Here is a 72,089-nt window from a genome sequence, read left to right on the forward strand (position 1 = left end):
TATTATGTCTGTGATCTGGGTTCAGAAATGGGCAGCCATCCCACCTGTGGCCTAATCCACATGTAAAAGTCCCAATTCCTACTTTGTGCTGTATTCCCTTGTTAGAATCAGGACCTCAACAGCATGCATTGTAAATGTGGGATGGTGACTACTTTTAACTTCAACTGGATGTGTAACCGAGAGTCTCAATCTGAAATTTTTGCTGGCCCCTTTTACGAAACTCTCTACCACAAAGAGTTTATACAATATAAGTTAGTGTTGTAAGATTCTGTGAGGTTCCTATCAATATGCAACACAGGAACTTACCTACGTTTTAACTCTAGAAACTTACCTATTGTTTTAACAATGAGAGGGAAATATCTCCTGTTGGCAGAATCCCAATGTAAGTATGATCATCATGCCTGTGGACTGAATCAAGGTATATGATATAATCCCACTGGGGGCAAAAAATTAGGCAGGAGGGTAACATCACTTAGATGCTGTGCAAGCCAATATGTCACATTTCCTTCTCTAGGCAGGGTATAGGAAATTGGGTCACATTACCTGGGTGATGGACCCAGAAATACACCATCTCACATGTGGAAAAAACCCAGCCAAGTTATGTGAGCCAAAACACGTACAAAATGGGCCCAAGATGTGTCAAAATACCTTCAGTGGCTCCAGCACAGACAGGAGAGACACATTGTAGGGGTTCTGGGCCCAGCAACAGGCAATATGCTATAATTTCCTCTTTATGCATAACTCAGGCAGAAGAGTAACATCATCTGGGTTATGGGTCCTGCAATAGGTCACAATACCTTTTTTGGTGGGCATCGTTCAGGAAAAAGAGGAGAGTCACATATCCTAACTGTTGGGCTCAGCAATGTGTCAAAATCTCCTATAGCAAAAACTCAGGCAGAAAATGAGAGTCACAACACTTAGGTCATGGGCTCAGTGATATTTCCCAATGTTTCTATATCCAAAGGTATGTTATGGTCTCTTCTGATGACACTGTTAAGACATGAGATGCAAATCACCAAGTTTCTTTGGCCAAGGTATATATCAACATTTCAACTGTGGACTGTAACTAGGTGGGATCATTAAATCACTCAGGTCCTGGGCAAAAGCGTATGTCACAATCACACTTGTGGCAAGATTCAGCTATGAAAGTCATGATCCTACACAGGTCCTGGCTCCAGGTACAATAGTCATTAATAGGCCTTTGATCTGGTCTCAGGTATATGGCAAAATATCACCTGTGGACAGAGAGAATAAAGAAAACCATCACCTGATTGGGTACTGGTACAATGAAATGTCACAATCCTCCTTGTGGGAAGGACTCTGGAAGAAAGGTCACATCAGCTGGATGCTGATTTCAGTGATATATCTAAGTCCCCCCAACTTTGGGCAGAGCTTAGGCACAAAAGAAGGTGAATATCACACAAGAAAGTGGGCTGGATATATGTCACAATGCCCTGTATATGAAGGACCAAGGCAGGAGTGTGACCTCACCTTGCTGCTGAGTTCAGCAATCTGATACAATCTCTCTGGTCTTCAAGGCCTAGGCTAGAAAGAAGAAACATCACTGTGGTGCTGAGACAAGTGATAATTTACCAAGCTTCCCATTGGAAGAACTCCTTCAAAAATAGAGTCACATCACCTGGGTGTAGTACCCAGTTATGTGGCACAAAGCACCATTAGTGCATGGTCAAGGCAGTAGCATGAAGTAACATCACTTATGTGATGGACCTGGATAAAAACCTCAATGATCTTTGTTGGCAGGGTTCAGTCCAAGATTTTGTGTCAGCTGGGTGCTGGCCCCAATTATATATAAAACTGTCCTTTGTCTCATTGTCAAAAAGGTGTTATACATTGCTTAGGTGCTTGGTGCATGTATGTCACAATTTCGACAGTGCTCTGGGCCTAGAAAGGAGAGTCAAACACTCAGATCTTGGGAAAAATCATGCTTCTCAATCACATACTAGAAAATGTTCAGAAATAAACTTCACAGAACCACACAAGTGCTAGCTTTGGGTATGAAAGTCAACACCTCCTATGAGTTGGGTCAAAGTACTGGAATCACAATCTCCACAATGGGCAAGATCCATGTATAAGAGCCCCAATTCTACTTAAAGATTGTGTTCCAGTAGGAAAGTCAAAACACCACAGGTCTTCAGATTAATGATTAAACCATCACCAAACCCCTTAGTATCAGATTTAGGTGTGTGAGTAATAGTGCTTATGTGTGTGAGATTTTGTACCTTATTCGTAGGCTCTGTTCATGTGTGAGAATGACAATCATTTCAGCTAGTTATGCGTCCAACAGTCACAATAGCACCTGGTTGCTGGCGACTGTTAGGACACACTTTGTACTACCCAGGCTTTACATGATATGCCTGCGAATTCTTACAGGTGGGAGATCTAGGACTTTACCCATGACTACAAGACTGGCTAGGAGAGTAAAAATATCTTCTCTGACTAGGTCTGGGTATGAGAGTTATTATTGTGTATATGAGATGAAGCCAGTATATGTCAAAATTTCGCCTACACATAGAGAGAAGACAGCAGAGTCACATCATCTGGGTGCTGCGCCAGGAATACTTAATATCTCTTCTGTAGGCATGACCTAGGCAGAAGAGTCATATCACCTTGGTACTGTCTCAAATAATATATCATAATGCCCACTGTATACAATGTTGAAAAAATAGTGGATTGTTACACACCCCAGGTGCTGTGCACAGCAATATGTTACAATTCCCTTTCTGCGTAGAGACCAGGACAAAGAGAAGAGTCACATCACCTAGGTTTTGCACTCAGTGGTATGTCACAAATTCTTCAGTGGGCAGTATCAAGGCAGACAGCAGAGCCACATTACCTATATGCTGTATCCAGCCATATGTCACCGTGTCCCCTGTGGGCAGGTCCCTGGTAGGAGAGACATATCACCTAGCTGATAGGCCCAGAGATATGTGATAATATCTCCTGTTGTCTGACTCCAAGCAGAAGAGTCACTTTATGATGATTCTAAGTCAGCTATATTATATATTGTATGTATATATATACACATTGTGTATGTATATATATACACTACATGTATATATACAATATACGTATATAATATATAATACATATACATATATAATATGTATATATGATATATAATACATAGATAATATATAATACATATATATTTATATATACAATACATATATATAATATATATATAATACACACACACACACACACACACAGACACAGTGATATTTCACAATGCACCCATGGTAAAGAATTTAAGCCAGAGTTCTCAACACCTGGGTGCAAGGCCTAGAAATATGACACAAGCTCTTCATCTTTTAGGTTACACCTTTAACTGTTAGCTTGGTATGTATATTACAGTCACAACCTCACAAGTGTTCTGCGTCATTATATGATACACTCTACAACACTCAGAGTGTTTATGCAACATACATCATAGTTTCAAACCACTCTGAGGCCTACATGCTCATATTCACTCACAATTTTGCATATTGCCTAAACCCGGTCATGATTGTCAACATCTGTCTAATAGTCTGGGTTCAGACAGGAGACCCATTATTATGCCTGTGATCTGGGTCCAGAAAATAGTCACCATCTCACCTATAGCAAAATCCACATGTGAAAGTCGAAATTTCAACTTTGTACTTTACTTACTGGTTATACTCAGGACTTCAACAGTTGGCTTTGTAAATACGGGATGCTGAAAACATTTGCAGTCACCTGCATGTCTAATCAAGAGTCATAATCTTAACCTTTTGCTAGGCCCTGTTATAAAATTCTGTGTGTCACCCAAGCAGTTTTTTAATATGAGTTAGTGTTCTAAGCTGCTGTGAGCTTTCTACAAATATGCAACTCCCAATTTTAAATTTATTACCCTAAGTGTAGAGATGATAGGCAAACACCTGCTATTGGTAGAATCCCAATTTAAGTTTGATCATCATGCCTCTGAATTTAATCAATGTAAATTTCATAATCTCATTTGTAGGGGAAAAAAAAAACTTGGCAGGAGAGTAGCACAACTGAGGTGCTGTGCCAAGCAATATGTCACAATGCATTTTCTAGGTAGGGGTCTAGAAATGAGGGTTACATTAACTAGGTGCAGGGCCCAGCAATATGACATAATCCCCCAACCTAAAAAAAAAAAAAAAAAGAAGCCCTCAAATGATGAGAGCAAAACTCCTATTGGGTGTGCCCAAGATATGTAAAATTACTTTCTGTTGCTCTGGCACTGGCAAGAGGAGAGGGTTACAGCATTAGGGTGGGGGCCACAGCAATATGCCATAATTCTCTCTTTATGCAGGACCCAGGCAGAAGAGGAACATCATTTGAGTGCTGGGCCATGCAATATGTCAAAATTCCTTTTCATGAGACTGTTTCGGGAAAAAAAGAAGAGTCATATAACATAAGTATTGGGCTTAGCAATATGTCACATCACCCAATTGTAAAGGCTCAGGCAGAAGAATACAATTATATCACTTAGGACACTGGCTCAGATATATGACCCAATGTCCCAGATAAGCAAGGTTCAGGCAGAAGAGGAGTCATATTACGTAGGTGCTTCCCTAGCTATATGACAAAATCTAACATGTGAGGTGAAGCTATGCAGAACAGTCACACCACCTTGATCCTGGTTCCTGAGGTATGTCACAAGGTTCCCTTAGGACAAGACTCAGACAAGAGAGTTACAACAAATAGATGCAGATTCTACCTTTATGTCACAATGCTCTTTGTGGGCCACGGTGAAGCATTTCCTAAGTGATAGGCACAGAGACATGTCACAACATTCTCCTATTCTCCTTGAGGCATGACCCTGGCAAAAGAGTACCAACACTTGTAGGCCTAGCGTAGCAACATGTCACTATTCAGGAAAGCAGGAGCCAAGCAGGAGAGCAACATAATCTAAGTGATCAGCCCAGAGATTTGTCACAATTCTTTCTTTGGGACATTGCTCTAACAAGAGTACTGTCAACTGTGTGCCTGGCCCTACTGTATGTCACTATCCCCCATGTATGCAGGGTCCATTCTAATTAGGAGAGTTATATCACCTAAGTGTTTGACACAGTAATATGTCACAAAAATATCTTTGGGCATGGCTAAGGCAAAGATGTAACATGACCTAGGTGCTGGATGTAGTAATAAGTCATGATTCTTACTGAGAGCAGGGCCCAGGCAGGAGAGTCACATCATGTAGAGTTTGGCCCAGGTAGATATGACAATAACATATGTGGGCTGGAACCATTATGGAGAATTAAATCACACAGGTGCCAACAAAGATTTATATCACAATAACACTAGCAGAAATTTCCCAGGATGAGGTTTACAATATCACATATGTGCTGTTTTCATGAGTAACAGTTAGCTTCATATAGGTGAGATGGTGATAGTCCTTTCTGACAGCTGGGTGTGCATTTGAGACTCACAATTTCACCTTTCTGCTGGGTACTGTTATGACACTCTGTACAAGCCAAAGGCTTTATAAAATATGTGAGGCTGTTATAATCTTCTTTGACCTTTTTTTTTTTTTTTTTTTTTTTTTTTTTTGCCAGATAAAGATTTAATCACTCATATCTCTAAAGCAAGTTATGAGAGTCAAAATTACTTCTATTTGTGGGATCCACATAAAAGAGTCATTATCATGCCTGTGAGCTGTGCTTGGGTATATATCACAATTTAATTTTACTGTGGTAATGAAACAGGCATGACAGACAAGTCACCTAAATACTGAGCCAGAAATTTTCCAATGTTCTCCTTGTAGGCATGTTCTGGGCAGAAAAGTTGCATAACTCAGGGGTTAAATCAACATGTATAACACAATACCCCTTGTGGGCAGTGTCCAGGCAGAAGAGGAGATTCATATCACCTAAATGGTAAGCCCAGAGATATGTCACAAGGTCTCCTCTTGAAAGGACCAGGCAAGAGATTCATATAATTTGGATGTAATGCTTAGAAATGCTACAATCCCTACTGGAAGCAGAGTCCAGGTAAGAGAGGAGTGTCAGGTAACTATATGATGGGTCCAGAAATCTGTTACAACCCTTCTGGAAGATATTGCTAAAACAGGAGAGTGAAATCATAAAGGTGATCAGATGAACTATATGTCTAAATCGAATTTGAGGGCTACAATTAGGCAGGATTATTAAATCACTCAGGAGTTGGGCAAAGGTATATGTCACAATAACACTGGTGGAAAGTTCCAGGAATGGGAGTTTCCATCTTGCATATGACCAGGATCCAGGTTTAAAAGTCATAATTCGTCATCTTAAGTCGTCTTAGGTATATGGCACAATATCACCTGTGGGAAGAGAACAAGCAGAAATATCACATCATCTGGGTGGGTGCTGGTCCAGTGAGATGTCACAATCTTTCTTGTGGGCAGGACCCTGGAAGAAGGTTCACATCAGCTGGATACTGGTTTTAGTGATAAATCAAAACTCCCCCTGTGAGCAAATCTTAAGAGGATGAGGAGACTCACTTTAACTAAGCAATTGGCCTAGATATGTCACAATGTTTGCTATGTGCAGAGCCATGGTATGAAAGTGACCTCACTTCAGTGCTAGGGTTAGCAATATGGCACAGTCTCCCCTCTGATCACAGCAAAGCAAGAGAGAAGAAGCATTAGCTAGGTGCTGAGCTAAGTGATATGTTACAAAGCTTCCTGTTGGCAGAATCCTAAACAGAGAGTCACATCACCTGAGTGCATTACCCAGTTATGTGTCACAATGCACTATAACAGCAGGGCCAAGGCAGTAGAAGGGAGTCACATTACTTATATGATGGACTTAAATGTAAGCCACAATGCCTTTTATAGACAGGAAAAAGAAAGAATTCACATCACCTTGGTGCTGGTCCCAGTGACATGTGAAAGTGTCCATGGTAGGCAGGCCCAGGCACCTTTGCTTAGGTGTATTGTCCACAGATGTCACAATTTTATCTGTGGTCATGGCCTAAAAAGGAAAGTCAAATTATTCAGGAGCTGGGCTAATTTTTACATTCTAATCACACACTTGGAAATATTCAGAAATAAGTTTCATAGCCCTACACAAGTCCTGGCTTTGTGCATGTGAGTCAACACCCCCTGTGGGTTGAGTCAAAGCTGAGGAGTCACAGTCTTAACAGAATCCATGCATAAGTTGTCCAGTTCCACTTGAAGATTACATTCCAGTGGGAAAGTCACAGCCTCACAGTTGGGCTGAATATTGTATCACCATACCACCCATGGAGTTAAACATTGTTTGAGGGGAACAATTTCAACCTTTGACTGCTCTTTTGTGTGAAATTTAGTACCTTACTTTTAGGCCATGTTCTTGTGTGAGAATTACAATCTAGCTAGCTGGGTGTGCCTCCATGATTCGTAATCACACCATGTTGCTCTTCCCTATCATGACACTGTTTGTACCACTGAGGCTTTATATGATATGCCTGAATGTCATAACCCTCTGTGAATTTTATACAATTAGGAGACCCATTATTTTACTTATGGCAATAAGACTAGCTATGAGAATCAAAATATCTCTCCTTTCTGGGTCCAGGTTTGATGGTTATAATTGTGCATGTGAGATGATCCCAGGCATATGACATAATTTCACCTGTGGGCAGAAACAAGGAAGGAGAGTCTCATCACCTTGATGCTGAGTTCCTAATACATTATCAACTCCTTTGCTGGCAGGGGCAAGTAAGAAGAGTCACATCACCTGGATACAGCCTCAAGTAATATGGTACCATATCCACTGTAGACAGCATTGAAAAAAAAACAGGAGAGTCACATCACCTAGGTGCTGGGCTCAGCAAGATGTCATAATCCCCTATTGTAACAAACTCCAGAATAAAGGGGAAAGTTGCACTACCTAGGTTTTGCACTCAGCGGTATGCCACAATTCCTTTAGTAGGGAGGACCTAGGCAAGAGAGGAGAGACACATTTCCTAGATGCTACGTTCAACAATATCACAATATTTCTTGGGGGTAAAGCACAAGAAAAAAAGACAAATCACCTAGCAGTTAGGCTCAGAGATATGTGATGATATCTCTTGTTGGCAGGGCCAGGGCAAAAGTGTCACATTATTATGATTCTGACACAATATGTCACAATACACTAATGAGAAACAGTTTAAGCAAAAGTTTAACAACTGGGTACTAGGTCCAGTGATATGACACAATCTGCTCATCTTTCAGGGTGACACCTTTAACTGTTAGCTTGGTGTGTATGCAGAGTCACAATGTGCTGAAGCAGGACACAAGAAGAAGAGGAGAGTGGCATCACCTAGGTGTTTCTTTAGGTATATGTCACAGTCTAACACATGGGAAGAAACCAGGCAAAAGGGCCACATCACCTGGGTGCTGGGTCCTGAGATATGTCACAAGGCTTCCTTAGGAAAACACCAAGGAAAAAGAGTTACATCATCTTGCTACAGGTTAAACTTTCATGTCACAATGCTCTATGCGGGTGAGGCCCAAGCCTTGAGTCAATCTCTGAGGTTGAGGCCTATAACAAGACTGCCTCTCACTTTGCTGAGAGGATTTTTTTGTTTGTTGTTTTGTTTTGTTTTCTTTTTCCTTTTGGCCCAATAAACTTTACTCCTGATCCCTCAGTGTATTCATTAGCCTCTTCCTTCATAATCATGTGACAAGATTCTTGTTTAATCTTAACTAAGGAGAAAGTTCTATAACACATCAGTGTCTAGATGTGGGGCTTGAGGTAAGGTAAGATGTAAACCAAAAAATCTTTTTCTATTTTGTTTGTAAGACTTTTCATTCTTGGACTTCTCCAGAGGGTAGAGGAAACTTTGCATCACCCTACCCAAACAGCCCCAGGCACATGTAGGATGAGAATAGTTGAATGGCGGCTCCACATTACCATCTCCTCTGGGCTGAAAAATGCCAGGCATTCATGATGTTTTCACCTTCACTGATCAAAGGATCCAGCCTCACCCAACAGCAATTAAGTTTTTCTCCTTGTTGAAGGAACCCATTTGCAAAAGAATGAAAAATTTCTTTCCTGCCCTAAATTTATGCCTTTTTTTCTTTTCTTTTCTTCACTCTGTCAGCAATTTACTTTTAATCAGAAGTCTTTTTTTTTTTTCTTCTTCTTCTTCAAAAATGTTTTGCTGGGCTATGACCCAGTGATCATTGCTTATTTTCTTTGTAGACTTTTAATTGTGAATAGGTATTTCTCAGGTTGTTACAGAGCTGTGGCCAATTTAGTGTGGTTTGTATGTCATTCTCTGCAGTTGTTAGGAAATTTTGCTGCAGGCATCTATCTTGTTTTACGTTTTTAGGAACATGACCTGTAACAAGTGGCAATGTTTTGTTTTGGCCTCTGCCATTTTTACAATGGTGGACCAGGTTTAATCCTAGCTTAAGAAAATAGGCCCTTCTGGTTTTATATCAACATGTAATTTTTGTCATTTGTCAATTCTCTTCTCCTTCACAAGGTGCCTTATTTTTTTTTTTCCTCTGAACACCTGTAAGTTACTTTTGTTGAAATTTGAAAGCCAGAAATACTGGCTACTTAGTGCTGCTAGAGTCAGGTAATAAAAAATTTAAAAGGACTTTCTTAAAGAGTTTACAACTTATTTAAAAGTTGATATCCAAATTATGGGTATATTTAAAATACCTTTATGTTTTTCTCTTCTTAGATCTTGTTTTGCTGGTAAAATGTTTTTTCTCAGCCACCTAAATTACTTTTCTCCATTTTGTTTTACTGAGAGACAGGACTAGCTGGATTTTCTAGGCCAAATAAGAATCCCTAAGCCTAGCTGGGAAGGTCACAGCATCCACCTTTAAACACAGGGCTTGCTACTTAGCTCACACCTGACCAATCAAGTAGTAAAGAGAGCTCGCTAAAAAGCTAATCAGAAAAAACAGGAGGTAAAGAAATAGCCAATCATCTATTCCCTGAGAGCACAGAAGGAAGGACAATGACTGGGACATAAACCCAGGCATTCAAGCCAGCAGTGGCTACCCTCTTTGGGTCCCCTCCCTTTGTATGGGAGCTCTGTTTTCAGTCTATTAAATGTTGCAAGTGCACTCTCTTCTGGTCCATGTTTGTTATGGCTCAAGCTGAGCTTTTGTTCACCGTCCACCACTGCTGTTTGCCGCCATGGCAGACCAGCCGCTGACTTCCATTCCTCCAGATCTGGCAGGGTGTCCACTGTGCTCCTGATCCAGCCAGGTGCCCATTGCTGCTCCTGATTCCGCTAAAGGCTTGCCATTGTTCCTTCGTGGCTAAGTGCCCGGGTTCATTCTAATCAAGCTGAACACTAGTCACCGGGTTCCATGGTTCTCTTCCATGACCCACACTTTCTAATAGAGCTACAACACTTACTGCATGGCCCACGATTCCATTCCTTGGAATCCATGAGGCCAAGAACCCCAGGTCAGAGAACAGGAGGCTTGCCACCATCTTGGAAGCAGCCTGTCACCATTTTGGAAGTGGCCCACCACCATCTTGGGAGCTCTGGGAGCAAGGATCGCCAACCCTCCATGACCCCACCCTGCCCCATAACATCGCCAATCTAATACATTCATGAAAGGCCGGTAATTCAATCAGGAAATTGGCAAATAAAAAACCTTATGACTACTGGGTTTTCTTCTGACTGTCTGTGGTAGTTAGACATGTATAGTGTGTGTGATGTGTATATAAAGAGCTCTAATAAATTTACTTACAGAATGATAAGAACTTGGATCAAATATTTATTGAAGGGAAGAAAAAAGATGTGTACTTTTTTGTTCACATGACTTTTAATCTTTGAGAAATTAAAACAGCCTTAAAGATTATCAGTAAAACACAAATATCTTCAACGTATAAGTGGGTGGACTAAATTATGCAGCCCAGATACTAGTTTTGCTAAATGTTTTAAGGTTATAAACAGCATTTTTGGTTTCTGAGAACAGTTCAACTTTGCTTCACTATTGGTAAGGCCTGAGAACAAATAGAATTAACCATACCCTTAATTATTCTGAAAGGAGTCAAAGCCTTGACTGCACTTAGTACATAATTAAAACAATTTACCTGGTTTTACATTAAAGTTAAAATTGCTAGAAGTTACCATTCTAACACCTAATTAAAAGCACTGGAAGTAGATTAACATATGATTAAATGATTTACATATAGTAAAATGTGTTTTTAATAAAAAATTATAAGAAGGCATGAATATATAAATTCTTGCCTAGGGTAAAACATTTAATCTGAATTAGATAAGATAAAGCTAAAAGTACAAACAACTTGTGGAAGGACAGTAAAAATAAATCTTGCCAAAGGAATTCTCTTTGTGAACATTAATTAAATTTAAAAAGGTATCATTTTTTTTTTTTAGTTGAGCCTTGAAGTGAGAGTACAACAATGTACTCTAAAGACACAAATATGTTCTTTAGCAAAATTTGTAAAGAATTACAAAAAGCTTTTGCTTTTTATATTTCTAAGTCATCATTTCAGTTAAATAATTGATTCAACCAAATTAATTAATTAATTAATTAACATGCTTAGTGATATTGTCTCACTGTGGCCAATCTCAGAACATGCTCAGGTGCTTGCTGAAGTCAAAGGGAATACAGAATGGGTAGTAGAAGAAGGTAGTCATCAATACCAGCTACAACCACTTGACCAGCTGCAAAAACTAGAACTGTAACTGTCATATGTATTTCCTCCTTCTTTTGTTAAAAACATTTTACATTTTTGTGTGTTTATACACTCATACTAAGAAAATATCCTTATTTCCTTTTTCCTTTATTATGTGTTATAAGTTTTATTAACTTCACACTAGCATTTAAGTATTATTAACTTTATGTAATTGTATTTGGGTTGGTGATTGGTGCATTTCCTGTTGTATGAAGAATAGTTGTATTATATTAGGCATAATTATGACCTTATTATTTTCTTTATTCAAAGATTATGTATAATCTCAGGAAATGTGTATGGGTTCAAGTTGACCAGGGGTGGACTTGTGACAGTTAATACTGAGTGTCAATATGATTGGATTGAAGAATGAAAAGTATTTATCCTTGGTGTGTCTGTAAGGGTGTTGCCAAAGGAGATTAATATTTGTGTAAGTGAGCTGCAAAAGGCAGACCCTCCCTTAATCTCACTGGGCACCATCTAATCAGCTGCCAGAATGACTAGCATCTAGGTAGAAAAATATGAAAAGACGAGACTGGCCTAGTCTCCCAGACTACATCTTTCTCCCATGCTGGATGCTTTCTGCCCTGAAACACAGTCTTCAAGTTGTTTAGTTTGTGGACCTGGGTTGACTCTCCTTGCTCCTCAGCTTGCAGATGCCTTATAGTGAAACCTTTGATAAATACAGCCATTCAAACTCTCCCCACAGAGAGAGAGAAAGATATTCATCTTAAACTTGGTTTTCAGTTTTAAAGAGCATAGATGTGATGCTTACTCTTTAATTTTATAGCCAAAATCTGTTATTAAGTAAGTTTGACAACATAATGTATACCCTCTCTGTCACTTTCCATAAACTAAGTGTAAAAATTGGGTGTAAAAAGTATTTTGTATAGCACCTGATTGTTGCACAACAAATATCCTTTTAAAAAAACTAAACTCAGGCCTTAAAGAATTTTCCTAAAGTTTAGATGATTCACATAAACAAGAAAAATGTTAAAAAGTTATGAAAGAAACCATCATGAAAAATACAAGCAGAAAAAACAATGACAATTTGAGAAATACTGCAGATCTTTTTATAAGCAGACATTGAATATAACAAAAGTAGCTTAATGAACTTTAAAAAATAAAACAGTAATATTAAAACTATGGTCAAGTATTAAAAGATAATCATAAGATATTTAAGATAAGGTAAGTCTGAAAATCTAGATAGAAAATAGAAATTTTAGATGCAATAAATACAATACTTGGAAAGTAAAAACTCAATAGAACATTTAGAGAACAAAAGTCAAAAACAGTTTAACTCCTTGAAAGACCCAAATGAGTAAACTAAAATCAGGAACATAATTTTATTCCCAGAAAAGAAAGAAATATTCATAACAAATAAAATGACTGAAAAAATGCTGAAAGATTTTCTAGACCAGAGACACTCTCCATAAGAAGTTTCTAGGAAAAAAAGGGATAGTCATTTTTGAAGAAACCTAGTAAAACAATGGCATGTAGTTATCAACATTTTTAATAATAATACATTTTACACAATTTAATGAAATAAGATAGAATTCAAAATATTGTATTAAATCATACAAAATAAAACAAATCAAAATAAAAACATGATAATATCTTGAATTCTTCCTAAAGCTGGTAAAGATATTGATTTTTTTTTTTTTTTTTTTTTTTTTTTGAGACAGAGTCTCACTCTGCCGTCCAGGCTAGAGTGCAGTGGTGTGATCTCTGCTCACTGTAATCTCCGCATCCTGGGTTCACACCATTCTCCCGCCTCAGCCTCCCCAATAGCTGGGACTACAGGTGCCTGCCACCGCACCCTGCTGATTTTTTTGTATTTTTAGTAGAGACAGGGTTTCACCGTGTTAGCCAGGATAGTCTCAATCTCCTGATCTCGTGATCTGACCGCCTCGGCCTCCCAAAGTACTGGGATTACAAATATTGATTGGTTTTAAACATAAGATATATTTTTTCAACTCATGACAATATATAAAAATTAGAAAAAAAAACAGGTTAATACAACCAATTTTAAACAGGAGATGAAGGTGAAACCTAAAACGTGGGGCAAATATAAATAAAAATTTAAAATTATAGACATATATCTAAATATTTGAATAATAAAAAGTTTAAATTAACATGTGTACTAAAGACATATTTTTTAAAAAACTGGAGCTCTGTGCTGCTTATGAAACACACATCAAACACAAGATAAGAAACAGTTAATAAATTATGTAAATGGATATGCCGGTTAAATTCTGTGTCCCTCGTAAACACTGCATATTCTTAGATTTAAAGCAACAATTAATAATAAAGGAAAAATTATAGTCACCTATATAACAATAAAACTTTTAATAGACTAGGAGTATAATACACTGTTAATCTACACTTCTAAAACATCGACAGCAAAAATTGATGAGATTATAATAAATTAATTACATTATAATGAAACATTTTAATACAACACTCCAAAATTATTGGTTCAGCAGAGGTTAAACTATGTAAGAGGCTATTCAAAAACTATCTGAGAGGAGGTTATAGGATATAGTATGTAGCAATGCAAACCTCTCTAAAAACTCAGTAACAGTTAAAGATATACTATGCCATAAAGCAAGTCTCAATACGTTTCAAAAGTTCATGTATTATCAAGAACACATTCTCTGATTCCAATACAAACAAGTATAAAAATACACATATTTTTTGCTGAGAATGATGGTTTCCAGCTTCATCCATAGTCTTACAAAGGACATGAACTCATCATTTTTTATGGCTGCATAGTATTCCATGGTGTATACGTGCCACATTTTCTTAATCCAGTCTATCATTGTTAGACATTTGGGTTCGTTCCAAGTCTTTGCTATTGTGAATAGTGCAGCACACAAACACGGCATATGTATACATATGTAACAAACCTGCACATTGTGCACATGTGCCCTAAAACTTAAAGTAAAATAATAATTAAAAAAAGAAATAAAGAGGGAAACTATCACTAAAAAAAAAAAATTAAAAAGTAAAAATATACATATTTTTAATCCAGTAAATTGGAAATATATGACAGACTTCTTAATAACACATAAAAAAACAAAATTTAAAATTCAGAACTAAATAATACTTCAAAATATTGAGTATCAGTTATTTTGGACTCCTGCTGAAAGAAAAGTTAGTGATAAATTAATAGGTTAAAATTTTGTATTTCGTGAAGAAATAAGAAAAGCTGACACTAATAAGCAAATCATTTGTTATAAAGATTTAGGACCAAAAGAAAAAAGCATAAATCAGAAAATAATGAACCAAGAGCAGAAATTAATCAAATAGAAACAGAATTAGTTCTTTGAGAAGATTATGAAGCTTACAAATCTCTGACCAGATTGATTGCAAAAAGAAAGAACCCATAATATTAAGAAACAAAGAGAGGACATGTTCAGCTAGGCAGCAGAAATTTAGAAATATGGTAATGTCAGCAACATCTTTATGCAAACAAATTTTAATTCTTCAGTGAAACAGAAAAGTCTCTACAAAAATGTCAGTTACCCAAACTGACTCAAGAAGAACTAGAAAACTGCACTTGATATATCATTTTGAAAAACATGCATCCACAATTAAATTATCCCTATATAAAAGCATTAGAATCAACTGCTTTTGTAGTTGGATTCTACTACACATTCAAAGAAAGAAATGTTTCAGAGAAGTGAAAAAGAGAAGAAAAACAGAAAACCCTAATTAATTTTCAGATGAATAAAGTCTTGTTACTACATTCAAACAAACAGCATGAGAATTAAAAACAAAAAAGATTAATTTTACTTCAGAACGACAATGTGAAAACATGAGCAATATATAAGTGTATTATTTTGTTTTCACACAGCTGTAAAGTAATACCTGAGGCTGGAGAATTTATAAAGAAAGGATATTTAATTGGCTCATAGTTTCTCAGACTGTGCAGGAGACATGGCTAGGAGGTCTCAGAAAACTTACAATTATGGGAGAGGGCCAAGGGAAAGCAAGTGTGTCTTCACATGGTGGCAGGAAGGATAGTGTAAAGGGGGAAGTGCTACACATTTTCAAAAAACTTGATCTTATTTACTATCATGAGAACATAAACAAGAAGTCTGCTCCCATGATCCAATCACCTCCATCCAGGGCCCCCTCCAAAATGTAAGGGTTGAAATTCAGCATGAGATTGGGGTGCAAATGGAGCCAAACCATATCAACAAGCAAACAAATGTAAGGTTGTACATCATAACTACATATCTACACTAAATTTATTTCATAGAGAAAAGAGTGGTTCAACTTAAGAAAATCTATTAACTTAATGCATTATACTAATATATTAAAGTAGGAAAAAATAGAATTACATCAATGAATACAGAAAAAGCATCAAATAAAACAAAATAGCTATTTATAATAAGACATTAAAGTGCAAACAAAGAAAGTGTTCCTTATCTGAGAGTACTTCCTTCAAAATCACAAGAAAGATTAGAAGGTTCACTATTACCATTTCTCTTCAACATTCTCCTTGAAATTTTTAACTTATATGATAAATACTACTAATAATATTTTAGCATATAAGAATTTGACAGAAAAAAGTAAAATATTCCTCATTCATAGACAACTTGATTATCTACATGGACAACTTCAAAGAATATACGAAACATATATATTAACAAGAAAACTTAGAAAATTTTCTAGATGTAGTATTAAGATATCAAAGTTGAAATTACCTGCCTACCTGTAAGAGAAAGCCACAGGAAGGCCAACTACTTGAGTGATAACGCTGGCTTTACTTCCACTGTGAGCTGTGTGATATTGAAGTATACATAATCCTCCCTTAGCATCAGTGGCGGATTGGTTCAGGAATTCCATGGATACCAAAATCAGCAGATTCTCAATATCTTGGCACTAAATGGTGTAGTGTTTGCATATAACTAGCTGTCCAGCTCCTAAAGAAGGTTAGCAGTGATTCAGTGCACTAGGCACTAAAAAGAAGGCCTTTCTATTGTCAAAGGAAATTCTCTGGGAGAGAAAGCAGCTAAGGCCACATCTAAAGAGGTAGCATTGTTACAGGCCACTGGCTAATGCCAGGTACTGCACCCATGTCTGGGACACCACACTGTACCCATGAAGAAATTGAATGGGCAGAACAAAAAGCGTTATAAAAGAATCTCTCAGGATGGTTACTAGAAAGCAACAAAACTCTTTCTCCCTGAGGCAATGCAATGAAAGACAGTTAGGCCTTTATGTGATTCCTCACATTTGGGACAGGTCTCAATATACAAGTTATTTTCTCAAATCATTTAAGGAAAGAAACTATTCTAGACTATAAAGAGGATGACCAGGGCCTGTGAACTTTTGCTGTAATAATCCAGGAAGGTACTCCATACCCCTACCTCTACTCAAACCTTTACAACATTGAGAGTTGTACCCTGGGAAGACTGGCAAATATAATTTTTTATTGTTATTTTTGACATGGAGTCTTGCTTTGTCGCTAGGCTGGAGTGCAGTGGCATGATCTCGGCTCACTGAAACCTCTGCCTCCTGGGTTTAAATGATTCTTCTGCCTCAGCCTCCCAAGTAGCTGATATTACAAGTGCACACCACCACCCCCAACTAATTTTTGTATTTTTAGTAGAGATGGGGTTTTACTATGTTGGCCAGGATGGTCTCGATCTCCTGACCACATGATCCACCCGACTTGGCCTCCCAAAGTGATGAGATTACAGGCATGAGCCACCATGCCCGGCCAGCAAATAGATTTTTATCACATACAACCATACAGGAATGGAAATATTTGCCAGTATTTATAGACACCTTTAACCAAGTGAATTAAGGCTTTTCCCCCAAGGACAGAAAAGGCATTATGAGTGTCCAGATTTTTACTTAATGAGATCAACCGTGAAGTTTTGATTACCTGAAAGTCTGCTGAGTGATAATGGACCTATTTTCACAGCTAAAGTGACCCAGCAGCTTTCATTCAACTTTAGGCATTACCTATCATCTTCACTCCCCCTGGAGTACTCATTCCTCATGTAAAATAGAAAAACTAATCATGTTTTGAAAAGACATTAGCTAAGCCATGTCAGGAGACCTCAGAAATCCAGGTTCCTCTCTTAGCCATAGTCTTTATACACATAGGAATGATCCTTAACAAACCTCCCAAACAATCCATTTGAGAGGAGTTATGTGAGGCCATGTTTAACTTGAGATCTTCTGCTTAATAAAGAGATATATAGTTGACTCATAAGTTGACACATATTGTCAACTTAGGCCAGGTTAGAAAAGTCCTCCAAGCCTATGGACAAAAAGTATTGGTCCCTCTCACAAGGCAATTAACTGACCTCCTATTCAACCATGAAACTTCTTCTTACTATACATTTTGAAAGAAGGATCTCCTGAGAATCAATTACAACCAAAATAGAAGGGCCCCTATCAGGTGTTGTTGACTATCCCAGTCATTTTAAACTTTAGGGAATACCTAGTTGGATACAATTGTCCAGGAATAAATCTGTTTCTTATAAGTTCCAGGCTCAAATGGAGGACACTGAAACCTAAATCTAAATTTTTGAAGATTGCCACTACCTATTAAAAGAATAAACAGTCACTTATCTAGAAGTAGCAACATGATGTTGATGGTGGGAATAGAGGGTATTCCTACTAGTGAGAGGTGAAGCCAGCTGGACTTCCTGGGTTGAATGGGGACTTGGAGAAGTTTTCTGTCTTACAAGAGGTTTGTAAAATGCACCAATCAGTGCTTGGTGAAATTGTACCACTCAGCGCTCTCTGGCTAGCAAGAAGTTTGTAAAATGGACCAATCAACACTCTGTAAAATGGGCCAATCAACAGGACATGGGAGGAGACAAATATAAGGGAATAAAAGTTGGCCACCCCAGTCAGCAGCAACCCACTGGCGTCCCTTTCCGTGCTGTGGAAGCATTGTTCTTTCACTCTTCACAATAAATCTTGCTGTTGCTCACTCTTTTGGTCCATGTCACCTTTAAGAGCTGTAACACTCACCATGAAGTTGTGCCGTTTCATTTTTGAAGTCAGCAAGACCACGAACCAACGAGAACTTACCACCTCTGAACATGCTAGGGAAGACTGAGGAAAACACAATTGAGCTCCTTAATTTTCTAGAAAAGGAATGGTATCATTGTCAGTTTCCCAATTTTCTGGAAAGAAGTGTATTTCCCTGTTTTTCCACCTTTTTAAAATCTATCTTAGGACCCTTGAAAGCTTTCTTGTTGTTACTAATTTATTTACTTGTTTGCTTAACTTCGTAGTAAGGTTTGTATCTTGTATATTACAACATCTCCAGGTGAAAACAATGCTGGCATAGGGCTTTTGAGTTGTCTTACATACTGACCTGAAGAATTATAGTGTTCTGCCTTTCACCCCTTTATCTCATGTATCCAGAGAAACTTACATCTCTAGTGCTGGCAAGGCCAATGCTCATGACTCAGCAGGAAGGAGTTACAGCGCATGGACCTCCTTCATCCCCCTTAAGATTAAGGGAAAGTATTTAATATCTGAGTGGAGAATGAGGTTGAAGGTGGGAGTCAAGTCCACGGGTAGGGCTCACACATGATCCAGATTGAGGGCTATCTAAAACAGGGCCTAGACAAAAGCAATTTTCAATCAGACATGACCATGAATGTGCCATGTCAACTTACCATTGCTATCGCAACACCCAGGAGTTAACCATCGTTCTGTGGCAATGATCCAATGATTACCACCCCTTCCCTATAAATTTCTGCATTTATCAATCCATGCAATTAAAAGCGAATATAAATATGGCTGCAAAATATCCCTGTGCTGCTACTACCTTGCTTATGGCATAGCCCTTTTCCGAAAGAGGGGTCACAGAGCTGTAACACTGCCAGAGATGTAATTCTGTCTCATCAGCTACACTATTTTCTTTATACCTTTGGTTTGGCATTGAATTCTTTCCTGGGCAAAGCCAAGAAACCCGTGAGCTTAACTCTGCTTGGGCCTTGCCTCTCCTGTATGGTGTCTACTATTCCATTCCAAGATTTAGTAAACTATGAATTAAGCAGATGAAGTAAATGCAATTACTTTAAAGGCAAAAGTTAAAGGTCATCAAAAGAATTCAATAACCAACATAGAGAATATTTTAATGCAATGTGTTCATAATCCAAAATAATGCAATAATAATCAAAGTATTAAAATATTTTTAAAAATAGCATATTACAGATTCTTTATTTATTTTGATTCCTGCTTCAATATTTCTTAGCTTAGCATTAATATTGATACTGATCTTATCTTTCCATAAAAGATTTTGTTCAACATTAATTTTTTATTAATAATTATTTATGAATATTGCACTGAAATATAACTCTTAATTACTGACATTTTTAAATCAACACATCTGAGTAGGGTAGTTTTAGTATTACAACAAAATTGAATAGAAAGTACAGAAAGCTCCCTTACACCCTGTCCCCACATGTACAACCTTCCCCACTATCACCATTTCTGATGATGCTGATATGTTTGTTACAATTCATAAACCTACATCAATATATTATCAGTCAGTATCTGCAGTTTACATTAGGGCTCACTTTTACTGTTGAACATTCTATGGGTTTTGACAAACATGTAATAAAATGTACCAAAATTGTAGTATTACACAGAATAGTTTCACCATTGTGTGCTCTAATAATCACCTGAGTTGTGCCTATTTATTCCACCCTGGCTTGTAAACTATTGCAACCACTAATCTTCTTATTTCTTCAATAATTTTTTTCTAGATTGTCGTATATTTGAAATACTATATGTAGCATTTTCAGATTGGCTTATTTCATTGTAAATATACATTTAAGTGCCCTCCATGTCTTTTCATGACTTGAAAGCTCTTTATTTTTCAGTGCTGCACAGTATTCCATAAATATTCCATAAACCACAGTTGATCCACTTACCTACTATAGAACAACATCCATATGCAGATTTTGATGTAAACATGTTTTTAATTTAGTTGGATAAATTCCAAGAAGCAAGACTGCTGGATGAGATCAAAAGAGTAGGTTTAGTTTTGTTAAAACAAAACAAAACAAAACCCACCAAACATACTTTTAAACTTGCTGTTATCAGATTTTCAATTTTTGCAATTTTATGTTTAACTTATTATCACATTCACAACTCCTCAATAATATATGATGTTTATCATCCTTTCATATGCTAATTTGTCAACTGTATTTCTTCTTAGCTGAAGTGATGAGTCAGATTAACCTTTTTTCACGTCATCTATTTGTCATCTCTTTCATCAGTAACATGATTTTGATTACTGTAGCTTTATAGCAAATTTTGAAGAATAACGATGTCAATGCTTCAACTTTGTTCTTCTTTTCTCAAAAATAAGTTAGCTATCCTCTACTTTTTATTCTCCACATATGTTTTAGAAATCATTTTGTCAAAATCCACAAAATTATATCTGAGATATTAATTGGAATTGTTTTTGAACTTTCATATCAATGTGGAGAGAACTGACATCTTGGCAATATTGAGTCTTTATATAAATGAGCATAAATGTCTCATTTCTTTAACATTTTACATATTTTATCACAGGCTTTTAGCTTTTATCAATAGATAGATATAGGTTATAGATATAAATGTGTAGAAGACTATCATTTATTAATGTGCTTAACTACAAAATCTTGGCTTAGGTAGTGGCTAGGCTGGAGTGCACTGGTACAATCTCAGCTCACTGCAACCTGTGCCTCCCGGGTCCAAGTGATTCTCCTTCTTCAGCCTCCTGAGTAAGTGGGATTACAGGCACACACCACCACACCTGGCTAATTTTTTGTATTTTTAGTAAAGACAGGGTTTCACCTTTTTGTTCAGGCTGGTCTCTAAGTCCTGACCTCATGATCCACCCACCTTGGCCTGCCAAAATGCTGGGAATACAAGCATGAGCTACCATGCCTGGCCTTTTGACTTACTAGTTTCTATTGCCTGAAAAATAATGCATTTTGTGAATAAAAGCATAAGAAGTGCTGTGATTTTCAAAGTAAATCATATCTGTGACTTAAATTTTATCCCACATCTCAGATTATGACTCATCAGTGTAGCCAAGGAGCTATACTGAATATCTTTGTGATGCATTCTTTTTATATTTTTATAGCTAAAACAAGAAAATGATTTATCAAATCTAGGCAGAAATGCTGACCTTCATTTATAGCAACAGTAATGGTTAGCATTTGGTATTATACAGAGATAGGCATCTGAAAACCAACAGAATGAAATGCTAAACCATACCACATGACAAAATTAAAATAATGCAGAGAAGTAAGAGTTGACAGTTTATGATTTCAATATAAAAAATAACAAATTACTTCTGAAATGAGACATTAAACCAGAAAATTATGAAATAATTAAAAAAAGATATGAATGATTTTATTAACTATACACCTACTACTTAAAAAAAAGAATTATCCCAGACTTCAGAAATATCTTCGTTAGTTAAGTAACCATACAACTTTTTCAGTATCCTTTTAATGGGTGAAAATATCTGTAAAGTTCCTTACACAGGGTGAAAACTAATAAGGCACAAAATAGGACTCCAAACCACAAACATATGTATATTATATATATAACTATATTATACATGTAATATACATTATATATGCAATATATAGCATACATATTATATATTATATATGCAATATATAGTACATGTAATATATATTATACATGTAATATATATTATACATGCAATATATATTATACATGCAATATATATTATACATGCAATATATATTATACATATTATATACATTATATGTGCAATATATATTATATATGTAATATATATATTATATTTGTAACTGGTAGAGAGAAGAAATGTTCTTAGTCCATGGGCTGTCTTGGAGAATGTGTGAATGAGCTTGGCTTGAGATCTTGGCCTAGGACCAGTCACGATGTTTGGCCTGGGACCAATGTGGGACCAAAATGGTGATTCATAGAGGCTGCTCAGCCTGGGCCAGCACCTATCAGGAGCTGAAATGAAAGCTTTACCTGAGCTGAGATGTTGGACTGGGACCAATCAGGGAATCAAGTGCTGAAGTGGTTATTCATAGAGGCCAGGCTCTCAATCAAAAATAAATAAATAAGTAAATGCATACATACATACATACATAACAAAAAAACAGGAAAGTCTTACTGGAACCCACCAGAGCTCATTGTGTTTATGCCCAAAAATGGAAAAGAAACTTCCTTCTGGAAGCCTGCTGATTATACAAAGAGCAAAGGCATGTTATGTCAGGCCTTGCTTTCTTATCTGAGTGAGCTAGACGTTTATGCACATTTTTATCTGAACGGATCTGAGGTCCTTTTATCTGTGCAGCCAAAGGCATGTCTTCAGGCAGAACCCCCATGTTAGTTTTCTTCTTGGTGCCTGCAGCTTGTTTTTTTTCCTCAGGCTGCTTTTTATGTTATGTGAGAAGGAGGCACTGACCCATGGGTCATGGGGTCTCTGGGGACCCTTCCATTGCTGTCTACATAAGGCCACCTAGCTAACTCATCTTAATGTTAATGCCAATTTGAGATCTTTTTAGCTCTTTAATGTAGGCAGTTAGTGCTGCAAGTTTGTCTTTTAACACATTTTAGCTATGTGTCTCAAAGATTCTGGTATGTTCTCTGTTTGTTCTCATTGGTTTCAAAGAACCTGTTGATTTCTTAACTTCACTATTTATCCAGAAGTCATTCAGGGGCAGGCTATTCAATTTCTATGTAGTTGTGTGGTTTTGAGTGAGTTTCTTAACCTTGATTTTTTTATTTGATTGTTCTGTGGTCAGAGAGACTGTTTGTTATTATTTCAGTTCTTCATTTTTTTTTTGCAATTGGATAGGACAGACTATACAAAATCAAACACAGTGTCTACAGGCCCCATATGTGGGGTACACAAGGCAGCACAACTCTGTGCCCATGATGACTGTGCCCGTTTCACAGACAGCCTGCAGCCTGGCTAAACTCACATTCATTTTTCCTTATTCCACAACAACAGTGAAGAGAAGACATACTTAGAGGTGACTGTAGAATTCAGTAACTGGCCTGGTTCCTTTACCAGAAGAAGAGGAAGGCAGGGTTAGATTTTGCAGGTGGAAATCAGTTCATGTGGATGAGGTTTATGGCAAAATTTTTTGAATGGCTTCATTTCCTTCTAAATTGTAAGAAAATGTCTCCAAATAAATATTTCTGGATATTTTTCAACCTTATACTTAACATATTAAAACAATAATAATAATAATAATAATAATAATAATAATAAAGATAAGAGTGAAACTGAAGGAGATAGAGACAAGAAACATCCCTTTAAAAATCAATTAATCCAGGAGTTGTTTTTTCAAAAACTTAATAAAATAGATACAATGCTACCTAGACTAATAAAAAAAGAGAGTAGAATCAAATAAATACAATTAAAATGATAAACAGGATACCACCACTGACCCAAAGAAATGCCAATATCAGATAATACTTTATACACCTCTGTGCAAATAAACTAGGAAATGTAAAACAAACGGATACATTCCTGGACACATAAACCCTTCCAAGACTGGACCAGGAAGAAATTGAATCCATGAATAAACCAATAATAAGTTCTAAAATTGAGACATTAATAAATTGTCTACCAACCAAAAAAAGCCCAGGTCCAGATAGGTTTAGAGCTGTATTCTGTCAGTGACACAACAAGGAGCTGATACCGTTTCTTCCGAAACTATTCCAAACAATTGAAAGAAATTTTTTTCTAACTCATTTTATGAGGCTAACAACAATCTGATACCAAAACCTGGCAGCAATACAACCAAAAAAGGAAACTGTACGTCAATATCCCTGATAAACATTGAGGCTAAAATACTCAATAAAATACTGGCAAACTGACACCAGCAGCACATTTAAAAGCTTATCAACTATAATCAAGTTGACTGCATCCCAGAATAAAATGCACATTCAATATATGCAAATCAATAAATGTAATTCATCATAAAAACAGAACTAAGGCCAAAAACCACATTATTATCTCAGTAAGTGCAGAAGAGTCATTGATAAAATCAACATCTCTTTATTTTAAAAACTTTCAATATACTAGATATTGATGAAACATACCTCAAAATAATAACGGCCACTTATGAAAAAACCACCGCCAATACCATACTGAATGGGCAAACGCTGGAAGCACTCCCTTTGAAAACAGGCACAAGACAAGGATGACCTCTCTCACCATTCCTATTCAACATAATATCATAAATTTGTCCAGGGTAATCAGGCAAGAGAAAGAAATAAAGTGTACGCAAATAGCAAGCGAGGAAGTCAAAATGTTTCTGTTTGCAGAGGAAATTCTCCTATGTCTAGAAGACACCATTGTCAATGCTCATATACACACACCTTGATTACTGTGCACATCTGTATGTATATGTCTAAATTTAAATACATATGTACACATATGTATATGTGTCCACACATTTATATCACACAGCATACCTAGTTCACAATAGCCATGATTACAGTTGAATATCATAGGGCCATTTAAGCCATCTAACTTCTCTTACCTGTATCTTACCTTTCCAAAAATTATAATCTAAACTGTAATTATTTACAACTAGCTTTGTTCACTCCTAATAAACACCTAAAGTAGTTTCAGTATTGGTAACACTTGGAACTAGAATTGGTGAGATTAGTATTTCTGTATGGTTTTTTATTTAGCTTTACAGTACCTATTCAATACACTGTTTTCAAAAATGGTGACTGCTTATTTTCTTTTTCCAATCTTAGATTTTGAAAAAAAAGTTGAGATAATCGTAGAATTACATAGAGTTTTAATAAATAATAGAGATAATGTTTTCTCTATTACTCTATTTTAAGAAATAATAGGTAACTTTTACCCAACTTTAAAATTTTAAAATTTTGAAAATCTTAGATTTTCAAATTTCTCTAGATTTTTAATACTTATTTCTGTATGTATGTTTAGTTGTCTGCATCTGTGTAATATATTTATTTTAGTTATTATTACACAGATATAGTCAATTAAACATACATACAGAAATAAGTATGTGTCTGTGTATCCATCACCATAGTTAACATACAAAACAGTCCCAACATCAAAGGGCCTTTTTGGTTGTCTTTTCATAACTATACCCATTTACTGTCAGCTTTGATATATCACTGTAACTTTAATGTATAGCATTAAATATAAAGTTGGTGACTTAAAGATTTAATATAATTGCATATAATGGAGACTTGTTTTGTCTAATCTTATCTGAGCATTTGTTTTTTTGCCAAGACCAATTTACATTATGTATTACTACTAATACAACTGAATTTAAGGTATACTGTTTTGTTATTTTACTGTTTGTATCTGGGAATATAAACTTTTTTCTCTGCTTGTAAATTATTTAAACATAGTTTAGTATTCCCTCTCAATTTGTCAATTGACCTTCCATCTTTGTATCTCTTTGTATTACTTTTAAATATTTCTTTTAAAAATTATTAATATATTATTATATAGAGTTAATGTTTTACCACTTCCAGTAAAATACAGAAGCTTCACAGCTAGATAATAAGCACTTATCTTTCCAAATGTATGTTAGAATTGTCAAACATATTAAACCCTTTATAGCAAAGTATACATTTGAGGTTATTTTTACTTTCAATACTCATATTTACTTTATTTTATATTAAACTATCCATTTGATGTTCTTTTTACTTTCAATACTCATAGAAGTTTTTTAAAAATAGAAAGGAAAATTAAGACTACAATAATTACCTATCTGCCAAAACTTTCTATAGAATTTAAGAATTCCTTTACAAGATTCTTTTTTCCTTTAGAATAAATTTACATCCCACTAACTAAGAGATATTTTCACTGAATATCAGAATACTAAGTTATTTATTTAGTTATACTTTGGTCACCTCTACTTTTGATGTAATACAAAAAATCATTGCAGAATTCACTGTCATAAATTCTTCTCTAAAACTTCTAAAGTTGCATTTTTAAGGTTCAGCTTTGATTTATATTGAATAAATATTTATATATGATCTAAGGCAGTGGTGTCTAAGCAAGAGAATACAGTCATGACTTTTTAGTTTTAGTTTCTGTGTGGGCCAGTAAAGCTCCTGCCTCATCCCTACCTTCCCTTTATTGCTAGCGACAGAAACTAAAAAGTATGGTTTCAAGCTGCTAAAAGCCTAGAACACAACAAAACAACAACAACAACAACGAAATAAGATGGATTAAACAAGCTTGTCTAAGGTAAGTTTCTAATGATAAAAGACTAAAAGTTTTTTCTCTATTATCAGGAAAACTCAGAACTATCACTTTCACTACTTCTTTTTGACATAATAGTAGTTATCCTGGAACAAGTAGGCAAAAAATAACAAATAATAGGCTTCCAAATAGAATTGCTAAAGATTACATACAAAAGTACACTGTTAGACACTATTTACAATAGCAAAGGCATGGAACCAATCCAAGTGCCCATCAATGATAGCCTGGATAAAGAAAAGGTGGTACACATACAGAATGGAATACTATGCAACCATAAAAAGAAATGTGGTCATGTCCTTTGCAGGGACATGGATGAAGCTGGAAGCCATCATTCTCAGCAAACACAAGAAGAGGTAACTAAACACTGAGTGTTCTCACTGATAAATGGCAGTTGAACATTGAGAACACACGTACACAGAGAGGGGAACGACACATACCAGGGCCTGTTGGTGAATGGGGGACAAGGGGAGTGAACTTAAAGAATGGGTCAATAGGTTTAGGAAACCACCATGGCACATGTATGCCTATGTAAAAAATCTGCACATTCTGTACATGTATCCCATGTTTTTTTTTTTTAGAAGACTCAGAGGAAAAAATACACTGCCAGAATGAAATAATTAAACAAGGTTTCCAAATCAACACCCTCTAATGACTATGGGACTATGATGGAATTACTATTAATGAATAGAAAGTTTTAATTTAAAAAATAATAAACTTTTGAAGAAACTGAGGCACAAACTGTAAATGAATATTATACCAGTGACCAGGAAAAGTAAAATCTGTTAAGAGGGAAAAATTTTATTTTATGTGCATTCTGCCACAATAAAATAGCAAATCGAAGTAGAAGCCTGGAAATAAGTAAAAAAAATATGATTTTATCTACATTTAAAACTCTGTAGCTTCAAAGAATACTACAAGGAAGACTTCAAAAGATGGAAGAAAATATTTTTAAATCATTTATCTCTAAGAGTCTAATACGACAAATACCAAAAAAAGATACAAATCAGACCTTCAATGCCATGACCAAAGTCTATTGAAATATGAGGAAATTATTTCAATAGACATTTCCTCAAAAAAGTATAGGCAAATCAAATCTAAAATAAGATAGACTTTACATACTTCAAGATGAATATACTTAAAAATAAAGTAAGAAAACAGCAAGTTTTTACATAAATGTAGAGAAATTGCGACCTTCATAATTTGCTGATAGAAAATGTAAAATGCTACAAGAGCTCTAGAAACCAATTTGGTGGTTCGTTTATCTAGTACTTCTGTGTCGTGGTTAGACACAGAAGTACTATATGATCCAGCAATTGCATTCCTAGGCCAAACCAAAAAAAGAAAAATGCATCCACACACAAACGTGTCCATGAATTTTCACAGATGCACTATTAACAATAGTCCAAAGATGAAAACCATGCATGACCATCTGACTTATACAGGTAACATTTTTGTTTTAGGCTAAAAATAAACTGCCGCACTGTGTTTGGCTTATTAGTACCTCTGTTTCTTAATTCCTCTGCAATCTCATTCTCCGTGGACTTTTTATTAATAGATTTCTGATTTCTCTGCAGATGAGCTAGGGACCTTGTGTATCATGACTAGAGCAATATGCTGGAAAACCTGATGTAGGTTTAAGGTTCAGGTTTACTAATGAATGTACTGTAATAAATCTTTGCCTATGCACACAGGAATCCTGAAGACACTGCTATGATTCTGGACCTGAGGCACCCTGGGACACCACCGAGAGTTGTGAAGGTGTCTACCATTCTACTGCATGGAAGACTCTGGTTGCTGAGTGGGGCAGCAAGAAATGACCTGGCATTACGACTCCTCCAAGATGTCCAGACTCCCATTCAGCTCTTAGCACTCTTGGGCTATCTGAAGAACCTGAATGGTTCAGAATGCTGGCTCTCTGTGCCACAAATTATTATATCAGATCAGCAGTTACTTTTCTTATTAGGGTAGCAGTTAAAAAAAAAGGTTCATATTTTTAATATTATGGTTCAAGGAATAATTATAATCACAATTGTGTTTAATCCACATCAGAGATGATTGTTCTGATGGTAACTTCATAGGATTTTAGATCTGACAAAAGTTATATGAGGAACATTCTCTTTACAGTCTAGTTTTGTAAAGCAATGTAGAAAGGTTTTCCCTCCCACCTCTTTGCTCACTTCAGAACAAATGAAAAAGTAGGGTTTCGTATTGTTTTGTTTCATTTTTACCTCTTTATGAAAATGTAGCTGAACTTGACTTGGAATTTGGAATTTCATAAGTAAAAATTGACTTGTTAATTTTGCAGAGTGGCATTTAAAAAGTTATTAAAAAGTGACAAGTCTGTCTACATTGGCTCACCCCTGTAATTCCAGCAATTTGGGAGCTTAAACTAAGAGGACAGTTTGAGTCCAGGAATTTGATGCCAGCTTGGGCAATATAGAGGACGTCATCACTAAGCAAGTATACAAAAAAAATTGCCTGGGTGGTGTGGCACACATATAGTCCCAGTTATGTGGGAGGGTGAGGCAGGAGGATAGCTTGAGCTCAGTGATAGATAGAGGCTGCAGTGAGCAAAGATTGTGCCAATGCACTCCAGCCTGGGTAACCAAGCAAGAACTTGTCTCAAAAAACAAACAAACAAACAAAAAAAAACAGCAGAAATGGTGGCTTACACGTGTAATTCCAGCACTTTGGGAGGCTGAAGCAATGGATCACCTGAGGTCAGGAGTTCAAGACCAGTCTGACCATCATGGGGAAACCCCGTCTCTATTAAAAATACAAAATGAGCCAGGAGTGGTGGTGTGTGCCTGTAATCCCACCTACCCAAGAGGCTGAGGCAAGAAAACTGCTTAAATCCTGGAGGCAGAGGTTGCAGTGAGCTGAGATCATTCAGACCTCTGTACTCTAGCCTGGGGTGATAGAGTGAAACTCTACCTTAAAAAAGAAAAAAAAGTGACCAAAAAGAATAAAATAGAAAACAATTGTGATGTAAAATGTTAATGGGGATAAAAATAAACTGAATTTCTGTGTAAAAGTCATAGATACAAGTTTAAAGTGATGATGAGACATAAATGTTAAGACAAATCATAGTGTTATCTCAATACTTAGTGTTTAAATGTGACATATGTTCTTTAGGATAGTTACAGTCCATTTGTCTTTCTAGGAGGGACCGATGAGAATCCAGAAATGTTAAAGATGCAAGTGATGGAAGCGTCCAGCTGTGCCCACCTGTACCCTGACATAGGCAGTTCCGTTGTTTGCTTCATTACTCAGGGCAAAGACTCTGATGCAAATGTGGTACACAATACATTTTTTTCTTACTACATAATAGAAACTATAACTTTGTCCCTATTCAAAAGGGTATATAGCCTGCCTATATGATAAATATAAGTGAATCATTGATCAGTAGGAATACACTTTAAAACTCTTTAATTATGGAACAAAGTCTCTGAAAAATTTTTGTTGTTTTCTTACATGGGTTGTTTTCAATCTCTAGCTATACTAAATAGCTAGTATGCTGCTCTACATACAAATTAGACATTTTATATAATTATTTTATTCTAATAATAGTATCTTTACACCTCAGAGCTTAAAATGAGTCTCATTTTTTATATTTCCCCAATTAAAATAACTTTTCAAGTTTTAATATTCAGTGATTTTTTGTAGTAAACTTTTTGAAGGTATTTGATCAGGATGATTTACTTATGCACTTATCTGATGTCTCCCTTTCTTCCGAGTACACCATTTATCAACTTATTAAAGCTATGATTAAGAAGTTGGAATAGGGATTTAAATCCAAATTCTGTGTTGGAATTTACAGGAGTCAGTGAGTCCAGGATGTGCCATTATGTGTGGACCAATACCTGGCAATGGTAGTTGGAGATAAATAGGCTTCACCAGTCTCAAAGCCCTAGCTACTGCAATGAGTCCACACTTCTCCTGGATCTTATCTACTTCAACAAAAGAAGGCCGTCCAATAAAACAGGTCGTTGTGCCTAGGGTGGAAACTCCTAAGTCCTTTAGTCTCCTTAAACAGCCAACCACACTGTCACTTTCCTCAATCATAATTACTGCAGCCCAAGGACTTTGGTAGCCTAGTGACTATAAATAGTGATGCCACAGTCTGATCACAGCATGATAAAACACCAGAGCATCAACAAGGAAAATATTGACTTAGCCTTTCAAACTCTCTCTAAATGTACCTTCAGTGAATATGGCTTTTCTTCATAACAACTGCTTTCTACCTACTTCCTGAACTAATGCATGGCCTTGGATTGTTTTCATTCTTGAAAATGATTCAAAAGTTCCTATTTAACATGAATGTGAATTCAGGATTTCACTTATCAGCAAAAAAATTTCAAAATGATGCAAAATACAAATGTGAAACTGTATTTGTGAAATTCATTAGTCTTTCAAGTTATCTTTTCATACAAACTCACACACACAATTTTTTTGTAACTATCTGCATATTCTCTTCAGTTGGGGGAAAAAGAGTATCAGAGTTGTTGAAGAATTTATGAAAAAGAAAAAGACAATGCTATACAAGTTTTAACCTATTCATCATACTGTATTTAGTGAAGGAAAACATTACTTTTAAAATCCTACTAAAGTATTGAGTAAATAAATAAAACATATTATTTCAATAACTCTTAAAATACATGTTGATGTAGAAAATACAACAAGGATTAAAAATACATAGACAAACAGATGAAGCCAGGCATGGTGGCTCGTTCCTGTAAGCCCAGCATTTTGAGAGGCCAAGGTGGGCGGAACACTTGAGGTTAGGAGTTCAAAACAAGCCTGGCAAATATGATGAAACCCATCTTGACTAAAAATACAAAAATCAGTTGGACATGTGGGCATGCACCTCTAATCACACCGCCTCAGGAGGGCTGAGGCAGAGGAATCCCTTGGAGCTGGGAGGAGGTGTTGAGGTGAGCCGAGATCATGCCACTTCACTCCAGCCTGAGTGACAGAGAGAGACTCCATCTCAAAACACACACACACACACACACACACACACACACACACGAAAAATGAAAAAACAGTCTGTACTCGAAAAAGTACTCACAGGCAAAGTCACATATCTAACAGAGAAAAAAAGTCCTCTAAACAAATGTTCCACAAGAGCAAATTAAAAATCAAATTTCTTACCTTGCATATAAATTACAAATAATAAACTGAAGAACTGCAAGGGAAAAAAAATCAAAATTTAGAAGTAAGTACTCTAAAAGAAGATGAAAATCATTCAAAAATTTTCTGGATTCTATGTCTCTATATTGCAAAAATGATCATAAAATTTGCCAGAAATAGAACAATCAAAATATATCTTAAAACTTAATAAAAACTTCAAGTCTCACATAAGAATTGCAATGGAAAATGGATGTGTCTGCAGTTTTTCCACACAAATCTGAAAAAACACTATATATTCATACATAACTTCATTGTTTCACTATTCTTTTTTTTTGATTAAATCTTTTTTTTATTATACTTTAAGTTCTAGGGTACATGTGCACAACATGCAGGTTTGTTACATATGTATACATGTGCCATGTTGGTGTGCTGCACCTATTGACTCGTCATTTACATTAGGTATATCTCCTAATGCTATCTATCCTAAAAAAAAAATAAAAAACTTATATATTAATATTAGGTGATATGACAAAGCAGGTGTTAATCATGATAAGTGACACTTGGTGTCACTGCCAGTGCTCAGGTGGGCCTTAATTCCTAGCCAGTTTCCCTCCCTGAACATACACCGAAGGTCCCAGCCATTTAGTAATCTCTTCACGTTTCCTTCCCTGTGAGCCCATTGTGGTCCCCAGGATTCCCTGTGTAGTGGCCTCTCTTGCCTGGGTGGGGAGGGCAGTATGAATGAGGATGGCAGAGGGGAGAAAGTATGTCAGGGGAGACTGCTGTCATGGTAACAGAAAATGATGGGCCCGGGAGAGCCATTCTGGGAGGATGTAGACCTAGACTGGCCTTGGGGGGACGTCTGTGTGGAGGGTAAGGGGGCCTTGCTTGAGCCCAAACTGAGCCCCAAGTGGTAGCAGGCCTCATGGGAGGGAAGGGAGCCAGTATGGGATGATGAGAGAGCTGGCCCTTGAGCCTTGCTTCTCACCCACTGACCTTAGACACTTATGCCTCTTAGGCAGCTTAAGGTTCCTCAATCCTGAAATGTGCATGTTACAGTTCCCTGATGGCCATTTCTCCACCAGCCCATGGATGGCCTGGGATTGCTCACTGCAGTCACCTCCTTGAGGCTTGGATTCTCCATGTGGGGCACAACTCCAGGAATTAAAGGCCTCTCAGTCCCCAGCCCTAGACAGCTCACCTGGCCTCCTCTCTTCTCCCTCTCTAACGGCCTCCTCTCTGCTCCCTCTCTGATGGCCTCCCTTCCACGGGAAGTACTGCAGAGGATTGAGCCACAGGCTCTGGCTAATGATCTGGGGGACTGCAGAAGTGGGTACAGGACAGGTCACGTCATGGCTCAAAGCCACTGCCTCAGAGGCCAAACAATGGCCAGGAAGGTCCTTTCCCATGATGCCCCACCACGGACCTCACTTCAGCAATCCTTCCAGAACTTGGGTAGCCATGGTCAGCCAACCAGCTGCAGAAGCTCAGGTAGGAGGTGTACTACCTGTGGCTGGAGGATTGAGTTTCATGATCCCATAACCACTGGACTGCAGTGGAATGAGACACCCTGTGTCCTGGAGAGAGAGGAGTCAGGAAGGTTCTTGCCAGACCTATATTCCCACACACCAGCTCCCCTACCATGCTGGGAGGCACTCCTTACTGAGGATGCCAAGGCAATACTCCTGAATGATAATTTCATTGTAGAAGTAAAGGTTGTGACAAAAGGAAAACTTCATCCTGACGCCAGTACCTGGGGTGTCTGAGTTCCTCTCCCTATCTGGCCAAGAAGGAGAAGGAGAAGGAGGACAGACTCAAAGGACCATTTCATGTAGCTGTACTAAGGTGGCCTGCTATCTGGAGTAAAGCATGTGTTTCCCCTTCCCAGCTCTGCCACTTAGACACCCCTGGGCCCCAGAGAGAACCTAAACCTGACCCAGACACTGGACCACACCCGCATAGCCAAGCTTGGCAGCCTGGCCTGCAATCCATCATGTAGCTGAGCAGGACTTCATCATTTGTGAACCTGGCCCATAACTGGGTGTGCCCCACAATCTGCATCTGGTCTAGGAGCCATCAGATGACTGGGGGGCATGGGGGTGTGCCATGAAACAACCTTCAACTTTGCAAGAGCACAGAGAGTGTGGGGCAGGGCTATTGCCTAGATCTTTGACCTGGCACCACCACTTGGTGGTCCTCTGTCTCTGCCTGGCATGGTGGCACCATCGTGTCTGTGGTGGTCTTGGCAGCAGGTGGAGCCAGGCCCAGACAGCCTGCTCTGAAAAGGGGTGGGCACAGAAGAAGTGGAGAGAGGGTTATGGGGCAGGGTGCTCTGGTGTGAGGCAGCTGCTTCCTCAGGGTTCCCGAGCTGCAGGAGGCCCTTGTGTGCTGGATGCTGGACAGGCTCTGCTGCTGTCCCGGTGTGCAGTGTCCTCTTCTCCTCATCTCACTGAAGGGTAGGTGAGTCCACCCGAGGGAATCGCTGTGGGTTAAAGGGGCTGCTGGGCTGTGCCTGGCTCTCCCCACAGGGCTCGCCTGGGTGCAATGGAGGCTATAAATGCTCATGGCCTATACCTCTCTGGGTGTAGCGGCGGCAGAAGGAAGAAGGCGTGTTTGTGGACCTGGTGCCTGCCTTGCGGAGGACAGCAGCCCTGTGCACCATGAACCCAAGTCTTGAGCACATTGTGTTTCTGGAGTGAGCCTGTTGGATGCAGGCACCGGGAGCGTGGTTCCATGGCTGGCATGGACATGTAGACTCCCCTTCCTCCAGGGACTTTCGTAGGGAAACATGCCCTTCAACTTTCTGCTGTGTGTAAAGCGTCGTTTGTGCTGCTATTCTCTCTTGTGAGTGCTGTGCTTTGGTTCCTGTCCCTTCTCTACGTGCCCTCAGGGCACTCGAAAGCAAGCTGCCTTCCTATCTGCAGAAGCCTGATCTCGGCTCCCCTCATTGTACCCCATACCCTGACTCCTGGCTGACCTGCAGTGCCTTCGACCGGCCTCCCCCCAACCCCGCTCCCGGGAGCTAGACGCTCACCCCCCTGCTGCCAGGCATCCTGAATTGGCAGCTGCAAAGATATAGCTGTGGGTCAGAAGCCGGGGATACCCTGTGGCCTGGGGCATTTACGGAGCCCAGCTACAAGTGAAGGACCTCCAGTGAGTTCGTTGAGGGCTGGGGCATACTGGGGCCAGGACTAGGCTCTGTGCCCGATGGTCCTGCTGCCGCTTCACGTCGGCCTCCTCCTTGGCCACCGCCTCCATCTCTGCCATGATGTCATCCACCACTAGCACGCCTCCTACCCCAGGCCACCCCCTCCTGCAGAGCCTCCAATGTTAAAACGGTGTCAGGAGTTAAAATGGTCCCACAGACCAACATCTGAGTCTTCCACCGAACGTCCCTGTCACCCATAGACTCTGCGGGCCTCTTTCAGAAAGGCCCGTGGCCTCACCCAGCTGAGAATCACGTCTCACACCTACGTGGACCCAGAGTTCCTGGGAAGCCCCGCACGACCCACAGCCCGCAGTCCTCGCCATGGGGCCCAGATTCCCTGCAGGGTTAGCTGCACACGGGAGCCCAGTAGCCAGAGGCGGAGGCCCTGGGCTTCCACAGCCCTCCTAGCAGGTACTGCGGCCGGTGCTGCGATTGCGAGAGCCTCTGTGCCAGAAAGGCAGTGCACACAGGTCATTGGATGGGCTACCAAGGTGGCTGGCCTCTGGTGTGCCCAGGGCATAGGACAAGAGGTCGTTTGGGATGCCACTGGGAGTACAGCATCCTCAGCGTCCTCAGAAGGAAGCATGGAAGTCGGAGTCTGTATTTTCCTAAATCTGAAAGAGTCCTTGAGGGGTTTTGACTTCTGGGGCAGACGAATTCCACCCCAGCAAGGTACCAGACGACTTACCTCCCACATGCCCGCCCCGCCCCACTTGCCCCAAGCCACCTCTGCTGCCCTTGCCCCAGCAGGCAGCGTTGTTCCCTCTCTCTCTCCCCTCTGGAACTGTACTGTTCAGTACAATCAGCCTACCCTGCCTAATGAAGTGAGATGTTTCATGTGTTGGTGGGTCAATGGCTTGCCACACTCAGGATGCCAGTTAGGGTGTAGGTCTTCCATGCTCACAATTCCAAAGGGCTCACAGTCCGGGTGCGTGTGCCTGAACCCACCACTACCTGGCACAAGCAGCTTTTCAGAGGAGTCTTACCACGGGAGGATGGAGTTGCAGGCCAGCCAGGGGCTGGGCGCCTCGGGAGACGCCAACAGCCCTCGCAATGATTGGTCCACGTCGAGCGCCCTCTCAATGATTGGCAGCTGGAGGTAGATGGGCTTTCCTCGCACAGTTTCTGGTGTCCTTTCCACTCAGGCCCCCTCCAGGGGTCTTTCATGCAGTTGGCCCTTTGGGATCCGGAAGCTGGATGCATAGAACCTGAGGGCCGGGCTACCCTGAGGCTGTTTGTCCTACTGAAAATCGCGTTTATTTTCTGTTTCTCTGGACAGGTTGGGCTCTCGGCAAGAATAAAAAGCGAAGTTTTGGGATTTTGTCTATAAAACGGAATGGGTTTGCTATGTGTGGGTGTTGAATTATGGGAGGAGACAGTGGGGAGAGGACGCCTTAGTGCTGTTAAGAAACTCATTTTTGTTAAACTCATTGATTTTTTCTTGAGGATTGTACCTTTGACTGTCGGACATGTCCGACATGTGAGCAAATTGTGAGAGATGGATGAGGCTCCATTGTTTTCATGTGCACTTTTTTTTTTTTAAAGTGGTTTTTCTCTGTGAATGTGGTCATCATTCAAAATACAGGCAATAGACTTAACCACTGAGATTAAAAACTCATAGTTTTAGTCAGCAAATGTCACATGTCTGATTTGCTTGGCAGGAATTAGCAAATTTTGAGATACTTTACTGTATGTAGAAGTCTGGGGGCATAAATAATCTCAATATAAATTTGCCTCCAAAAAGCCTCCGTAAAGCCTGTAATTGTCTCCTTCCTTGTATGACAGTATTTGAAACATGTTTCATGTATATGTGGCTCCGTGAATAATTTAAACCGAATAAGTGGGTGTAATCTAATTAAATGGAGTTAGATAGCCTAAAACGGAAACAAAGTAAGTGTGCTTAAGTTATTCTATTAACCTGGCACACGGACTTACTCTTGTAATCCTAGCATTTTGGGAAGTGGAAGTAGGAGGACGGCTTGAGGTCAGGAGTTGGAGACCAGCCTGGATAACATAATGGGCTCCTTTAATCTATTGCCATTTTCTTATCAGGGACCTGTTTAGTGGAAGATAATTTTTCCTGAGACAAGGGTTGCCCAGGAGAAGCAGCAGCGAGTTGGACACGTTTGGGAGTGGGGACTGGTATCTGGGCCCGGAGGGGCACGTGGTGGTATGGGGCTTCCTGTGGGAGCAGTGGGACAGGGGGCAGGTGGGGCGGCGGGGCTTCCATGGGAACAGGGTGGGGCAGTGGGGATAGGGGGAGAGCTAGCCAGGATGGTTTCCGGATGAAGCTTAACCAACTCAGGCCATCCTCAGGGGTTATATTCTCCACAGACGGGTATTACAGGTCATTCTCAGGCATCACCTTCAGTCCACAGACAGGTACAGGTTGAAGGCCAGGGTTTGGAGATCCTTGAATTATTATACATTTCAAATCACTAAAAGACGGTAAAATATTTAAAGTGTTCTCCCCCCAAGAACATTTTAATTAGCTTGATTTAATCTTTCATTCAAATATCACACTGGGTGTGGTGATTCACCCTTGTAATCCCGTCACTTTGGTAGTCCCAGCCCGGCAGACTGCTTGAGCCCAGGAGTTGGAGACCAGCTTGGGCAATATGAGGAAAACCGTGTCTATTTAAAAAAATTGCCCAGCTCTGATAGAAAGCGCCTGTAGTTCCAGCTACTTAGAAAGCTTAGACGTTGCAGGATCAGTTGAGGCTGGATGGAGGAGGCTGCAGTGGACAGTGCACTTTAGCAACAGGAGATAAACATCTCAAGAAAAAAGATGCATAAAACATCACACTGTATCTCATAAATATATAGTTTTCAAATGAAATTATTTAAATGGTGGCATTCTTCATATTGCAGCTTAGGAAAATTATCTCTTATCTAATTTTTAGAAACAAGATTTTTTCAGGTACATATCAAAGTGTAGCATTTGTCCATGAAGTCAGTGCCCCTTTTTCTCCGTATGTCACAGATTTTACATATGTAAAGTAAGAAATACTAAAAATATGTCAGCCTCTGGAAGGAAATTTTACTTGAGTTTTCAACACAGTATGTAATAAAATTTTATCTTTTTAGCTTGTTTATTTTTATCTAAATATAGATAATTTTTTACCACTTACAGCACAATGGTAGAAGCAGATCGTCCAACAAGCTTTTCATTGATGGCCTCAATAGAGAAACCAATGAAAAGATGCTTAAAGCAGTATTTACGAAACATGGTCCCATATTGGAAGGTAGTTCTTACAGCCATGTGTGTATGTGTGTGTATTTTCATATGTATATTTCAATATGTGTATTTAAAAGTGTATGATATATATTTTGAAAAAATATATATTTTTTCATAGTTCATTATATACATACACTAAAATACCATATCATTTTTAAACTCCTATTTTGAATTATCTATTTGATATTTGGAAAATTCTCATAGCAGCAGGTTAAGGGTCTCTGCTGAGGTCAACAACTACTTAGAAAGGGAAATGAGGAAAAGGTAATGTGTTGTGGAGTTAGGAAACAAACTGAAATAAAATAGGCTGACTATAGGGGTAACTTAGTATTAAGAATCATAGTAGTGATGTGAAATGCAATTTTTTTTTTGTTTGATGTAACTTTCAGATAGTACCATTTCAGTGAGCCCATTATGTAAACATAAAATGTTTTTATATATTTTAGTTATTTTGATAAAGGATCGAACAGCAAGTCCAGAGACTTTGCATTTATTATTTCTGAGAAGACTGCAGATGCTAAGAATGCTGCCAAAGATATGAATAGAAAGGTAAAAGTCCCTTATTAATAATATTCTAACTCTGTTTTTCAATTAACAATATTTCTAGGTCTTTTTAATATTACTAAACTTTTGAAGATACTAGAATGCCATATGGACCAAATGCTTTAGCCATTCTCTTCTTTGTGCCATATACGTCTAAGTATAGTTGAAAGAGTATTGGAATTAACATTATATAAATTAATCTGTGGTAACCTTTTTCTATGTTTTTATTTCAATGTGAGTGTAAATAGATTTTCAAAGGTTTTGAAGAGCTTTAAAACATAGAAGGAACCCTCATGTAAATGAAAGCAATAATTCAACAATTATTAAATGCTATTAAAGGAATTACTTCCAATTCTTGGAAGTACTTCCACAGCATATACAAACTGTGGATGGACATCCAGACAGACTCAGAAGGAGGAAAGATTCTCTATCATTTTCTGAAACTATATTCTTGAGAAAGTATATTTAAATAAGACCTTTACATTTAAGGAAGTGTTAAGTACTTGAAAACTTGAAAATAGAAAATAATATGAGAACAATTGAAGTTGGATAACAGAAGAAATGACTGGCTGGCATTTTTGCCCCGTCCTTGCTCTTTTCTCCTAAGGACTTTTTTTTTTTTTTTTCCTGTCACCAGAGTGATTTATGTAACATGAAAACTTAATTACACATTTTCTCAGTGTACTTGAGGACTTGTTTTTACCCAGTCAATGGTCTCTTGTGCTACTGGGTCTTAAATCTAGGGATTGTATGTTTATTAAAGCTTTAAACTTTTATGTAATTCTATTAACTATTGAATTCCTTTACATGGTAGTCAAGATCATTCCATTCTGGGCCCTTTAGAGCTTTTTTGCTTTACATCATTATCACAATCCCTCTGGATGTGGTGGCTCATACCTGTAATCCCAGCACTTTGGAGGTGAAGGCGAGCAGATCATGAGGTCAGGAGATCAAAACCATCCTCGCCAACATGGTGAAACCCCATCTCTACTAAAATACAAATAATTAGTCAGCCATGGTGGTATGTGTCTGTAGTTCCAGCTATTTAGGTAGGCTGAGGCAGGGGAATCATTTGAACCTGGGAGGCAGAAGTTGTAGTGAGCCGAGATCACGCCGTCGCACTCTAGGCTGGTGACAGAGTGAGACTCCATCTCAAACAAAAAATAAATAAAAAATAATAAATAACATTATCCCAATCTGTAGCTCCTGTTTCTCTTTACACTATCTCCAAAATGCTTTCTGAGAATTATCCTTCCCCGTGTATGTCTCATGAATAACACTTTATGCTTGAAGAACAACTTAGATTTCATATTTTCTTCCTCATTGAATATCGTAGGTATATATTACACTCACTGTACCATGTATTAATCTATTGACTGTGAAATTGTCTATAGTGCATATTTAAGTTTTCCTAGTTGTTTTTATTTCTGTTACATCTATCACACTTCCTGGCACATAGCAGAAAGTATATTTGTATTCACACTTATGAATTAGTATTTTAAGCTGTGATAGAAACCGAGAGTAGTTTTTGATTCATGGCTTTGTGGTAGGTACGGAGATAACTTTGACTTACGTGTAGTAATCTAGGATAATTTCTTTTTCCTCCTAGTTTTCAAGCACAAGAGCAGGTAATTCGTGTAGAGTATTTGTTTGTTTGTTTTTATTTTTTAAGACGGAGTCTTGCTGTATCGCCAGGCTGGACTGCAATGGGGTGATCTTGGCTCACTGTAACCTCTGCCTCCTGGGTTCAAGTGATTCTCCTGCTTCAGCCTCCTGAGTAGCAGGGACTACAGGCATGTGCCACCACACCCAGCTAATTTTTGTATTTTGTGTAGGGAAGGGGTTTCACCCTATTGGCCAGGATGGTCTCTATCTCTTCACATCATGATCTGCCCGCCTCAGCCTCCCAAAGTATTGAGATTACAGATGTGACCCAAAGTGCCTGGCCAATGTAATTTCTGAATTACCTAATTTCACATAATTTATTGTGTAAAAATAAATAAAATTGTTATATGCATATAAATGTTAAGACAGCCAATAAAGGAGGTTCTTAGAGTTTTCAGGGGGAATGAACAATTTAGGGAATTTGGCTGACTTCCGAACACTGGGAAGGAAGCAGCTGTGCACAAATCTGGGGAAAATATTTTGGGCCCAGAAATAACAAAAGAAGTTTCAAGGTAGGAACAATTGGCGATGTGGCTGCAAGAGGTCTTGTAAGGGGTTTAAGATCTTCCCCCAAATAACAAAAGCCCTGTAATTTTTAAATTGAGTTATTAACTGAACTGTTTTCAAAAATTACTTTGGCCTATAGAAAAGATTACACTGAAAAATGTTATTGTGAAATTAATTAGGACATTTAAGCATTTATGAGAAATTTTATGAAGTACTATATTAAGAGTCATTTTTTAGGGACATGTCTAAGGCAAAATAAGAAATGAGTAAGGCAAGAAACCTTAAAGAGATCAAACAAAGATCACAATTACAGAGACATTTTTACAGTAAGTATAGAATTGTAAATCATATAGGGACATTTTATGTAAGTGTTAGCAGATCAAAGAGGAAATTACTCATAATGACCAATAGGATTAATCACTTTGAATAAATAACCTCATTTTTTTTAAATGACACATCCTATCATATACCTTTGGGACACTGAGACTTTTATATCAGTGATGTGAATACAAAGATGAAGTGGATTATATATTGTAAAAAAACAGATGTGCCATATTGTTCTATAGAATGTGTGATGGGTTAATCTTTTTTTCTGAGTTTTTTTTTTTTTTATAATACAGGAGTTTTCAAGGACTCTGAATAACATAATTTGTGATTGGTCCCTTAATGGAAGGCATGTACTCAGTAAATGTCTCAAATTTGGCATGGGGAAAGACGTGTTCATTTTAGGAGAAAAAAAGGTTTTCTTTGGGAGAAAATATCTAGAATTGAACTATAGTCAATGTGAAAATATTTATAAAATGGGCTTAGATTAAATGTGTCAATGTTATTGATAGTACCCTTAATACTTGTAGTCTTTGGATGGAAAAGCAATGAAAGTAGAAGAAAGCAAGAAACTATCTTTTCAAAGTGATGGTAGGCAGAGACCACCACCTTCTTCAAGGAACGGAAGCCCTTCAGGAAGTCTGAGATCTGTAAGAGGAAGTAGTGGAGGAACAAGAGGGTGGCTTCCCTCACATGAGGGACACTGCGGTAATGTTACAAAATATAAATATAGAACCATAGTACTGAAAGAAAATACACTTGAAGATATAAAAATTTCTCAATTTTATTTATTTCCTTTGTGAACAGAAAATTAACTTATTGATAAGCAAAATTATTTCTAAGTATTGAAACTGTATTATAAGAATGATTGAACTAATATCTGAAATTTGTTTCAAAATTGTAATAACTTTGCATTGAAATAACACGAATTTCAAACTGAATTGAGTTTATGAATGCTAATTGCCTGTACTCAACAGGTTTTCTGAAGAATTCATTTATATTCATTATACTTCAGAGTTTTCTACTTTGCGGCCCCGAACTTCGTATCATTTGTATTATCAAATTACGATGGCATATTTAAAACTTTCCAAAAGGAAAAAAATAACTCAGTACTGAAGATTGATTTTGCATTATTTGTTTTTTTGTGTATACATGTGCAAACATCTGTGCAAATCTATTGCTTTGTAATTTTAATATGGAGAGTTTGTACATTGGCCTGCAATAAAGCATTTTCAGTTTAACAAATGCAGAACTTTAATGTCTGAAAACAGTCTGTGGCTCTGTAAAGGTAAAAAAACACTGCTTCACAGATATGTATGTATCTTTCTTTGCTGGAGGATGAGTCATGGAAAATGATATTTATGAGTGATTTACACAATGGAAATGAGGGGTCAATTTTTACATAAAAAAGAAAAACAAACCGTGTATTTAAAAAGAAAAAAAAAACTATTGGATGGGCTGGGCAAGGTGGCTCACGCCTGTCATCTCAGCACTTGGGGAGGATAGGGTGGGTGGAACAGGAGGTCAGGAGTTCCAGACCAGCCTAGCCAACATGGTGAAACCTGTCTCTCCTAAAGATCCAAAAAATTAGCCTGGCATGGTGGTGTACACCTGTAATCCCAGCTATTCAGGAGGCTGAGGCAGGAGAATCACTGGAACCTGGGAGGCAGAAGCTGCAGTGAGCTGAGATCATGCCATTGCACTCCAGCCTGGGTGATAGGGCAAGAGTCCATCTCAATAAATAAAGAATGAATGAATGAATGAATAAATAAATAAATAAATAAACTTATCAGTTAACTTGTATTATCTATTAACCAACCTTCAAAAATCTATCATTTAATTTCAAATTTTAACAACCAGATGTGTAATTAAATGGAGTTTTTTTTTTTAAAGTTGAAACTGCAGTGTTTGCTCAATTTTAAGATGCATAGCTTCATGGTTATTTTGTCTCCATTGATCTTGAGGGTGAGGTTCAATAATACTCTACCATGTGTGAGAATTTTCGTATTCTAACCTATAACACCACCTCGCAATTGGCATATATCTACATTTTTTGTAGATATATAAAGATATATTTTATATTATTTAATATGCAATTCTTAAAGATTATTAGAATTTAGCATAGTCTAATCTGACAATTAGTGTTTCATAAAGGAAGTTTAAGACTTCTATATTCTGTTAACAAATTTTAGATATAATATATTTTCCTGATGTGTCACCTTTTGATATTGTAAATATTTGAGTTTCTTTGAATGGAATTTAGTTAATCTTTATGATATGCTTGGACAATTTTTCCTAACAGAATGATATAAACTATCATTTATCATTTTTCTTTTAAAATTTTTTCTTTATGTATATTATACTTAGATATTTTACTGACAGATTTCTGCTTCCTGTTTACTCCCCACTTTTCACACATCTCCTTTTCACACCAACATATTATGATTATTGAGTTTCTTTCTAGATTTTCTAAAAGGATTTTTATTACTTGAATTGTATTACCTTCATATAGAAATGTTAATTTTATTAGTTTAGGTAAGTGTGAATTTGTAAGATTATAATAGGTAGAAAACTTTATAAACAACTAAAACTTAGCCATTTAAGAAACAGTGATGTTAGTTAACTAAAATATTTTGTTGGAAATACAGATGAGATCAAGATACATGATTGATCTCAATATGAATTATTTTTTATTTTTTATTTTATTATTATTATACTTTAAGTTTTAGGGTACATGTGCACAATGTGCAGGTTAGTTACATATGTATACATGTGGCATGCTGGTGTGCTGCACCCATTAACTCGTCATTTAGCATTCAGTATATCTCCTAATGCTATCCCTCACCCCTCCCCACACCCCACAATAGTCCCCAGAGTGTGATGTTCCCCATCCTGTGTCCATGTGTTCTCATTGTTCAATTCCCACCTATGAGCGAGAATATGCGGTGTTTGGTTTTTTGTTCTTGTGATAGTTTACTGAGAATGATGATTTCCAATTTCATCCATGTCCCTACAAAGGACATGAACTCATCATTTTTTGTGGCTGCATAGTATTCCATGGTGTATATGTGCCACATTTTCTTAATCCAGTCTATCAGTGTTGGACATTTGGGTTGGTTCCAAGTCTTTGCTATTGTGAATAACGCCACAATAAACATACATGTGCATGTGTCTTTATAGCAGCATGATTTAAAGTCCTTTGGGTATACACCCAATAATTGGATGGCTGGGTCTAATGGTATTTCTAGTTCTAGATCCCTGAGGAATCACCACACTGACTTCCACAAGGGTTGAACTAGTTTACAGTCCCACCAACAGTGTAAAAGTGTTCCAATTTCTCCACATCCTCTCCAGCACCTGTTGTTTCCTGACTTTTTAATGATCGCCATTCTAACTGGTGTGAAATGGTATCTCATTGTGGTTTTGATTTGCATTTCTCTGATGGCCAGTGATGATGAGCATTTTTTTCATGTGTTTTTTGGCTGCATAAATGTCTTCTTTTGAGAAGTGTCTGTTCATGCCCTTTGCCCACTTTTTGATGGGGTTGTTTGTTTTTTTCTTGTAAATTTGTTTGAGTTTATTGTACATTCTGGATATTAGCCCTTTGTCAGATGAGTAGGTTGTGAAAATTCTCTCCCATTTTGTAGGTTGCCTGTTCACTCTGATGGTAGTTTCTTTTGCTGTGCAGAAGCTCTTTAGTTTAATTAGATCCCATTTGTCAATTTTGGCTTTTGTTGCCATTGCTATTGGTGTTTTAGACATGAAGTCCTTGCCCATGCCTATGTCCTGAATGGTAATGCCTAGGTTTTCTTCTAGGGTTTTTATGGCTTTAGGTCTAACGTTTAAGTCTGTAATCCATCTTGAATTAATTTTTGTATAAGGTGTAAGGAAGGGATCCAGTTTCAGCTTTCTCCATATGGCTAGCCAGTTTTCCCAGCACCATTTATTAAATAGGGAATCCTCTCCCCATTGCTTGTTTTTCTCAGGTTTGTCAAAGATCAGATAGTTGTAGATACGCAGTGTTATTTCTGAGGGCTCTGTTCTGTTCCATTGATCTATATCTCTGTTTTGGTACCAGTACCATGCTGTTTTGGTTACTGTAGCCTTGTAGTATAGTTTGGAGTCAGGTAGCATGATGCCTCCAGTTTTGTTCTTTTTGCTTAGTATTGACTTGGCCATGCGGGCTCTTTTTTGGTTCCGTATGAACTTTAAAGTAGTTTTTTCCAACTCTGTGAAGAAAGTCATTGGTAGCTTGATGGGAATGGCATTGAATCTATAAATTACCTTGGACAGTATGGCCATTTTCACGATATAGATTCTTCCTACCCATGAGCATGGAATATTCTTCCATTTGTTTGTATCCTCTTTTATTTCATTGAACAGTGGTTTGTAGTTCTCCTTGAAGAGGTCCTTTACGTCCCTTGTAAGTTGGATTCCTAGGTATTTTATTCTCTTTGAAGCAATCGTGAATGGGAGTTTACTCATGATTTGGCTTTCTGTTTGTCTGTTATTTGTGTATAAGAATGCTTGTGATTTTTGTCCATTGATTTTGTATCCTGAGACTCTGTTGAAGTTCCTTATCAGCTTAAGGAGATTTTGGGCTGAGACAATGGGGTTTTCTAGATATACAATCATGTCATCTGCAAACAGGGACAATTTGATTTCCTCTTTTCCTAATTGAATACCCTTTATTTCCTTCTCCTGCCTAATTGCCCTGGCCAGAACTTCCAACACTATGTTGAATAGGAGTGGTGAGAGACGACATCCCTTCCTTGTGCCAGTTTTCAAAGGGAATGCTTCCAGTTTTTGTCCATTCAGTATGATATTGGCTGTGGGTTTGTCATAGGTAGCTCTTATTATTTTGAGATACATCCATCCCATCAATACCTAATTTATTGAGAGTTTTTAGCATGAAGAGTTGTTGAATTTTGTCAAAGGCCTTTTCTGCATCTATTGAGATAATCATGTGGTTTATGTCTTTGGTTCTGTTTATATGCTGGATTACATTTATTGATTCGTGGATCTTGAACCAGCCTTGCATCCCAGGGATGAAGCCCACTTGATCATGGTGGGTAAGTTTTTGATGTGCTGATGGATTCGGTTTGCCAGTATTTTATTGAGGATTTTTGCGTCAATGTTCATCAAGGGTATTGGTCTAAAATTCTCTTTTTTGGTGTGTCTCTGCCCACCTTTAGTAACAGGATGATGCTGGCCTCATAAAATGGGTTAGGGAGGATTCCCTCTTTTTCTATTGATTGGAATAATTTCAGAATGAATGGTACCAGTTGCTCCTTGTACCTCTGGTAGAATTCGGCTGTGAATCCATCTGATCCTGGACTCTTTTTGGTTGGTAAGCTATTGATTATTGCCACAATTTCAGAGACTGTGGTTGGTCTATTCAGAGATTCAACTTCTTCCTGGTTTAGTCTTGGGAGGGTCTATGTGTCGAGGAATTTATCCACTTCTTCTAGATTCATCTATTTGATTCTTCTCTCTTTTCTTCTTTATTAGTCTTGCTGGCGGTCTATCAATTTTGCAGATCTGTTCAAAAAACCAGCTCCTGGATTCATTAATTTTTTGAAGGGCTTTCTGTGTCTCTAATTACTTCAGTTCTGCTCTGATTTTAGTTATTTCTTGCCTTCTGCTAGCTTTTGAATGTGTTTGCTCTTGCTTTTCTAGTTCTTTTAATTGTGATGTTAGTGTGTCAATTTTAGATCTTTCCTGCATTCTCTTGTGGGCATTTAGGGCTACAAATTTCCCTTATCACACTGCTTTGAATGTGTCCCAGAGATTCTGGTATGTTGTGTCTTTGTTTTCATTGGTTTCAAAGAACATCTTTATTTCTTCCTTCATTTTGTCATGTACCCAGTAGTCATTCAGGAGCAGGTTGTTCAGTTTCCATGTAGTTGAGTGGTTTTGAGTGAGTTTCTTAATCCTGAGTTCTAGTTTGACTGCACTGTGTTCTGAGAGACAGTTTGTTATAATTTCTGTTCTTTTACATTTGCTGAGGAGAGCTTTATTTCCAACTATGTGGTCAATTGTGGAATAGGTGTGCTGTGGTGCTGAAAAAAATGTATATTCTGTTGATTTGGGGTGTAGAGTTCTGTAGATGTCTATTAGTTCCACTTGGTGCAGAGCTGAATTCAATTCCTGTGTATCCTTCTTAACTTTCTGTTTCATTGATCTGTCTAATGTTGACAGTGGGGTGTTGAAGTCTCCCATTATTATTGTTTGGGAGTCTAAGTCTCTTTGTAGGTCACTGAGGTCTTGCTTTATGACTCTGGGTTCTCCTGTATTGGGTGCATATATATTTAGGATAGTTAGCTCTTCTTGTTGAATTGATCCCTTCACCATTATGTAATTGCCTTCTTTGTCTCTTTTGATCTTTGTTGGTTTAAAGTCTGTTTTATCAGAGACTAGGATTGCAACCCCTGCCTTTTTTTGTTTTCCATTTGCTTGGTACATCTTCCTCCATCCCTTTATTTTGAGCCTATGTGTGTCTCTGCACGTGAGATTGGTTTCCTGAATACAGATCAGTGATGGGTCTTGACTCTTTATCCAGTTTGCCAGTCTGTGTCTTTTAATTGGAGAATTTAGCCCATTTACATTTAAGGTTAGTATTGTTATGTGTGAATTTGATCCTGTCATTGTGATGTTAGCTGTTTATTTTGCTCATTAGTTGATGCTGTTTCTTCCTAGCCTCGATGGTCTTTACAATTTGGCATGATTTTGCAGTGGCTGGTACTGGTTGTTCCTTTCCATGTTTAGTGCTTCCTTCAGGAGCTCTTTTGGGGCAGGCCTAGTGGTGACAAAATGTCTCCACATTTGCTTGTCTGTAAAGTATTTTATTTCTCCTTCACTTATGAAGATTAGTTTGGCTGGATATGAAATTCTGGGTTGAAAATTCTTTTCCTTAAGAATGTTGAATATTGGCCCCCACTCTCTTCTGGCTTGTAGATTTTCTGCTGAGAGATCTGCTGTTAGTTTGATGGGCTTCCCTTTGTGGGTAACCTGACCTTTCTCTCTGTCTGCCCTTAACATTTTTTCCTTCATTTCAACTTTGTTGAATCTGATAATTATGTGTCTTGGAGTTGCTCTTCTCGAGGAGTATCTTTGTGGCGTTCTCTATATTTCCTGAATGTGAATGTTGGCCTGCCTTGCTAGATTGGGGAAGTTCTCCTGGACAATATCCTACAGAGTGTTTTCCAACTTGGTTCCATTCTCCTCGTCACTTTCAGGTACACCAATCAGATGTAGATTTGGTCTTTTCATATAGTCCCATATTTCTTGGAGGCTTTGTTCATTTCTTTTTATTCTTTTTTCTCTACACTTCCCTTCTCGCTTCATTTCATTCATTTATCTTCCATCACTGATACCCTTTCTTCCAGTTGATCGCATTGGCTCCTGGGCTTCTGCATTCTTCACATAGTTCTCGAGCCTTGTCTGTCAGCTGTATCAGCTCCTTTAAGCACTTCTCTATATTGGTTATTCTAGTTATACATTCGTCTAATTTTTTTTTTCAAAGTTTTCAACTTCTTTGCCTTTGGCTTGAATTTCCTTCTGTATCTCAGAGTAGTTTGATCATCTGAAGCCTTCTCTCAACTCAGCAATGTCATTCTCCATCCAGCTTTGTTCCATTGCTGGTGAGGAACTGTGTTCCTTTGGAGATGGAGAGGTGCTCTGCCTTTTAGAGTTCCCAGTTTTTCTGCTCTGTTTTTTCCCCATCTTTGTGGTTTTATCTACTTTTGGTCTTTGATGATGGTGATGTACAGATGGGTTTTTGATGTGGACGTCCTTTCTGTTTGTTAGTTTTCCTTCTTACAGAGAGGACTCTCAGCTGCAGGTCTGTTGGAGTTTGCTAGAGGTCCACTCCACACCCTCTTTGCCTGGGTATCAGCAGCGGTGGCTGCAGATCAGCGGATTTTTGTGAACCACGAATGCTGCTGTCTGATCGTTCCTTTGGAAGTTTTGTCTCAGAGGAGTAGCTGGCCATGTGAGGTGTCAGTCTGCTCCTACTGGGGAGTGTCTCCCAGTTAGGCTGCTCGGGGATCAGGGGTCAGTGACCCACTTGAGGAGGCAGTTTGCCCATTCTCAGATCTCCAGTTGCATGCTTGGAGAACCAGTACTCTCTTCAAAGCTGTCAGACAGGGACACTTAAGTCTGCAGTAGTTACTGCTGTCTTTTTGTTTGTCTGTGCCCTGCCCCCAGAGGTGGAGCCTACAGAGTCAGGCAGGCCTCCTTGAGCTGTGGTGGGCTCCACCGAGTTCAAGCTTCCCAGCTGCTTTGTTTACCTATGCAAGCCTGGGCAATGGCGGGTGCCCCTCCCCCAGCCTCTCTGCCACCTTGCAGTTTGATCTCAGACTGCTGTGCTAGCAATCAGTGAGACTCTGTGGGTGTAGGACCCTCTGAGACAGGTGTGGGATATAATCTCCTGGTGCACCGTTTTTTAAGCCTGTCAGAAAAGCACAATATTAGGGTGGGAGTGACCCGATTTTACAGGTGCTGTCTGTCACCCCTTTCTTTGACTAGGAAAGGGAACTCCCTGACCCCTTGCACTTCCTGAGTGAGGCAATGCCTCACCCTGCTTCAGCTCACACACGGTGCACTGCACCCACTGTCCTGCACCCGCTCTCTGGCACTCCCTAGTGAGATGAACCCGCTACCTCAGATGGAAATGCAGAAATCACCCATCTTCTACATCGCTCATGCTGGGAGCTGTACACCAGAGCTGTTCCTATTCAGCCATCTCAGTTTTCTCACAATATGAATTATTATGGGGAACCCTTTCCATTTAAAAGAGGACCATCTTTAAAAAGTGGAGGTCCCCCTCTAAGAAAATCTCTTGTGCTGTGGTAAGAAGCAATTGTTGTATGGGAGGCCAAGGTAAATGCTACCTGATAGAAAGACCATAGTTTTTGTATGACTAAAAATGAGCTATTTTAACTGGAAGCTTAGCTTAAAGTTCATCGAACAAAATAGAAGTGACACAAACATGGGCATAATTAGTGATCGATAGCTTTTATTATAGTTTCTATCTCCCTAGGTACATTTCAGTATTTCTTCAGGTTAAGAAATACTTGAGCTTCTCATTGCAGATCAAAGAAGTGACTAGAATGAGGCCAGAATTCCTTATAATCCCATGTTTGCTAGAGAATTCTCCTTAATTTTTCTATAAGTTCCTAACAGTATTTTTTCTTGATATGCTTCTTCATCTAATGAATTATTCCATTTCCTAGGTCTCCTAGTACTGGTCCCTGGTGTGCCAATCTAAACGTTACTTGTTCAGTTTCTTTGATGGGTTGCAGTCTTTCTTACAGGTCAGAGAGCATTGGTGAGAACACAGCTTACTACAACCTCAAATTCCTGGGTTCAAGCAGTTCTCATGTTTCAGCCTCCTGAGTTGCTGCAACTACAGGCATGCACCACCAGCCATAGCTAAATTATTTTCCTATATTTTTGTTGGGAGAGAATCTCATTACATTGTCAAAACCAACATTAAAGCCCAGGGCTCAAGCAGTCGATCTGCCTCAGCCTTCCACACTGGCTCACAGTGTGAGGTGCTTAGCCTGGCCATTCAGCTTCTGATACCTCAATAATGCTCATGTGCAAGGCATTCTTACTGCTTATATGAGAATTCAAAAGAAATAAAAGAATATTTAGCAAAGAAAGGAGTCACTGGGCTTAAATATTATTTAAAAATAAATTTAAGACTTGAAATCTAGACATGAAGCAGTCCAATATTCTTAAGTGGATATCACAAGAGTGCAGAATTGTGAAATATAAACTGATGTAAATCAATTATTAAGATTGTACAGGGATGTTTAAATGTTAACACAAGATCCTTAGTGTAAGATTTGAGATTATTTGAGGAGAGAATTTAGAATGAAGCAACTTGAGATGAGCAGTAGGATTGAATAGAAGTAATATATATTTTTTAAATTTTGTTATATTATACTTTAAGTTTTAGGATACATGTGCACAACGTGCAGGTTTGTTACATATGTATACATGTGCCATGTTGGTGTGCTGCACCCATTAACTCATCATTTAACATTAGGTATATCTCCTAATGCTATCCCTTCCCACAACAGGCCCTGGTGTGTGATGTTCCACTTCCTGTGTCCATGTGTTCTCATTGTTCAATTCCCACCTATGAATGAGAACATGCGGTGTTTGGTTTTTTGTCCTCATGATAGTTTGCTGAGAATGATGGTTTCCAGCTTCATCCATGTCCCTACAAAAGACATGAACTCATCATTTTTTATGGCTGCATAGTATTCCATGGTGTATATGTGCCACATTTTCTTAATCCAGTCTATCATTGTTGGATATTTGGCTTGGTTCCAAGTCTTTGCTATTGTGAATAGAGCCACAATAAACATACATGTGCATGTGTCTTTATAGCAGCATAATTTGTAATCCTTTGGGTATATACCCAGTAATTGGAATGCTGGGTCAAATGGCATTTCTAGTTCTAGATCCCTGAGGAATCACCACAGTGACTTCCATGATGGTTGAACTAGTTTACAGTCCCACCAATGGTGTAAAAGTGTTCCTATTCCTCCAATCCTCTCCAGCACCTGTTGTTTCCTGACTTTTTAATGATCTCCATTCTAACTGGTGTGAGATGGTATCTCATTGTGGTTTTGATTTTCATTTCTCTGACGGCCAGTGATGATAAGCATTTTTTCTTGTGTCTGTTGGCTGCATAAATGTCTTCTTTTGAGAAGTGTCTGTTCAAATCCTTTGCCCACTTTTTGATAGGGTTGTTTGTTTTTTCTTGTAAATTTGATTGAGTTCATTGTAGATTCCGGATATTAGCCCTTTGTCAGGTAAGGAGAGTGCAAAAATTTTCTCCCATTCTGTAGGTTGCCTGTTCACTCTAATGGTAGTTTCTTTTGCTGTGCAGAAGCTCTTTAGTTTAATTAGATCCAATTTGTCAATTTTGGCTTTTGTTGCCATTGCTTTTGGTGTTTTAGACATGAAGTCCTAGCCCATGTCTATGTCCTGAATGGTAATGCCTAGGTTTTCTTCTAGGGTCTTTATGGTTTCAGGTCTAATATTTAAGTCTGTAATCCATCTTGAATTAGTTTTTGTATGAGGTGTAAGGAAGGGATCCAATTTCAGCTTTCCACATATGGCTAGCCAGTTTTCCCAGCACCATTTATTAAATAGGGAATCCTTTCTCCATTTCTTGTTTTGTCAGGTTTGTCAAAGATCAGATAGTTGTAGACATGTGGCATTATTTCTGAGGGCTCTGTTCCATTCCATTGGTCTATATCTCTGTTTTGGTACCAGTACCATGCTGTTTTGGTTACTGTAGCCTTGTAGTATAGTTTGAAATCAGGCAGCATGATGCCTCCAGCTTTGTTTTTTTGGCTTAGGATTGACTTGGCAATGTGGGCTCTTTTTTGGTTCCATATGAAATTTAAAGTAGTTTTTTTCCAATTTGTGAAGAAAGTCTTTGGTAGTTTGATGGGGATGGCATTGAATCTATAAATTACCTTGAGTAGTATGGCCATTTTCATGATATTGATTCTTCCTACCAATGAGCATGGAATGTTCTTCCATTTGTTTGTACCCTCTTTTATTTCATTTTCATTTCTCCTTGAAGAGGTCCTTCACGTGCCTTGTAAGTTGGATTCCTAGGTATTTTATTCTCTTTGAAGCAATTGTGAATGGAAGTTCACTCATGATTTGGCTCTTTGTTTGTCTGTGATTGGAGTATAAGAATGCTTGTGATTTTTATACATTGACTTTGCATCCTGAGACTTTGCTGAAGTTATCTATCAACTTAAGGAGATATTGGGCTGAGATGATGGGGTTTTCTCGATATACAATCATGTCATCTGCAAACAGGACAATTTGACTTCTTCTTTTCCTAAATGAATACCCTTTATTTCCTTCTGCCTGATTGCCCTGACCAGAACTTCCAATAGTATTTTGAATAGGAGTGGTGAGAGAGGTCATCCCTATCTCATGCTGGTTTTCAAAGGGAATGCTTCCAGTTTTCGCCCATTCAGTATGATATTGACTGTGGGTTTGTCATAGATAGCTCTTATTATTTTGAGATACGTCCCATCAATACCTAATTTATTAAGAGTTTTTAGCATGAAGGTTGTTGAATTTTGTCAAAGGCCTTTTCTGCATCTATTGAGATAATAATATGTTTTTTGTCATTGGTTCTGTTTATATGCTGGATAATATTTATTGATTCACGTATGTTGAACCAGCCTTGCATTCCAGGGATGAAGTCCTTTTGATCATGGTGGATAAGCTTTTTGATGTGCTGCTGGATTCGGTTTGCCAGTATTTTATTGAGGATTTTTGCATTGATGTTCATCAGGGATAGTGGTCTAAAATTCTCTTTTTTTTTGCTGTTTCTCTGCCAGGCTTTGGTATCAGGATGATGCTGGCCTCACAAAATGAGTTAGGGAGGGTTTCCTCTTTTTCTATTGACTGGAGTAGTTTCAAAAGGAATGGTACCAGCTCCTCCTTGTACCTCTAGTAGAATTTGGCTGTGAATCCACCCTGTCCTGGACTTTTTTTGGTTGCTAAGCTATTAATTATTGCCTCAATTTCAGAACCTGTTATTGATCTATTCAGAGACTCAACTTCCTCCTAGTTTAGTCTTGGGAGGGTGTATGTGTCAAGGAATTTATCCATTTCTTCTAGATTTTCTAGTTTATTGGTGTAGAGGTGTTTATAGTATTCTTTGATGGTAGTTTCTATTTCTGTGGGATTGGTGGTGATATCCCCTTTATCATTTTTTATTGCATCTATTTGATTCTTCTCTATTTTAGAGAAGGAAAATTGTAAGATTGCAGACTGAACAGAAGAAAGCAAGACAATAAATAAAAGTTCTTAGCAAAGAAGTTTAAGCAGAACAAATTAAAATTCTTACTTAGTCCTCTATCCTCATATGGAGGAAATTGCAAACAGACATTTTCAATTTTACATTTCATATGTAGAGTATTGGTGAAGTTAGATATTTATTGACTGCAGGATATACAAGCCAATACATTTTCATGGAAAATTAGCCAGTGAACATATCATAGACGACAGACTGACCTCTAAGGAATAGCATGTGAAGAGTGTATTAAAGGAGAATCTTTTCTATTTTGAAATAGCAACAATGTTGTAATGACCCCTTTAAAAGTATTGCCTATTGTAGTAAAAGTAAATCTTGACCATCATTAGGAAATCTTCAGTAGTACATTTTATTTTGTCAACATTTAATATACAGCCAACCACTTAGATCTAAAGGGGAACTTTTATGTAAAAATTTAGCCCGCAGTCATTCAAAGGTGACAGTATTTGTATGTGTGATATGGATTGAACAGCAAGGAAAATTCACCTTCTTCAGCCAACAAAGGACAATGTATGTAAACTTTAAAATCAGTGAAGAGTTCAATGGTTTTACATGTTTTCCCTGTGTCATTAGTAGTCATCAGTAATTCATATAAAAATGAAAATAATGACTAAGTAATTATTAACCATTACAAATGAACTTTTACCAAAGAATTAACATTTGGCTTCAGCTTTGTTAGAAGAACTGGACTTTGTAGGCTTATCCAAAGCCATAAGAATTTTTTGCGGTGTCATGACCATCTAGTAATTTAGGGAACAAATAACAAAGTCATAGAAGAAATAATTTTAAAAGTTGTTTTAGAGGAGAAAAAATAGTGCTTCACATTTGGTGTTCTTTACATAGTGTTCCATTATTTTAATATTAAATGTCCCATATCACGTGGAAGAGAGAATTATACAGGGCCTCCACTCAGAGAGCCAATCTCTTCCTGGAGAAATGCCCATAGGTCACCAAGAAATGATAGTTATGCTGCTAAGGATAGGTAAAGGAAAAAGGAAAAAAAATGTTGATTTTTTTGTTGTGGTGATGAAATTCACATAACAAAATTAAAATTATAAGATAAACAGTTAAGTGGTGTTTAATGCATTCTGTGTTGTGCACTACCTCCATTGAGTTTCAAAATATTTTCATCACTCCAAACTAAAACTCCAACTACCAGTTAAGCAGTCCCTTTCATTTTCTCCCTTCCCTCAGCTGCTAGTAAACACCAATCAGTGTTCTGCCTCTGAACTTACCTGTTGTGGGAATTTAGTATTAATGGGCTTAAACAATACAAGACTTTTTCTATCTGTCTCCTTTCCTTTTGCATGACATCCTGAAGGTTCATTTACATGGTAGCACTTCACTCCTTCCACAACCTGTTAACCCATTATTTTATTTGGGTTGTTTCCACCACAGTATTTCTTTGCACCAATATTTGCTTGAGCACACTTATTCAATTCTGTGTGTATGTAAGAGTGGAATTCCTTGGTCTTATGGTAATTGTGTTTGTTTCCTTAAGGAACCACCACATTTCTCCATGGTAGCTGCATCATTTTCCATTCCATCTAGTGTTGTATCAGGCTTCCAATTTATCTACATCCTCTCAAACACTTGTCATTTCCTGCTTTTTAAAATGTATTTCCATTCCAGTGTGTATGTGAAGTATGGTGTCTCATTTTGGATTTGAAATGCATTTTCTGAATCACCAATTATGAGTACCCGTTTCATGTGCTTTTTAGGCATTTGCCTATTTTATTGGAGAAATATCTATTTAGATGTTTGGCCCTTTAATTTTGTTTAAGTTGTAAGTTAGTTATGTTTTGCATACTAGAAGTTGAAAATTTTAAATTTGTTGCTTAAACTTATGCACATAGAAATCATGCAATTTCCCCAGAAACCAGGGATTATGCTCCACCACCTAGAGGCTACACATACCGTGATTATGGTCATTCTAGTCGGGAAGAACATTCCTCTAGAGGATATAGGTACTATAACATTTTCTGGATTTATCAGATAGATTTCTTAAATGGTTCATTCCGGCATTAAGAATTTTTTTTTTTTTTTTTGGTGGCTATGGTGAGGCTTTTGGTAGAGATCATTCTGAACACCCAAGTGGAAGTTCTTACAGAGATGCATTTCAGCGATATGGTAAGAGTCCAGCATGGATCTGTAAATTATAGAATTATATTTAATAGACCAGATTATTTTAATGAAATTCTAATGAAAATTATAAAGGACAAAAATAACTTATTTAAATATTGGGTATTCTTGACAGTATAAAGCATAGGGAACATTATGAAGGTGAGAACGTCAGTTCACATTCAGAAAATGTTACTCAACGTTTACTTTAGAATTAAATTTGTTAAGCTTCAAAATACTGCTCTTACATTTCTTTCAAATAAAACATTGTGACTGTTGCAGGCATAATTAATATCCTGTCAACAAAGGGAGAGGAAAGTAGATATTTCCAAATAGTACTTTATCTAATTCATGCTTTAGTGATAGCAGTCAAAGCGTTTAAATGTAGTCCAACATATTATTTTATCAACCCTTCCAGGAGCTCTCATGCTGCACCAGCTGCACGAGGGCCTCAGATGTCTTATGGTGGAGGCAGCTGCCATGATTTTAACATGTGTAACAATACACGAGATTGGTACGGCAGAAGTTGGGAGAGTTATTCAAGGAGCTGCGGTGATTTTTATTCCTGTGGTTGTGAGCACGTTGGCAGAAAAGACCAAAGGAATCCACCTTCTCGCATAGGGTGCACCCTGCTCCTCATGAAGCATATGGTAGCTCGAGTTATGTGGCATCTACAGGAGATGATGGGGAAAGTCGATCTGAAAAAGGAGACAGAAGCAGGTATTAAAGCACGTATTCAAAATAATAGGTATAGCATACCAAACCTGGTTTGCAAATTGAAAATTGAAAAGTTATTTCTTCATCTTTCATCTTTCTGCATACCACTTAAAGAAACATGTTGGTTTTGTGGAGAGAGGTAGATACTACCTTGCTCCATGAAGTTTTTGAGGTATTCCAAAGAAAATGAATTTATTTTCAAAGAAATTTCATACTTGCTAATGCTATTTGGAAACTATCTGTTTAGATGTAATATCAACATTAAAATTTTCGAAATAAAATTTTACATGTGATGCAAAATGCCTGATGTTATTGCTTAGCTGCCCATGCTTAAAAGTAAATTCAATAGGAAAGTAAATTGTGTTGTTTGTTGAACATTTTCCTTTGTTTCTTTGAACATAAGCAGATACAAAATTAGGCATATGTTACATCTCCCTTACAAGCTGCACAAGTTTTCTAATTAGGCTGTTTCTCCTTAAAAACTTACAAGCTTAAAATGTTTGAGTAGTGTTCAGAAAGACTACAAAACTGTCTGCCTCACCATACAACATTTATCTTTTAGAGGAATAGTACAAGTCAAAGAAATAATTAAATATGGTTGATACTAAAGTTTCAACCATACTTGAAGCATTCTGTGACTGAAGAGGGATAATGGTAATGAAAACCTTTTTTTTTAACATAAATCAAAACTGAACCATCTGTTTCTCAAGTGCATAGCATAATGAAATTACATGTTCCTAGTTTAAATAGTGGAAAGTAAGTGTTTTGCCTTGAGAGGTACTCATGTTAATTTTTTCTTAAAAGTTTTGACAATGGTTGTTGTAAGTCATGGTTTAATAATAAGTTCTTACAAATAAGAATAATCTAGAATGGTTGGGATTTTATTAATTATTTTTTTGAGATGGAGTGTAGCTTTGTAGCCCAAGCTGGGGTGCAGTGGCTCCATGTAGGCTTATTGAAATTTCCAGCTTCTGGGTCCAAGCTATTCTCCTGCCTCAGCATCCTGAGTAACTGTTATTAGATGTGTATGCACCACAGCTGGCTAATTTTTTGTATTTTTAGTACAGACAGCATTTCACCATATTTGCCAAGCTGTTCTTAAAATCCTGATCCACCCTCCCCGGACTCCCAAAGTGCTAAGATTACAGGCATGAGCCACCGCTCTCAGCCTGTCAGATTTAATTAATGATATAAATGGAAGCACTTTAAGCCTCATACTTTTGGGAAGTGAAGTGTATAAAACATAAAACAACAGCATAAAGTTTCAGACAGGGGATTGCTTAAAAGTTTAAGGAACCAGTGAATGATAAAAATAAAAAGATTTGGACCTAAATAACTAAACCAATTAATTTTTCTGACTATACAACCAACAGAAGTGAAATACCTCAAGTTCCAGAAGTTTTACAGTCCATAATTCTTACAATTAACAGACTAATCTGTAAGGAGGAAGTATTTTCTTGATAAAATTTTGACAACATCATCAATTTTTATAGTGTAAGGGTGCAAATCATTTTAAAGGGAGAAGTTACCAACTTTGATTTTCAAGTGAGTTATTCATGTTATGAAGTTGTGTTTTCATTCACCTATAGTGTAGGATTGTGAGGATGAAGTGAAAAGATGAAACTCCCTAGTCTTGTGTATCTTATTGTCCAGGTGTAATGGCTCAGGTCTTTAATTCCAGCACTTTGGGCAGCCAAGGCTTGCAGATCACTTTAGGTGAGGAGTCCAAGACCAGGTTGGCCAACACCATGAAACCCCATCTCTACCCAAAATACAAAAGTTAGCCGGGCATGGTGGCACACACCTGTGGTATGTTACAGTTAATTGGGAGGCTCAGGCAGGAGAATCATTTGAATCTGGGAGACTGAGGCTGCAGTGAGCTGATATTGCGCCGTGCACTCTAGCCTGGGTGACAGAGCAAGACTCCAACTCAAAAATAATTATATAAATCACCAAATATATAAATAATAAATAAATAGGGTATCCTTCAGTTCAAGCACTTATAATTTCTTTTTTCTTTTTAGAGACAGGTTCTCATTCTGTTGTTGAGCCTGGACAGCAGCGGCACCATGGTAGCTCACTGCAACCTTCAACTCCTGGGTTCAAATGCATGAGCCTTTCATTTCAACCTCCCAAGAAGACGGAATTACAAACACACACCACCATGCCCAGTTTTTGTGTTTGCATGTGTGTAGTAGAGACAGTTCTTTGGATATATTGTTCAGTTTGGTCTCAAACTCCAAGGCTTATGTGATCCTCCCTCCTTGGCCTCCCAAATTGTTGTGATTATAGCCCTGAGCCACTGAGTCTGGCATGTCATTTCTTGGTATGAGTGACATTCCACCTTTGCTCTTTTAATTCTTTTGAGATATACAATAAATCATTATTAAGTGTACTCATCTTGTGCTTCTTAACATTAGATCTTATTCCTCCTAAGCAACTATAATTTAACCCACCCCATCCCTCTTTGATCCCTTCTTTACCAGTACATATTGCTTGTATAAAAATATCACATGTATGCCAAAAGTATCTACAACTGTTATGTACAAGTTTTTTTTAAATAAGTAAAAAATTAATAAAAAGATATCTCCAAAAACATGGTAAAATAGGAGGCTCTAATTTATTCCTCCATCTACAAATGCAACAAATAAAAAGCCATACCAACATCAATTCCCTATGAGATAAATTCACAAACTAGTTGAGATACTCTTGCACATAGGACTATGAAATTACTCGCTTAAAAAGAGGTAAGAAAAACTGAATCATGATCTTGTTCTAGAGTTTATGTCTGACCCAGTGCCCTAGAATCAATAGGTAACTGTTATTTCACAGCTTCTCTCAGAGAACTGAAATATGAAACCACATATGTAATGCCCCAACTGTTACAGCTGCTTGTCAATGAAATGATTCCTGACTTGCCTATCTCTGGATTCTAACACAGATTGGCATTCCTAATTCTCCTAGGACCTCCAAGATAAAAGAGGGATTTAAATAGATATTCAAGCACTTCTGAAACTGTTTCCTCCTGGCTTACTAGATCTCAAGCAGTCAAGAAAGCTCAGCTCCCACTTTGTACCTCAAAAAATTTAGATTGTACATCTAACGCCTTGACTTTTTTTTTTTTTTTCTTTTGAGACAGAGTCTTGCTCGGTCACCCAGGCTGGAGTGCAATGGCATAATCTTGGCTCACTGCAATCTCTGCCTCCCAGGCTAAAGTGATTCACCTGCCTCAGCCTCCAGAGTAGCTGGGATTACAGGTGACTGCCACCATGCCAGCCTAGCTTTTATAGTTTTTAGTAGACACAAGGTTTCACCATGCTGGTCAGGATGGTCTCGAACTCCTGACCTCAGGTGATCCACCTGCCTTGGCCTCCCAAAGGTCTGGGATTACAGGCGCGAGCAACCGCACCTGGCCATATCTTGACTTTTATAGCTTCTGCTCAGTTATCTTGCTTCTAATTCTCCTGACTTTTGGATCTGTCAGGGTCATCTGAGAGCAGGCACATAGGCATTTCTCATCAGTATTCATCACTCACTCTAGCAATATACTGAGCTTCTAAATTTTACTTCCAAGAAGTCAAACTACCCAACTATTGCCCTGACTTGTCAGGTTTCAGCCTAAGAATTTGAATACTAACTTGCCAATGTCTGGAAGCTAATGAAGCCCAGCTTTTTGTAGTCCCAGGATTCTAAAGAGGAAAAAAGGATTGTTTGACAATAACTCTGCATGATTTTTAAACTTTCCTATTGACATAGTTTGGACATTTGTCCCTCCAAGCCTCAGGTTGAAATGTGGTCCTCCACACTGTAAATGGCACCTAGTGGGAGGTGTTTGTTTGTGTCATGGGGATGGATGCCTCATAAATGGCTTGGCACCCTCGCCATGGGAAATAAGTGAGTTTTCTATGTATTAGTTCCCACAATGCAGCTTACATCCAAATGGTTTCTTTAAAAGAGCCTGATGCCTTCTTCCCTTCTCTTCCTTGCTCTCTTCACATGCCTATTTTCCTTTTACCTTCTGTCCTGAGTGGAAGCCTCGTGAGGCTCTCACCAGGTACAGATGTTGTCACCACACATCTTTTACAGACTGCAGAACAAGAAGCCAGTGAAAGCTCTTTTCTTTGTAAATTTTCCAGCCTCATATTCTTTTATAGGAACACAAACAGACAAGATATGTGTGTCTGGCTGATAACTTGCCTGTATCAGTAAGCGGTGGAGATCAGCATTCACTATTTCCTGCGTTCCATAGAGGACAAAGAGGTGGTTTTCAATTGTCCTGTGAGCTCTTCCTTAAATCCAACCCTTGGCTTGCTCAAGCTTTCAGCTTCTCCATGGAAGCACCCTAACCTTTTAAACTGCACCCTCAGGACTAGTATTTTGTTGTTGTTGTTGTATGTTTTTTGTTTGTTTGTTTGTTTTGAGATTGAGTCTCACTCTTCACCTAGGTTGGAGTACAGTGGCATAATCTTAGCTCACTTCAACCTCCACCTCCTGGGTTCTAGAGATCCTCCTGCCTCAACCTTCGAAGTAGCTGGGACTACAGGCACATGCCACCAGGCCCAGCTAATTTTTTTATTTTGTGTGTTTAGTAGAGAGGGGATTTCACCATGTTAGCCAGGATGGTATTGAATTCCTGATCATGTGATATGCCTGCCTCGGCCTCCCAAAGTGCTGGGATTACTGGCATGAGCCACTTTGCTCAGCCTGGAACAGTCTTTTAACTTGCCTGTTCTGGGGTCTGATGTGGCAGAATAGGCATTCTGTGATTCTGTTAATTTCCTCCCTCTCTGCAAAAAAAACTCAATTCAACTATCCTTAGATAAGGACACCTTAGTGAATGATTCTGTAACTTCAGATTGAATCTATGACACCTTTTTTGGCTGTAGAACATACATAGGATAAAAGATCAGTTTTAACTTGATGATTTTTCTCCTCCCCAAGCCAGTACAGTGTTGCATACAAAAAATTTCCCTGGACTCAGTTTCTTCAGAGAAGGGAGAGTTGAAGGTGTACATTCAGCCATTTCTTTTCCATTTTACAATTCTTCACATGATGTTCTCTCTAGTCTTACCCTGTGGGAATCATTAGGGGTGTCAGACAACTGGGGCCAGTTAGAAACAAACTACATGGATGGGGCTCACAGTGACCGTAACACTCATCTTACTGGTGGCTTTGCATTCCAGCCAGCAGAGGGGCACCACCAGAGAAACTAGGCAACAGCATCATTCTGCAGCAACCAACCATGGTTGATGCGTTTGCAAGGTTCAAATCACTGGCCAACTTCCAAATCCCACCCTAGTTTTCTCTGCAAAACTTCCAAGGCTGTGACAAAGAGGCAGCTTGGTGATTATCCACAGAAGCGGCATGTGATCCCACCCAATGCTAGCTGCCATACTTTTGACCATCCTAGCCCTGTGTACTCCACCCATCCCAAGGCTGAAAAGTAGAGGCAATTTAGTGATTAAAGATGAAGTTCCTTGACCTACCTGGACCCAGTGGGCAAGTAGCTTATATAACAAGCCTTGGTACCCCTGGAAGGAAGTTCACTTCGGATATATCTAATAGAAATCACTGGGGCATTAGAAACTCTAAAACACATGATTTATTGGGAAACAGAGAATCACAGTCTCAGCTCCATCTCCTGCCACTGCTGCTGGGAAGCAGCTATCCTGCTGGGGAACATGCCTGTCTGAGCCAATGCATGTAGTGTATCCTGGCTCTGTCCAGCAGAAAATGGATCTAGACTCTCCAGCCTCTGTCCCCTATGCGGGGGACCCACTTTCAGCTCTGCCCCTTCTACTTTAGTCAGGGAACTACATAATCTTTGAGAAACTTTCTGGGCAATATGCAACTCTCTTAGCAGAGGTGAGGCTCTAAATGATCTGTTCAACAGCAGATGTCAAGGGAGCTGATTTTTCAGCTCCAGGCCCTCCTGCTGCAGGCAGAAAACTAGCCCATCTGTACAGAGACTTTCCAGTAACCACTGCAGACAAAATTAGAGGCATGTCATGTAATTCTGTTCCACAACAAAATCTAAGTGGACCCAGTCTCAGATTTAGCCTTTCCAATTTCAATTTCTGAAATGGAATCAGTAATAAATAATCCACCAGCCAAAAAAAATAAAATAAAATAAAGGGCCCAGGAACTGATAGATTCAGGATAATTTCTACCAGATCTACAAAGAGCTGCATCATATTCCATTGTGTGAGTGCTCCTAGTTTGTTCAACCAGTTATGTATACATGCTTACACACACACACACACACAAAAAAAAACCGGACACACCTATGTTTCATGTTCTCTCTAAAAGCTGCAATGGAAATACCAAGCTGGTCTCTGGTATCATCTGAATTCTCTGTGGGGAAGGACCCTCTCCTTTGCCTGCATTACATTGTTGCCAGCAGCCTTGTCCACAATGGCAGTTTTTCAGAGGTTTCTTACAACTCTCTAGAGAACCTGTAATTATGTTTATTTATATGGCTTACAGTATCTTCATTACCCTTTATCTCTAAAGTTGAGGTTGGGTAAAATTGCTCAAGCCTGTAATTTCAGTACTTTGGGAGGCTGATATTGGGGGATCCTCTGAGCCCAAAAGTCTGAGACTGCAGTGATGTATGATTCAGCCAGGTGACACAGCAAGAGCCTGCCTATAAGTAAATAAATAATAAAAATACTATTGATAGAGATATTTTTGTTTTACAGTTTGGAAACACAAATTTCCTTGATCAAATATAAGAGTATTTGATAGTCACTAACACACATTTGCTTGTGCATGGGAAACAATGCAGGAAAGCAGTGGGAGTGGATGCTGTTTCCCCTTAATCTCTGAACACATGTATACTGTGATGATAAGGGGTGAGATTTGACAAGGAAGGCTTTCTGCCAGAGCCACCAAAATTGTGGAAATAAAACCCTCCACAAGTCAGGAAACAAAACAGTCTTTACTGGTAATAGTAACTACAAAATCTTTTGCAGATTTGATTTCATTTTTAATTTAATGTAGATTAGGCAGCATAACACAAACTACCGTGCCCCTAATACTATGTGATTTGATGACAAATGTCAATTAGATTTGGTTGCTGAAAACCAAGAATCTTACTTAACACCATAGTTACAAGTCATTTTGACAATATATACCAGCTTATTTTAAAGTTTCAGTTAGTCTACTAGAGACCTAAATATTTTAAACATAGTTCAAAATTCATGTGGATAATGGGCAAAATGTCAATTATTTTTTATTCATTTCCTTTTGCTTTTATTCATTCCTTCCTTCCCTCCCTCCTTCCTTCCTTCGTTCCTTCCTTCTTTCTTTCCTTCCTTCCTTCATCCCTCCCTCCTTCCCTCCTTCCCTCCCTCTCTCCCTTCTCTCTTTTATCTTTCTTTCTTTCTCTCTCTCTTTCTTTGTCTTTCTCTCTTTCTTTCTCTTTCTTTCTTTCTTTCTTTCTTTCTTTCTTTCTTTCTTTCTTTCTTTCTTTCTTTCTTTCTTTCTTTCTTTCTTTCTTCCCCCTTCCTTCCTTCCTCCCTCCCTTCCTTCCTTTCTCTATCTCTCTTTTACTCTTTTTTTTTTTAAAGACAGAATTCTTCTCTGTCACCTAGGCTAGAGTGCAGTGGCATAATCTCAGCCCACTGCAACCTCCCCAACCTGGGTTCAAGAATTTCTCCAGTCACACCCACCCAAGTAGCTGCAACTGCAGGCATATGACAACAATCTTGGCTAATTTTTTTTATTATTATTTTTAGTGGAGACCAGGGTTTCACAATATTTGCTCAGGCTGGTCCTGAACTCCTATCCTCAAGTGATCCACCCCCCTCAGCCTCTAAAAATGCTGGGATTTCAGGCACGAGCCACAATGCTCAACCAATTTTATGCATTTCTCTCCTCAGTGATCTCTCCTATCTCTTTTATTATTTTATTTATTTTTATTTCTCAGACAGAGTCTTGCTCTGGTGCCCAGGCTGGAGAGCAGTGGTGTAATCTTACTTCACTGCAAACTCTGTCCTTGGGGTTCAATGGATTCTCCTGCATCAGCCTCCCGAGTAGCTGGGTTTTCATCCATGGGCCACCATGCCATCTAGCTTTGGTATGATATTAGATGTGTGATCTTGCCATGTCGGCCAGGCTTGTCTGAAACTCCTGATGTCAAGAGATTTGCCCACTTTGACCTAACAAACTGCTGGGAGTGCAAGTGTGAGCCTCCATGCCCTGCCTCATATCTGTTCTAAAGCTCAGTTAATAAGCAATATTGTCTTCCTGGAATGCTTTATGTTTACAAAACAACTAGTCCTATTATTTAGCCCCTTCAGATAAAATATGGTAACACACAAAACATACACACACAGACGCAGACACAGACAGTGATCAAAAGATCAGTGTAGGCCAGGACCTAAAACGAAAGATGAGTTGCTGCAGTTGACTAGAATTAAACCAGATCAGAGTTGACCCATACCCAGCCAAGAGATGTGAAAAGAGGCTTTCAAAAAACTCTATCAGATTAATGGTAGATTATTCTCCAGCCATAGAAAAGGGACATTACAGATCTATTTGTGTTTAGGAGAGCCTTGATGGTTTGACTTTTCCAGGGTAATAACACTCATGACATTGGCCTTTAAAGCTCTCCGTAATTACTCAAATCAGTAGACAACTCAGTTTTTCTAGGTGTCTAAACTGCTTCTCAAAATTATCCAAACTTACTGGCTTAAAACAATAATTATAGTTTACTAACTGTCAGTCTCAGCAATCTTCTACAGTCTCTCAGCCAAATGATTGCGGTTCCAGGGCATTTAAGAGGATTCAGTCTAGTGATGGCTCAGGATGAGGACATTGTCAGGTGTCTTCTCATCTCCCTAGTGCCATGGCTAGCATGACTCAAATAGTGGGGGCAGGACTGCTGAGATCTTCAGGCATCTCATTCTATTTCTATGTGTCTCTCCATGGGATGTCCCTTCTGCATAGTGTTATCAGGGTGTTAGACTTCATCATATACTGGTCCAGCACTCCTGAGGGGTTTGTCTACATGAGAGCAGAAGACTTAGGCAGAGCTGTGTCACATTTTCTACCCCAGGCCACACTTGGTCCAGTATCCAGAAAATGCTTGCACTGTTTTCCATTCATTAGAAGCAAGTACTGTGTTCAGTCACATCAGGAATATTTTCAAATGGATGTGAAATTTCAAAGAATTTCAAAATGTGTTTTAGACTATTACAGTGGCCATGCCTAATAATTACTTATTTTTATAAGTGCTGGATGGGTTTTCTCCAGCATAATAGCAGACACAGACTTTTAAACTTGAAACTTATATGTCATAGCTCTGAATATTTGGTTGTATGTTGAAATAACTCAAGCAAAAATTGATTTTGAAATGAGAGCTATAAATCAATAAAACAAATGAGATAAACTCATAAATATCTGGATGAAATGCTTATAAAGAGGTAAACCTTAAAAATGTTGTGGGGTCTAATGTGCCACTCTTTTACTATTTCTATGGATATTACTTGGACAGGTGGACAAGGACTCAGGGGTCTGCTGGTCAGTCTCTTCACCTTGAAACAGGCTGGGTGGGGCACTAGGAGTAACAGTTCTGGCCAATACTGTGTGGTGAAGAGGAGTCCATCCAGGTTAAGGAAGGTGTCACATAATGTGACCTGGAGGAGAGGTACACCTAGTAGGGCGACCAGGATCAAGGTCTCCAGCACACATTGAAATCCCCCCTGCCCAGCTGTGGTGAAGTGAAGCCCTCAGCTTGTGCTAGGCTTCCAGGTGTGTTTGTGAAGCAGCTCCCTGGGCTGGGAAGGATCCCCCAACTCCCTTGCTATGCAGTAGGGTGAGGCTTGTGGTCTCCGGTCTGTTCCAGCTCTTTCCCTTCCCATTATCCTGCTGCAGGGTAGGATGCCAGGACCCCGGAATGTAGAAGGGCCCTAGGTTGCTGACAGTGCTTGTGGGTGGCCATATACTGGGAGGAGAGTCCTCACTGGGAGCTTCTCCAGAATGACCCTATAACCACTGGACTGTGGTAGAGCCAGACGCCCTGTATCCTGGAGCAAGAGGAGTCGGGAAGGCTCATGCCAGGCCTAGCCTCCCACACTTCACCCCCTCAATAATGCCAGGGCATTCACGGAGCCCAGCGCCAAGTGAAGGACCACCAGTGAGTATGTTGCCGGCTGGGGCGTGCTCGGGCCAGGGCCAGGCTGTGCCCGCTGGCCCTTCTCCTGACACTCCATATCAGCCTTCTCCTCAGCAACCACCGGTACCACCGCCATGATGTCGTCCACCACCAGCACTTTCTCTTTCCCCAAGGACGCCTCTGCACTCCATGCCCTGGCTGCCTTCTCTTGCAGAACCTCCAATTTGAACTGGGTGCCTCCTTTGGAGGTCTCACTGACGACGACCTGCACTGTCCATTCCACATCCGTATAATTATATCCTTAAAATATACTTAAAAAAAAAAACAAAAAACTTAAGCATTCCTATTTATCCACATCCTCTCCAATATCTGTTGTTTCCTAACTTTTTAATGATCACCATTCTAACTTGCATGACTTGGTGTTTCATTGTGGTTGCAGGATCATGGAAGAAGCTGGAAACCATCAAGTTAGCAAACTATCACAAGGACAGAAAACCAAACATCACATGTTCTCACTCATAAATGGGAGTTGAACAATGAGAACACGTGGACACAGGGCAGGGAACATTACACACCCAGGCTGGTCAGGGGGTGTGGGACTTGGGGAGGGATAGCATTAGGAGAAATACCTAATATAATTGATGAGTTGATGGGTGCAGCAAACCAATATGGCCCATGTATCTCTATGTAACAAACCTGCATGTTCTGCACATGTACCCCAGAACTTAAAGTATAATAAAAAAAAGACAAAAAAAAACTTGAAAGGAAAAATACTAAATACTAAATACTAAACCCAAATATTAAATAGTAAATTAGTATCAAGTGGTCTAGAATGTAACTTACATGAAAATGTCACAAACATTCTGCAGATAGTTTCTAAATGCCACAATAAGCCTTGGCAGTCTTCAAGAAGCTCAGAAAAAAATGCTCCTTGCTCTTCTGAGTGTGAAGTTGTTACAGGCACAGAGAAAAATGAGGAATAATGAGTGTAATAACTGCTATAATAGGCAAATACAGGAAATGTAACGATTTTGATAAAATATTAGTAAATCATGAAAACTAAGAAAAAAGAAACACTCAATATTTTAATAAATGTTGCCTTCCTCTTCCCTCCAGAAGAAAATTCATGCCTCTGCTTTATTGACTGACATATTCCTAAAGAGATGTAACAGCTCTGATTTGTATTACTAAATTACATTTTCCTCATTTATGAAACATGAGGTTAAAAATCAGTTTGAAGGTCAAATAAGAATATTTGCGGTCACTGTATAAACTGTCAAGTGCTACGCAAATATTTTCTCATGGCAATTTATACCATGAGTATATCACATGGTTAGTGTAGCATTCTCATAAAGGAAACTTTGAAATGTGTCTGCTGCTCAGTTTTTATTTTTCAACTGTTTCAGTCATTATTATTTATCATATGCTTTATAGGGCTTTTGAATTTTAAAGAAAATAGGTAAAAACAGAAAAGAGAAGGACAATGAAATTGTGAGACTACAGTCATAATAATTTCATTAATTCAATTGTTTATAGAGCTAAATTAGATAATATTTCTCACAAAAGAGTCTCAGAGAAATTCTAAGATGACACACCCACTGTTTGAAATGGCCGTAAAGATGCAGTAATTGTTTCATAAATAAAAACAGGGAAAATAGGATTTTTAGTGCTACTTTCTCTCACTAGAAATAATCACAACTTTTAAACTGTTCTTTATCTCAAATTATTATTTTTTTCATTTTTCTACCTCATGTTTTCGATGAGGTATGTATTTTAAAATTTATTTTCACCCTTATTGTACTTCTGTGAGAAACTGTAGATGTACTTTCATATCATAAATGTCTTTCAGTTTTACTTTTCTGTTCCTAAAGATTCACAGAAATAAAGCATTTCATTTATACTTGTATCTTTCAGCAACCTTATTTCAGAAAACGGTGCACATTACTACAGATATCATATGTACAAGTCCAAAGGGAAGAGGAGGAGAAGGAGGAAAAGGAGGAGGAGGAGGAGGAAAAGGAGGAGGAGGAGAAGGAGGAGAAGAAGAAGGCAAGCTTTAAAGTCTATACATTTGTAACACTATATTACAAACTCAGTAGTCATAATGAAATCAAAGAATTTGATTCCACAGTCAATTCCGTCTCATACTTAGACTGAAATATGAAACTTCAAAAGGAAAGAAAGGTAAGCATTTTGGATTGTCAAAATTTTTCTATATAGATAAAATTATTGGTGACTTTCTGTTACAAGAAACCATAAACAAAAATGCAAGCTTTGTATATGTGTAAATAAAAATATTTTTATTTCTGTCAGTTATGACATAGAAGCAAGTAATAAAGTGAAAGCACAGTGATAAAATGATATATGAAATCTCTGTGTCAAAAAATTCCATTGAGGCTATTAATTTTACAAAAACCGTAAAGAATGCTTCATGAAACTACATTATACAGTACTTTTTAGAATTTTACTTACATCTTAAATAATCAACAAATTAAAGAAAATTTTTAAACATTAATACCAATATCATTATTCTACTCAAGTAATCCTTTTGAGATTATTTTAAATAAAACATTAAAAGCTAATTGTATTGACTGATTTCAGCTTTCAATGAAATAATAATTCTGTATGTGTAGTCATGTGATGTATAACTTTCTCCTCACAAAAGGGAAATAACACTGGTTTTATAACACCAGTGTTATTGTTTTCTCTGATGCAAACACTGTGATATCTCACAGCTTTACTGTATCCATACATTACATGCCTCCAAAGAGTAGGCTTCAAAGAGATGGAAAAATTATATTTGTGATAAAATTCCAGGAAAGGGAATGGTAAAATGGGAGAATAATTTTTAATTTCTAACTGTTCATCAATGAATTTAGATATATTTAGATATAGACATATATTTGCACACTGCAAGTTTGCATACATGTATATAAATTTAAATGAGATGCCCACAACGTATGGGTTCTGTAATTTTTTAATTATTCCTCAATTTTACATATCGGAAATTCGATAAGAGTTTAACCTTATCAGATACTCAATTTGAAGTGCTATACTCAATTTGATGTAAAGCCAACAAAATCTCTGTCAACATTTATTTCAATTAATCCAATAATGTTAACTGCTGATAGCTTCATTCTCCTTGTCCCCTGTTGGCAGCCTGAAAGTTGATTCTCACTCTAATTCAGTGCTTAGGGTGTCATCCACAAGAGACTATAACCTTGCTGTGGATTGTGATCTCTGACTCCACCATTTTTGCCCTGTAACAACAGTCCTATCTTTGCATATTTAGGGAACTTTGTACAAGGTTAAAAAAATAAAAGTGCAGTGAAATGACAGGCCATGCTGTGAAATGTTCCATTGTTTCTATGTCTCTAATTGAACTTCCATGTTATAGAGGACAAGAAAAATAATTCAATATGTTTCTTAGTATCAGTCAAATGCACCCTTTCTGGTTCATATGTCAAACTCTTCTCTTCAAGGCACTGACATCTAAACACAACTAGATGTACCAAAATCTCTTCTAATTAATAACAATTATGTTAATCACTTTTGCCCAGATCTGGACTATGACCGAGAAATCCCCAGGTGGAAATGGTTCAAACTACAGGAATGACTATTTTTCAGCATAATTACTGCTGTCGTCTTACTGAAAATTATCACATTAGATTGCAGCTTTTAGTTACACAAATCATGTTGATTAATTTTTAATATGTAGCATTTATGATATTGCACATTATGATTTATGATATAAAGATCTTTGATAACTTAAATGATTAAGCTGAGCAATGATTAAAATAACTCACAGCGATTTAAACATTCATTTACTTACTAGAAGTGCCATACATCATTAACTCCTGATGAAGACAAAGCTGGGAAATTGCAAGTGCTGAACTGCTTACTAAATTATGTATTTCAGGGTATTTTATAAAACTATCCATACCATGTGTGATGCCTCACCTGCAAGGATAAAGCTTTAGCATATATATAAAATAAATATATTTGGTTCTTAATATCTCTCTACATTTGTTTTCATAACCTCAAAACAAAAACGCCCACATACTTGACTTTCAGCTGACTTGACTATCTGTTATTAGGGTTTAAGTAAACAGAATAAAGATTTCAAAATTTGGTGACCAAATATGAGTAATCACACTCTCACCATAAGAAATAATTATTCTCAAGTGCCACTGCAAATGCAAAACTGAAAGAAGAAATTAAGTGTAACATATTGCAATATTCTAAAATCTATAATTTCCTCTTTGAGGTGTGGTGGCTCATTACTGGAATCCCAGCTTTTTGGGAGGCTGAGGAGGGAGGGTTTTTTCAAGCCCGGAGTTCGAGACCAGCACAGGCAACATAGCAAGACCTATTACAAATATAAGTAATTAATTAATTAAATTGGGCATGATGGCACACATCTGTTGTTCTATTTACTCAGAAGTTCAAGGTTGTAGTTAGCTGTGATTGCACACTGCACTTCAGCCTGGGCTGAGGGACAATACTTTGTCTCTACAAAATAATTCAATATAACAAAACAAAATAAATTAAAATAAAAACACTTTCAGGTGTTTTTTTGCAAGTTTGTATAATTTCTCCAAAAGCATAAAGTTCAGCAGTTCATGGGGAATGGGCAGTGAACATTGTTTATATTGTTTTCCAAAAATTAGGATAAATATGTTAGAATATTATATATATAAATATCTAATGATCTTTTGTACAATAAATATTGACAAATGTCAAACCATTG

At 38.1% G+C, this 72,089-nt stretch overlaps 2 pseudogenes; both read left to right on the forward strand.

Annotated features, from left to right (window-relative positions):
* Positions 1 to 38,370: 38,370 nt before the first annotated feature.
* On the forward strand, positions 38,371 to 50,781 carry LOC129053121 (RNA-binding motif protein, Y chromosome, family 1 member A1-like; annotated as a pseudogene).
* A 453-nt stretch (positions 50,782 to 51,234) lies between these two features.
* On the forward strand, positions 51,235 to 57,229 carry LOC129053122 (RNA-binding motif protein, Y chromosome, family 1 member B-like; annotated as a pseudogene).
* Positions 57,230 to 72,089: the final 14,860 nt, after the last annotated feature.

The sequence above is a fragment of the Pongo abelii genome, chromosome Y, assembly GCF_028885655.2.
Source record: "Pongo abelii isolate AG06213 chromosome Y, NHGRI_mPonAbe1-v2.0_pri, whole genome shotgun sequence".
NCBI lineage: Eukaryota > Metazoa > Chordata > Mammalia > Primates > Hominidae > Pongo > Pongo abelii.